Source organism: Solanum stenotomum, chromosome 2 (genome assembly GCF_019186545.1).
Source record: "Solanum stenotomum isolate F172 chromosome 2, ASM1918654v1, whole genome shotgun sequence".
NCBI classification, from domain to species: domain Eukaryota; kingdom Viridiplantae; phylum Streptophyta; class Magnoliopsida; order Solanales; family Solanaceae; genus Solanum; species Solanum stenotomum.
In genome coordinates this window covers 4,637,188-4,709,036 of record NC_064283.1, presented here as the reverse complement: position 1 = coordinate 4,709,036, position 71,849 = coordinate 4,637,188, and the positions used below count along the sequence as shown (strand labels likewise).

Below are 71,849 nucleotides of genomic sequence, written 5' to 3'. Positions count from 1 at the left end.
GAAATTATTTACAAGTGGATATCCCGTTACTTTCATACCCTTGTCTTTAACTACTAATGCGCATATATATATATATATGTGTGTGTGTGTGTGTGTGTGTAATACATACTCTGATGGTATCCAAGAGGAAGAAGCAATACTTCAATGAAAACACTACTCAGTTAATCCTTGATACCATTAGAGTATATATATACTCTGATGGCATCAAGAAGGAATATGCAGTGTTTAAGTGAAAAGACTGCTCAATTACTGCTTGGTACCATCTAGAGTGTATACAGGGGCGGCTGGTAAGGGTTAAAAAAAAAGTCATTGGCCTTAGGTCCCCAATTTTAGGAGGCCTCATTTTTTAGTTAATTAGGTAGGATTAAACTAAAAAATAATAGAACTAAGACAATAAATGCAAACGGCATTAATGAAGTGATGGTTATGACAATTACTTTTTACCCTTTGAATAAAAAGTTGTGTATTTTTTTTTAATGGACAAGTTATCTCTTTTTTTTTTTTACCTTATTCTTTTTTTAATTTTATTTTTATATGTTCTATCCTCCTATCTTCTATTTTTTCTATCTCTCTTATTCAAAGTTTAATAATTTACTTGTTCTATTGATAGTTTATATTTTAAATTTATAATTTTTTAATTTTTTTTAAGGCCTCTAATTTGATTTTAGCCTTAGGCCACCAACGGATTTGAGCCGCCCCTGAGTGTATATATACTCTGATGGTATTAAGGATGACAAAATAGTGGTTTAGTGAATAAAACAAGGGGGTAGTTGGGGGAAATAGTTTGAATCGTGAGTCCAATCAGAATAAATAGTTTGAGTTGATCCAATTTGGATAAATATTTTACATAATGAATCTAATTTGTGTAGTTTTTCCTTTAATTTTTGCTCTTTAAATGGGAGATTTCTAATTATTGTTCTATGCAATTAGAGTTAGTCATCTATCTTTTTGTTGTTGTATATTGTAGCTAACCTTCTCCTCCTCCTCCTACTACTAACATACCATTGTGGCATTAAGAGAGAGCATACCATATGTAAATCATATTCCTACCCGGTGTAATTTCACAAGTGGGATTTAGGGAGTGTATACTATATGTAAATCTTACTCCTACCTTAAAAGTTAGAAGGTAGGGAGATTGTTTTCAATAGACCATCTGTTCAAGGAAAAAAAATATCAAAGCAAATCAAAAAAGAAAGAAAGTGAAGAAATCATGGCAAAATACTATGACAAAGCAAATAGTCTGATAATCAAAGTACAAGAGTCAAGAGACATACAATAGATAGTAACAAAAATCAAAGACAAGATATTAAAAAAGATACCATGATTACTAATATGAAAGGATAAGCGAGATAAATGTGTTACTACCTAACATGCAAATAGTAACACTACTATTTGCACCATAAACTTGATCAAGAGGACCAAATATCTCTTCTCAAAAATGAAGTAAGCATTATGAGTTGTGATTGTCCTGTTCATAGTTGAAGTATGATAAAAGAGAACTATTCCAAGTCTCCTCAATTAGAAAAAAAAGGAATGGTGGAAGAAGGAAGCAGAATGAGCCTACCAACTTAGAAAACACATCCAAGTTGATGTATTGAGTGGAATAGAAAGTTGCACCAGTAGTAAAGTACAAACAAAAGGACAATAGGATGACTCAAATGTCATCTCATGATATAAAGTAAGAAATGAAATTTAAAAAAAGAAAGAATCCATTAATTTATAATCCTAATATCCAATTGTAGAGGTTGTAAATTGTGATGTTAAGTTGCGGAGACACGCAGCCGTTCGAAAACAAACTTTGGAACATGACATGCAAGAAAAATAATAATCTATGACGCTTCATATTGCTTTTCTTTTGCTTTCGAAAGTTAATTGATTTTAATTTTGAATTAATTAAATTGATTTTCAAAAAATGAAACGTAATAACTATTTTTGGGATAGAGGAAATACTAATTACTTACATTTGGTACTACCATCTTCCTTCGCTCCCTCTGCTTGAGTTGATTTTTTTTATATTTGTGATTTAAAATAAGTTATAGATATTTATATTGATATAAATTATCTTATTAAGATTTTAAAAAAATTAATGTAATATAATATTTTAAAATAAATTATAAGGAAATATGTGACGCATAAATCAAAGAATTATTAAATTTGTACTTTATTAAGAGAAACTAGTACGCAATAAATCTAGTGGTATTTTACATAACATAAAATCCTAAAACCTGCTTTTTGCTACAGCCTACAGAAAAAGGCAGGGCTTAGTAGTCTATCATTTCGGAAAAAAAAAAAATAATTTCTTCATTTTCACGTAGCATGTAGAGAATCATAAGATTAAAAACATTTTGGTGCATTTGATATAACTTTAGTTTAAGATTAATAGATTGCTTTTTATTTTTATTTTTTGTAAATTTTGTGTCAAATCAAACTAGCTCATTCTTTTTGATACGAAAGAAAGAAGCATTTGTTTACATATGATTAATTATAAGTCTATACTCCTATGTTATATATATAGTCTAATAGAAATTGAACTTTTTAAAACTTTTTTTTTTATATTTACTTCATTTTTTATTTTATAATCACCACCACCTGTATTCTACTAGGACAATAACCACACTTGCTTAACCATAGTTAGTTACTCTGTTTCTCTTTCGCTTGTCTATATTATATCGCCTTCCTCAGCAGTTTTCTCTACCCATACACCCTAAAGCAGAAAAAACGTGAACTCCAGAAGAAGAAGAAAAAATGAGCTGCAATGGCTGCAGAGTATTACGAAGAAGATGCAGTGATAATTGTACCTTAAGGTCTTGTTTGGATGGAATTGATGATCCTCAAGCACAGGGTAACGCTACTCTCTTCGTCTCCAAGTTTTTTGGCCGTAGCGATCTCATGTCCTTAATCGCTGCTGTTCCCCAAAATCGAAGACCTGGTATTGTTACCAAACACGCCTTACAACTTAATTTGAGTTCTGGTTTCTGAATAATTGAAAATTATTTCTATATACCTGGCTGATTTGATGAACTTTTCGTTACTGTAGATTTGTTTAAATCGCTGTTGTTCGAAGCGTGCGGGAGGACGGTGAGTCCGGTGACCGGTGCGGTAGGGCTTTTATCGACGGGAAATTGGCACGTGTGTCAAAAGGCGGTGCAGACGGTTCTCGCTGGTGGAAATCTACGGCCGGTTTTCGCCGGGATTTTAACTCCGCCTTGGTTCGATGATTCCTTCCGTTGCGGCGGCGCGTGGGATATGCCAAACCAGTTCTCTAACAAATCCGAATCTATGCTCATAGACGGATCGGATCAAATCGAGGGAATGGAGTGGATAAGTTCGGAGAAGAGATGGAATACATCGTCGTCTTTTGGTTCGGAGACTGAGTTATCGGATGTATCGCTGGGTTTGGATAGTGGATATGGATATGCAGAGGGTGTGAAAGGGGAAGAACCGAAACTTCTGAATCTCTTCGTTTGAATTTTGTTGTTTGCCATCGCAACTGAGTAAGAAAGTAGAAATATATACTTAATATTACTGTAGTAGTTTTCCAGTTGAGTTTGATATTTTGAGTTCGATCTTAGTTGGAAAATCAGTAACTGTAATGATCTAAACATGAGTTTTTGGAGTGTCAAACTGACCATTTTTTTTGGCTGAATAAACTATATATTATACTTATATTAATGAAATAAACATGATTTGTACTTCAATTGAGCCAATTCCACTTGCCTCAGTTAGGATTTTATATCTCTAGTTTTTAGTCCTCATATTAATTCCATTTTATACGATCAATTCCATATACAATTCCAAGTTTACATTTCTCTCTTTGTGTTTGTAACTATATTGTATAATTGGTATATTCGACCTAGTGGTCGATATAATAAAGTAGGAAGAGAACTATAAAATTAATCCAGAGATGAAAAAAGCATTGAGTGTTTTTTTTCCTGCCTAAAGGCTTCGTAGATAAAGTTGATTCGATGCCTATGTTGGTACAAAGTATGAAATAAATACTTTATGGAATAATCAATCTGTTCAAGCTGACTCGAATGCTATCGTCATTAAAACGTATGAAATAAATACTTTATGGAATAATCAATCTGTTCAAGCTGACTCGAATGCTATCGTCATTAAAACATTGTCCATATTTCAAGTAGTAACATCATCAATTTGTTACTATATCATGAAGACTTCATGTGGAAGAATAGAATTAGCTCTCGGCGCTCATGGAAGTTTGAGGACTTATTACACATTTTCTATCGAGCATAATTGACGTTGTGATTAAATTAAAATTTTCTTAATAAGTTCTTACATAGTTTTAGAACTTCAATTATGTCATTTTAATACCCTTTTAGTAATCACAATTTGAAAGAATTGAGTCAATTTATATTAGCTAGAATTATTAGGTTTATTCTCAAATTGAAGTGTATTCTTTAGATAAAAGATAAGATTTTATCGTCTCACATTTAATCTCATGTCTTCCACAGTTAAAGATGGAGGATTCAAATTTCATCACTAGTGTAGTCTTTTCCCTCCCCTCCTCCCTCCTCTCCGCTCCCCCGATGTAATAAAATAAATTATTTAAAATAATAAAAACTTAAAATCTCCCAAGTTGAACAAAGAGTGAACTACAATTGAGAATAATTAGACACATATCACAATCATGGATTTATTGAAAGATTAAGCATGAGTTGTCACAATAAAGAGGCAAACATAATATCTATGAGAACTATACAAATCTTATCACTCAAAACTCAACTTACATAAAAAAAGCTAAAGGGCTATACATTGAAGAAGGAAAGAATTCATAAGTGGAGAACATCAAATATCTATCAAATTAAAGCTCCATTAAAGGGACCAATCCTCTCATTAAAACCAATAGTTAGTAAAAATGCAAATGTATACATAAGGTTCATTTATAGAAACAATCTCATTACAACCAATAGTTAGTCAAAATGCAAATGTATACATAAGGTTCATTTATAGAAACAATCTCAAATCCAAGGAAAAAAGAAGAAGAAGAAAATATTGTATTCTAATCTACTTTTACTCATTTGTTGTTATATTCTTTTCCAAGATTTTCATCCTCACAATATTTAGGAGGCACACTCCAATGTGCAAGTCGATGCGGATTTCAAAAGTAATACCCCTTCCATTTTAGGGTATGTGAAACACTTTTGTTCGTTCGAAAAAAATGACACATTTTTAAATTTAAAAATAATTAATTTTACATTTTTCATGTCATCCTTAATAAAAATGTTATGCCGTGTTTAAGGTTATATATTTCAAAAGTTTATAGCGACATAAATGTTGTAATGTATTTAGATCACACGTTTCAGAAAGTTTTCTTTCTTTCTTAAATTTCATGTTGATTCAAATTATGTCTCATGTATTAAACAAAATGAACTTATTATTAACATGTGATCATATATCAATGCATTTACAAAATAGTTTAATTTATACTCTTTGTTCTACATTATATGACACTATTTTCTTTATCAATTCATTCCAAACTCATGTTATCTTTCTATATTTGTAACAATATAATATCAAACTTTTTATTTGACCTTTAATAATACGTTTGTATATGCACACAAAAATTGTCACATATAACATAATTATTTAATTAAGAACATAATTTTATGTTTAAAAAATCTTTCTTTCTGAATTCCCACTACCAGTCAAACTAAGCTATATAAATCAAATTAAGGGTAAAAGCAATTTTTTTTCCATCTTTCTATTGTTCATTTGGGTATGTGATAATGCAACAACCTATGTAATACTATCACCCTTCTTTGGTGCAATGAATAAGGTTGCTCCTTTTTTTAACCAGAGATCTCGAATTCGAACTCTATGTATGAAAAAAAAAAATTGAGTAAGGAACAGTTCCTCATGAATGAGCAAATCCAAAGTAGTCGAGCTTTAATACGCGTATCAGATGAAAAATAATAATAAAAACACTATGTAATACTCAAATAATCAACAAATAACAATAATATATTATGTATATTTTCATGAATTGAGTCTGAAAAGGTATAAAATATCACCAAATGACGTTAATCTTATATTTTTATATGTTAATAAGATAGAGAAACTATTTCTGATTCACCGACAAAACAAAAGATTGGAGGAGGGGTGGGGTAGAGAGGCCTATTCAAAAGAGATGGGGAACACATCATCAAGGGTCCCACATTTTAGTTTACCACCTTCATCAGTGGAAAACCACATCACTTTTTTGTATTCGAGACAAAAGCAGATTCGCTTAGCGTTTGCCTCTCGCCGCATCCCACCCAATATTTATTTCTTTTTCTATTCTCCACAAAATACTTAACCATGGTTAACATATGTGGTTAACTCTAGAATATATTTTTTCCCTCTCTTCCCAAATCATCCCATTATACTATAAAACTATATATTTAAGAGACAAAATATAACCCTCAAATTAATATCAACACAATTGGTGATCAATAGGCAGAAGGAAGATTTTTTTTTTCATTATACCAATTTTGTCGGTGCTTGAAATAATTTTATCTAGAGTCTTTTCCGAAGTTTTCGATAAACAATATTTAGTTTTAGAAATAGTGACTAATCTATTGAGATGTTTTCAGGTATAACAATTATTAGGCTCATCTAAGGTATATTTACGAAAATAGCAAAAAACTTACCCGTCAAGTTTTGAGAAAAAACAAACTAGCTAATCTTGTGTCACTTTCTTACATTAAGAAAAAAGGAGATCAAGAAGTATATATGGGGCCGACACACAATAATCAAATTAAATTATAGATCAAGATATCGGATCTTAAAAAGTGGAAGAAAATAATGACATTTTTAATCGAAAAATTAATGTTTAGACCAATTGTGGTCTAGTGACTAGTAGGCAGTGGCGTAGGCACACGTATGCCAGGGTGTTGGACGCCCTTCGTCGGAAAAAAATACCGCATAGTAAAATTATATACGAAGTTATTAAATAACATATTTTAGATACCCTTGGCATAATAGGTTGTTATAGCCTAGTGATTTAAGATGTCTTGAATGTATGTTTCGACATCTTTAATGAGTCAGTGCTCACGTGTTCAAATCTCACATGGAACAATATTTTCCCCTTTTTAAAAAGAACTTTTGTTATTTAATTTTTGGACCCTCTTCCTGAAATTCCTTGCTCCGCCACTGCTAGTAGGTAAAAAAAGGATAAATTGAAATCATTTCAAACTATCCCACCTATTAAATGATATTTAGTATTAGGTCTTGAAAAATGATATAAAAAATAGGTATCTAATGCTGGAGGTAGAACATGGAAATTTTTTTTTGTCTTTTCTTGATATGTGAAAAGTGACGAGTAAAAATAAAAATCTATTTTAGAAATAAGTGACAAGTAAAAGTGAACGGAAGGAATAGTTTAGTAAAAGTGAATAGACAAAAACAAACAAGAGTTCTAAAAAGCTATGATCCAACATCCAAAGAGAAACAACTCAGATCGTACGTTAAGATCTCTAAGCAATTCCATAAAAAGTGGATTCTACCTCTTAACTTGAATGCCTCTACTTTAATGAGATAATGCCATAACTTAAAAGTAAACCATACACATTTTAAGTGTTTACACTTGCAAAAAGATAGGTCTAATCACTTGAATATTTCTAGCAAACATCATCAATTATGTTCGCACTCAAGACCATAACATCATAGTATTTTTTTAAAATAGTCCTAAAATAATAACTTAATACTATCTTATCCCTGGCTTGGTTACTAATTTCAGAATAAATTATACTAAGATCACTAGTTAGAATCGGGGTAAGTTATCCTTGCCAAAGGGTGGAATAATAGAATCGGAATTAGTTATCCTAAGATAAAAACAATAAAAATGACAAGTTTCCCACGCGTGTGCAAAGAATTTCCATTTATTACATGGACGTATATTTATATATATATACACATGTGTAAAATGTTTCTGATGCTATAAACCAAAGATATAAGCTGGCTGCTATGAAACATTATAAAAGCAGCAATTTCCTACTTATGATGCATACAAAATGCAATTGCAGCAGCATTCAACAAGCCTGAATCAAGTAACTCTAGCTACACAAATCATATTACCGTCACTTTGTTTGGTTAAGAAGAGCTCCCTTTTGATGTTAGCATTTCCGTTAAGCAGTCAAAACAAGATCAGCTTTACACTTCTGTTGTTGAGTACAAACCGCGTCTTTTATTTGTAATAAATGTGTCTTCAGGCTACATTCCTTCACCTGTTTTACAAACTTTTGTCAGTTTACAACGATCTTTTGATATGAAGTATGATGTAGAAATGATGATTACTCGAATTGTTTTCTTCAAAAGCTTTAGGTATAGAGGGAAATCCAGGGTTACCTGTAGGGCCGTCATTGATGACAATATATCTCTACATTGATCAAGTAAAGCACGCTCGCTAGCTACTACATCTGCAAGCTCACATACCATAGAATCCACCTGCTCTACCTGTGCACGTAATAATTAACCATGTTAAAGAAATCCAAGTGGAAATGCACAGAGATACAAAAAAGAAATTTGGAATATTGTCTGAAAAGACGAGTTGAGTACTAGGCATATTTTGATCAGAATCATTGAGAAATAAACAGACAATAAGAGAAGTAGGTTCCAAGTTCAAGCACTACGCCTTTTGCTTTACTGATCCAAAGCAAGAAAATAAAAAGAAACTGCAAGCGCTAAGGATGAAAAATTAAGAATATCAGGAACTAGTTTTGATCCCAGATGTCAACAAGATGACACACATATTACAACGGATACCTCATAGGTCAAAGTTATGGGACAAGTAGTCATCCACAACCAGTTAGTAATAATATCACAGCAAAGACTTATCTGTTGAGACTGGGAGCAGCATTTTTGCAACTTGGGGAATGGATAAAAAGTTAGTTTTGGTAGTGTGAAGCCAGTTTATTTTAAAGTATCATTCTAGTTAGATTCTAGTATACCAACACTTAACTCACATAAAAAAAATCAACGAACAAAAACAACAATATATGGTTGAAAACCCATTGTGGTCACTCCTAAACTCGACGACAGAGATGTTCTATCTGAGAAAATACAGCTACAAAAATGGTGGGGAAAAGAGAGCAGATAGTTTTGAAGAAAGCTTAATGCAGGAATTAATCCCTGCTGATATCATCAAAACCATGAACAGAGAACAACGATATCATGCACCAGGGAGTCGTGCAGAAGAATTCCAGCAAAGAGAGGACAGAAGATGATGCATAATTTTTTAGCAATAGGAGAGGTGCAGTTGTGGGGAACAAACTTGAAGAAATGTATTGCAACAAATAAATCGAAGATACTCAATCAAATCCAGTTGCAGGACTAGGAAGTTACTGCAGAAGTACTTGTTACTGGACTAGGCCATACAAAACTTGGGACAAAAACGAAGACAATTAAGAGGTTGAAGTTAGCATCTACCAAGGTGAGTAGTAGCTAACCACCGCATTGATGCTAGAAAAGTACTAGGTCAGTGAGAGTAATCAACTAAAACCTAAGATAATACCATTAAAAAGAAGTAGCAAGATGGTAAATAGAAACACTAGAGGCTCAACTACTGAGAAAGCACTTTGCAAGTGCCAATGATTTAAAAGGCTGTGGTGAGAGACTAGATTTTTATCTAATATGCCCGGGACAAGGGACATAACTCCCACAAATTTTGAATTTAATATATTTTAAATTATATAAAAAGAACAACAAATTGTAGAAATTTTAAAAGGATTGCATCATCTAGTAGAATAATTGATGTACATATACAGAAAGCATACAAAAATTTGAGGGGAAATGCTAGTGTCTTTAGCAATATAGTTTCACAAACAGTTAATCTTTCTTATCAAAATACTAATTTACCCTTCGGGGTGGCCCAGTGGTTTGGGCTTGGGACTTCCATGTTAGAGGTCTCAAGTTCGAAACCCCTTGCTAGCGAAAGCAAGGGGTTTGCCTTCTGGGTCGAGCTCGTCGCACCGGGCTTGCCTAGTGCGGGTTACCTCTCCTATGTGGTTTGCGAGCTATTGCATAGGAGCGGGGGTTTTACCCTGTGCGCACCCAAAGGGTAGCGGCTGCGGGTTTCCCTTGTCATCAAAAAAAAAAAAAAAATACTAATTTTATTTCTTTGAAATTTTGTTAGATTCTTCTTTTCTCTGGAAAATATATTTATATTATTTGAGGAAAAAATAAATTATAAGAGCAATTTAGGGTGGGTCATACTAGGCAAAATAGTCCATTGTCATCCACCAAGCTAAAATTGCAAGTGGGTCTTATCAACAAAGTATTTCATTCCAAATTTAAGTCCAATTTAATCAGCTCAAAAGATAACAGTGGTATCTTCAATTTTTTATCCATGGCACTTACTGATAAAAAATTACCTTCCTAATAAAGTTACTAGCCGCTAGCTTGCACTTAAATGGCCCTTTTTATTGACATTCACTCTCAGAATGTTTAAAGAGAATAAGGTTTTCTCAAAGGCCTGAAGAAAGTCTATTGTTGCCATCTGCAATTGCTTCATACTCAGTTTTAGCTGCCTTTCTCCATAGTGAGTCAATATTTACCTTATTTTATCCATAGCACTTCCTCATAAAATTACCTTCCCAGAAAATCTACATGCCTACACTTAGACCCCATATTGACTTTCGGAATGCTAAACTAGAAAAAAGAGTCTCTCAAAGGCCAGAAGGAAAGTGTGTATTTCCATCTCCAGTCGCTTCATACTTGGTTTTAATTATCTTACTCCATAGCTAGTCAATATATACAACCAAGGTCCTCTGATGAGGACCTCTTTTCTTCAGTTTTGTTTCTATCTCTTCCTCGTCATCACTTTCCCTTCTTCCTTATTATTATCATCAACCCCTTATCTTTCACCCAGAATTCATCCCATCAGACATTATCAAGACATTAAGGGTTAAGATTTTCAGATTTTAAACTGTTGGTTCTCAGTGTTAAAACATTTTCGAGGTGCACTTGTGGCGTACACCCGAGCATTTGGGGGCATGCACCTCTCACACTGGTGTCAGAATGTTGGTTCATCTAATGCATTTTTGCAATAGATAGAATACGTGATTATCGCGTGAAACAAAACACTTTCACATGTTGAAATAGATTCTCCAAGGCTTCCCTTTGGTGAGGGAATATTTACAGGATTATTAAGAATATTCCTTTTAAAAGTGGTGGTGTTCGAGTTAGCTGGCACACACCTTGACTATTCCATTCGCTACCTGCATCCCCCCCCCCCCCCAAAAAAAAAATACAGATATGGGATAACTTTATTCACCAAGAATTTGTGCAGATGGATAATAGTCACTAGCTAACCAACTCATGCTAGGTCACACCCTTAGGTGCCAAGACTTTTAAGAACATTGCACAAACTTAGAAGTAGAGAAGGAATTAAAGGAAGCATCTTCTCTTTATGATTTTCACTCCCTGGCTTCTAAAAGTCTCCTTCAAACGAATACATATAAACTTAAAGAGATAAAAAAGGAAAAAGAAGGAAGAGAAATCCCAGATAAACCAAAACTTCAAAAGTAATTTGAAATTATTCTGGCAAGTGGGCCTATTATTACATGCACCTCAGTCCTGTCATCTTTTACTTGTTCTAAATACTTGCTAAAGAAGGTTAGAATACAAGAAATCATGTTGTTGACCAGTTTAGATATTTTTTAGGAAAAATTACCTAAATACACAACTTATTTTACCCTATTCTCTAAAATTTCCTACCATTTGAAAAAATTACAAAAATCCCTACACTCTCCTATTCTCGGATACATCACGTTACGCGATGTATCAATTGGATACATCACTTTACGCGATATATCGGTCATCACTTTACGAGATGTATTCTGACGTAATACATCACTTTACGCTATGTATCGGTCGGATACATCACTAAACGCGATGTATCGGTACATTGAGTGATGTATCCGAAACTGAGCGCGATGTATCAGGACGTTGAGCGTTGTATCCGAAACAGGGACGCGATGTATTTGGACGTTTTGGGATGTATCCGGATTCCACCAAATTTAAGAGATTTTCATAATTTGGAAAAAGTAGGAAGAGGATGTAGTTAGCTCTTAACACTATGGGATTTGTGTAAAATTCCCTATTTTTTATGCATTAGATTTACCATTTCCTCATTGCAGATAAAACACATCTTAGTCAAATTAGGTGGATATGCAAATTGAGCAAGGTCACGGCCTATTTCCTTCCCCTCTAACTACTCGAAAACAGATAGAAGTCTACTAACCATAACCAGAAAGAAAAAAATACCTTCGGGAGCAAAGAATACATTGAGGATCCCATTGCCTGCATCACGTCAACGGCTGAAGAAATAGCATCTTTAACATTTTGAACTTCTGCCTGCAGATGATAGAACCAGAAAATATTATTCCTGAAGTGTAATACCAAATCGTAAAAGAATGCAAGGGAATAAGTACCCTAGCTCCTTCCACAACAGGGAGACGAATAGTGCTGGCTTCCAGAGCGCATATGGTCCCTGACAATGAATTGCAATGGTCTCCATCAATCATACTCCAATTTTCCAAACATGGCCTCTGAAATGTCCAAAAAAGAGTAAGGGATAATAAGATAGACAAATCAAGTACACATTACAAATGTTAAAACACGAAATCAGACAATGAATATTTACTTTTCATTTCACAGCATATAAAAAGATAACAGCCATCTTAGGCAGCGCAGGCACTCCTCAGGTGCATGATGAAGGCAAATGTGAGATGTAACAGGGAACATTATAAATGTAACTAGCAAAAGTTATTTCATTCAACAATATAATGTTATCTACAGCAAAATGACCAAATAGTATGCATTTCTCATGTATTAACTGTCATAATTTCTGTGTCATAGCTCCCCCCTCAACCCTCAGGCCTTCAGTTTTCTTCCTACACATCATATAGACTTTTAACCTCGTGTACTCTTGTTTCTTGTTGTTCTTTTCAAATACATACATGATTTGTTTATCAAGTATCTGTACTCGAGAAATGGTTTATCACATTGATGCATGTGTATTTAAAAGAATATATTTTGATGTGTAAGATGTGTATATAAACATATGCAAAATAATTTGGTTTGAGGCAGAACAGCAGAAGAACTGAAAAGAGGGCTTACTTGTCCTTTGAGGATGGAATGAAGCTTCACATTTTTCCGCAGCAGCTGCAGCTGAATTCTTTTGGACTTCACAGAATGCCGCAATTTTAAAGTAGTCAACCAAGCATTGTACAAGGTCCTCTGGTAAACGGAAAATTTCAGATTAGTGGCACGAAACTTCCACAGCATTCTAGTCTATAGTGATACCACAGCTGTCAGTTTACACTATTAATTCATGGGTAGAAAAAACTTGCAGCCAGATTATGCATCAATTTTAGTGAGTATAATTGTAAGAGGAGTATTAGGAAAAACTAAGGCAGCAGGTCGGTTAATATTTTCAATTTTACTTGATGATAAATTATTGGTACACCTTTTTTACAGTTTTTATTCTGATATTTGAACTTTGGTTTTATCACCTTTTTAAGAACGATAAGTAATGTTTATTACATATTATGGTAAGGATGTTATTATTTCATTTAGACATCGAACTATGGTCTGTTCCAATTCAGTACCTGTAAATTTCATGGACAACCACTTGAGGGTGTGTTCACCAGCGCCCATTACATAGATAAGTTCATCACATTAAACATGTCTTCTCCTTTCAACTATACATATCAACATCAATTGGAACATGCATGGGGTTTTACGGCTTAGTGAAGTTAATGTGTATAAATAAAGGAGGTAACATATTTTAAGTGATTAATTTATTTTTGTAATGAGCACTTGAGAACACGTGCAAAAGCTTTTTTAAAATTTTGAGTTGAAAATATCTAATAGGAACACTTTGTTATATGTTTGGATGGTCAATCGAGATATTATATGTTTAGAGGCTCAATCGAGATATGACATAGTTCGAGTGTCTAGATGAAATTTACTGGCAAGTGAAAACTTTTATATCTTAGATTTCTATTAATATACATAAAACAGGTCTAATTAACAATAAAATCTCAAGTAAAGAAACAACACATATCATGTATTTATTCTTTGAAATGGATTGGAGTTTACACCAAGTATATAACTACCGGTGGATTATTCATCATATCATACAAAACTTGAATAGGAACTAACACTCAAGTAAGACATATTAGATTATAAAGACAGATATATCTATTATCCCATTCAAGCATGTAAATTGAACAGTATATTGAACATGTCCAATTAACCATAAAAAGTTCAAGTAAAAAAGAGCAACAAGCATCATATATTTATTATCCTGTTCAAACCGCAGGTTGAGGGATTCCTCTATCTACTTGATGAGTGAAACAGAAATGCAAACCTCCAAAAGTTTTAGTCTATTGCTATTTCTTAATGCAATTCATCTAAGCCATGAAAAAATTCCTCATACGCTCCTCACTCGTTTTGATCCCAGATGTCCATATATATATATATACATATATATATTGCATTTCTATTATGGCTACTTTTCATTTCTATATAAGGAATATATATAATGCGTTTTTATTATGGCAACTTTTCATTTCTCTAATTACACTTTACTCTTAATAAGGCGGGATGGGTGTACCATCTGACCCCAACTAATTTAGGATTGAGCCATAGTTGATTGATTTATTTCATTTCCACAAATAGCATTCACTACAAAGGTTCGCAAGGGATAGTAAAATCCGAGATGATGTTTCCTTAGCAATGTCTTTGTACTGTCGTACAAAAAAGAACTTGTCTATGAACTATGTCATCAGTAACACTTAGAGAGTTAGTAGCATTTTAAAAAGTTTTACCTCGGCTGTTGTTGTCTGTGCCCTTAGAGCAGCTTCTGCTTGTGCATTGACAAATCGCCATTGCAGGTTCCGATTATATAGAAGCCTTAACTCATGTGCATCAACTATCCGGTTTTCCCCTACCTTCCCTCTTCTTGCATCAGCAGCAAAACTCAAAATTGAGGGCATGATGCATGAATTATTAGATATTGAAACCATGGAACCATTTTTTGTTCTTGTAGGACTTGGCATCCCTCTTAAAGGAGTATTAGCAGATGGTGTCAATGCCTTACTTGGTGATGCTGGTCTTAGACCCCCTCGAAGAGGAGACACTAGACCTCTAGAAGCTGGGACAACCCGGGGTGATGTTCTAGGGCTATCAATCAGAAACTTCTTGTTTCCCATTTGCTTAGAAGAAGGCGCTGTTTTCAAATTGCCATTGTCCATAGAAGAACCAAGCTCTGGCCCTCGTCTGATTCTGTTGTTAGTCTCGTGCCAAAACCTAGCAGGCACAACTATACCACGGGGACCTCCTTTTCCATGAGTAACAGTCGGACCATCATGGACACCTGAAGTACTCCCTGAGGAGACACTTTCACTATCTGAAGCCAATGCATCAGCAGACATAGCTGATCCATAAGCTGACTTCATATCGACCTCACCATTATCACTTTGAGGTTTCAATCTAGCTTCAATTCTAGCTCTATGATATATATCAATCACCGACTTCATTGACGAACTAGTGACACTTCCGGATCCAAATTTAGGCTTGTCAATAGAACCACAATCCATGCTTTGTGTCAGAAAACTTGAATTCAGTGACTTTGACCTCCCTGGCCACCTATGCTGATCACTTGTCTTGACATTCTCAGTCCGATCTCTCGCTGGTGTGCTCAATTCCGCCGCAACTTTACTCCTCTCCGGTGTAAAAAATTCCGCCGTAGCTTTCTTCCTCTCCGGCGTGACAAATTCCGCAGTAACCTTCCTCCTCTCCGGCGTGACAAATTCCGCAGTAACTTTCCTCCTCTCCGGCGTACCCTTCCTCACACTTCCAATATTGTTCGTCGCAGGAGGGGGTTTTGCCTTACTAACAGGTATAGAGAAAGACTGACCTTGAAAGGAAACGGATAAACTCCTACTGGAATTCAACAGCTGCTTCGCCGCAGCAGACTTCTCCGTAGACGCTGGCGTCACCGGTCGTCTCCGGTCCACCGACTGGGACCGTTTAACTGAACCGGAATTCTGAACCGGCGTTGCAGCAGGTCGAACCGTCCTAGTCCCCATCGGCGATGGAGTCCTCAGTGAGGCAATCGAATTAGACGATGAAGAGTAAGTAGTCGAAGTATTCGAAGACGACGTTGTTGAGACAGAAGACGAAGAAGAAGTCGAAAGGTACCTAGAAGTAACCTCTCTAGATTTCGGTTTTCTAGAAGGTCCATTCTGAGCTTCTGAAGGCAACAATGGCGGCCTTTTCGGATTCTGATAACTCAAACCATTAGATGTGACCTTCTGATTGGGCTTTGTTGTTGATACTGCAGCCACCATTGCCACTTCTCACAATTCTTCACATCTCTCCGAAAAAGTCACTCTCTCAAAAACCCTAATTCACCAGAAATTCAGCTGAATTTATAGAGTAAAAAAGTGCAAAATACAAAGAGATTACTACTACAATCTGAAATTAATAGTATATGTATTGATAATGCCTGTATTAATGTAGAGATTTTTTACTTTGAATTTTTAGAGAGAGAAACAGACCGGAAAATATGACCGTTACGAACGCCGGCGAAAAATATACGCGGAGGAGAGAGAAAGTGGGACCTGAAGGAAATATTTGTGAGCATAACTGTCGTCCCCCACTGCGTTTTCGATGTGATTAAAAAAAAAGCAATGCATTAAGAACTTGTACTGGTACTCTTAATAGTTGTGCCCTCAACTTGAAGACAGCTAAATGCTAAAGTACACTAAACACATTGATGAGAACTTGTATTTTTGGCAAGGAAGTCTCGGAACAATGGTAAATTTATCTTGACATGAACTATAGATTATGATTCGAGCTTGTTGAAACTCGTTATTAATATTTTCATTAGAATAGATAGTTAACATAACACTTTTTGAGATGTAGTTTTTCTCGAACTCTGCTAATATAGAATGCTTGTGTAGTGAAATATTTTTATTGTACTATTTTTGTTGAATCTTCGGAGAAACGTCACATTGATGACAGTTGATTTTGATACTTTAATGACAGATTAGGTAACTTACATGATTATTTAATAACTTATCTTAATATTTTATTATTGTTTAATACTAGTATTGCATTTTGTTTGTTTATTAGTATTTCGGAGAGAATACCCAAGCATGCTCATAAAAAAAAAACAATTTAAAGTAGGTAAATGGAATTACGGGATCATTAAAAGCCAACATTTATATTGATTAATTAATTAAATCATAGTAATTATTACTCGCGGCACAGATTTTGTCTCTTCTAATGGAATTTATCTACTTAATTTAAGGTGGAATTGTTTTGGATCAATTGATGGGTTGTATACTTGTATTATTACTTGTCTTATTTACCGTACAAAATAACGCTCAAAATTAAGGCATGGAATTTGCTCAATATATATGAGTTTGGCATTTGAGCGTATCAAAAAGTGATATGTGATTGTTAAAATTTAGTCAGTTCTAGTTTAACAGTAAAAATATCGAACAACCTTGAGCCTCGTCCAAAAAGGTTTTCTTATATAATGAAGGCATTGAAATAATAATGAACGCTTCATTTAATTTCGAAGTGATGAGATCAAGAATAAAGTTTTTATAACCAATCAAGATAGCATCGAAAATATTATATTAGTTCTTGATAATTTGCGTGCCCTTGATTTTTAATATGTTTTCAATGGTTATTCTGAATCACGGATTTAGAGATCAATAAGCATGTGTTTGTTCTAGAAAAAAAAAGTTAAAAGAAGACCACTTTAATTTTTTCAAAACAAGTAGGGTAATACCAACACGTGACAATTAAAGTTATGGTAAACTTTAAAGTTACCAAATAGAAATTTTAGAACTTGTCTTAATTAATATACTTCTAATTAGGATAAGGCACAAGTATCCCGTAGAATATAACTGAAATTCCAGAGACACATCTTAATTAAACTAAGGTCTTATTAGTCCCCTGAACTTACTTTTTTTGTAATTTTGTACACTTTCTGTCTTACGTGTCACACTCTGTGACTCCACGTAATTGAGGCGCGTGGGAGATATTTGGATGTCACGTAAGCCAAAAAGGCGCACAAAATTAAAAAAAAATGGGTTTAGGAGGGTAATAGGACCTTAATTTAGTTGAAGTGTGTCTCGGGAATTTCAGTCATAGTCTAGGAGGGTACTTGTACCTTTTACCTTCTAATTATGTACGTATATAGCGGCTGTGAATAATTATTTTCTGTAACAAGTTAAACTTACTCACAGATTTTTTACCAAAAATTAATAAAGTGATATATAAATAATATAAGTACCATGCAGAAGGTACTATTTTTATTTATTTATTGCTTAAAAAAGGTACTATCATATAGGTTGTTACATGCATTAATCCATGCCTAACTAAATTAGCATAATTCATCACAAGTTGTGATTCACATTGAATTAAACATGATTCACAACTATGACCTAAATCCAATTTAAATCATATATATTGAATCACGAGGTAGTTTGATTGGTGAATAAGTTATATCACAATATAATTAAATAGCGATTGAATTGCAGTTGATATAATTTAAACGCAAATATTTGATTTATGGGACTAAAAATGTGATAAACATTGTATAATGTAAAATATATGTTTTGTTTTACACTAGATAAGCTAAAATTAAGTTTTACTTTCAATTTATTAACCTTATTTTTTTAGAAGACTTTACGTAAGAGAACAGGCCTTGAAGAGCATTTTGGTCATTTTGGTATTTTTATCTTGAGATATTAGTAATTTTAAAATTGTAGGATGAATAAAAAATAATTACATGTGATATGTGTAAATATACACAGTAATAAGTTAAACTAATAACTTGAAAAATAAGACGAAAGACCAACTATAACTTTATTAAAGTAAAACTAACAATGTAAAAATCATTGCATGTAAAGGAATATCTGATAGCTGGTTAGAGTTATGTTTGTATTAATATTATATTGATTAGTTAAAAGGAAATTTATATACGTATTATTTTATACAGAGATTAATTACGTAGGATTTTTTATATATATTTTTGTTATTCCATCTTCTATCCTAGATAATTTAGCTCCTAACTACTTACCAAATGATATGTAAATGTATAGTAGTTATATATTTTTTGTAAGGTGAGAAAAATTAATACAATTGCCTATACATGTAATTAATAGTTACCCAACACAACCAAACACACCCACCCCAATAGACTTCCATCCTACTTGGTATTTATTATGTAAGGAAAACATTAGGAAAGAACAATAATTAATTAAGGTGTTGAAAAATCAGTTCAACCAGATTCATTTTGTATTTTCCACACCATGCTTATTGGGGTCTATACATTAAAAGTGCCACAAAAAGCTACTGTCTCTATCCAACACTAGTTGTTTACTATTGACTTGGCACATCTCTTAAGAAACAATAAATTATAAGGGTAATATTACTATATTATTCTTTGACTTTATTAAATTTAATACTTTAAAAAATATGTTAGATGATAAATAATATTTAATAGCAAGGACAAAATAGACACAAAAGGTAAATTATCTCTTGATTTTCTAAATTAGACAACTATTTTTAATATAGTGGACAACTGTTGTTGGACGGAGAGAGGAAGTTACTTAAAATATGTATTTACTTATACAAATACAAAATGAATATACCACATGTTAGGGTTTCTTTTTAAAATTTATAGGTGTTGATTTTATACCTTGTGACATCGTCTTCATGAACGCAACAAATGAAGGCAAATTTGAATATTTTTTAAAAAGAAATAAATGAAGAGTATCACTAATAGTATGAATTTAATGTATGTATATATTTGGTTTTTTATTATTTATACATACATTGCTTGAGCAAAAGATTGTGGGTGGTGGATCAGCTCATCAACGTGACAACTATCATTTAAAAAATTTAATAAAATTCAAGTCACAAAATATATGTTTGAAATGTTTAATCTACTCTTTGATTTGTCAATTATTTTCTATCGAAAAAGTATATGTTGTCTATGTAAGTTACTTTTTCCTAGTCTAAGAATTTGTTATATCGATCGTATTTATAATGTCTTTTAAGGATCCAATATAACTAATTAGCTCTACCTGCCACAATATTATTCTATGAAAGTGAACGATTTAAAAGTTTATACTACAATTATTACACAACATCTTAATTAACATATAAGGAAAAAGTTGTAGAGAGAAGTGAACAAAGATGGGAACAGGAGAACAAATTGAGGGTCTTCAACAAACTTAGAAAAAGATAACTAATTGATTAAAAATTAAATTAAGCAAAGTCGTCATTAGCTTCAACAATAGCTAAAGCCAAACAAACTTTCAATCGACAAACAAACTTCCCTTCATATTGAAAAAGATGGCTTAAATTATCACAAAAAAAAAACAAAGTTTGTTTTGATGATCTTAAGCCACTTTTATTAATAATTATAAATAATTAATTGCATTTTTCTAAGTTAACTAGTTAGTTGGCTTCCCTTACACCTTACACTCTTAATTACCGGTTATTATTTATTTATATCATATAATAATCGATACAATAAATGATATATAGATCTAAAAAGATTCAATCATAGACCTGATGAAATATCGTTTGGTCACATATAACTTAAAATAAATGAAACTTTACCTATTCCTTAGGAAAAAGAAGAATCTAAAAGGAAATATTGTTTGAAAAGCATATGGTATATATAAATATTTAATACTAAATATTTTACTTCATAAGTGGTAGTAGTTAAAGAATATTAGATCGATGCATTATATTGTTTAACAATGCACGTTTCTTAATCACGAAAAAGATAATTGCGATTTGGTAGAACTTTTGTCATTTAACTATAGTCACGAGAGGCTAATTGATGATTACACTTCGCCCAACCATTCCTACTTTTTTTTTTTTGGCTCAATTGCCTAATTATGTATTATAATTAGTGATTGATCGTATACATTTAGGGGGAGCTAGTGTAGAGTTTTCGGGTTCAGCGAAACACAGTAGCTTTAATCGGAGTGAAGCAAGGGGGTTTGTTGTTGGTTCAACCAAACTAAGTTGTTTTGATTTAAATTTTATATTTATTGAATAGGTATGAATTATTAATTTAGAATCCATTAACTAAAAAATATTAGAATCCAGAACCAATAAGCTTCAAATATTGTCTCCATCTCTGATTTTAGTCCAAACCTTTTGGCTTAAGAAATCTATTAAATATGTACGGTTTATATATTTTGCTTAGAACCTGATAACGTAAAAAAAAAACAAAATTCCAAACATAATTCATAAATTTCAAATTTTAACTTATTTTTGCGGATATTACTAAACTTAGCAAAATAAATTTATGTTTGAGGTAATGAGGACCATTTGAGGTCCCCAAAATAAACAAAAAGGAGAAGGCCATCATATAGACACCGCCACATGCATTATCTATACTTTAAATTTTAATTATGCCTTAGCTAGCAAGAAACTTCTATTAGAACTTTTTTTCTTTCTTTTATGTGTTGTAGCATTATTTTTATAATATAAAGTGAAGTGGCCACTTCACTAATTATCTTTTTCCTTTTTATTTGGATCGAAAAGTCTGATTCATGAATTCATTGTTTTGCTGGGAATATATATTATGATGATAACCGATAAGTTTTTCACAAAGTAATCATCATTATGGTTAATAATCATTTTTTCTTGTGTGTTTTATTAATTTCAGCTAGCTCTGCTTGCTTTTCGAAGATATTATCACCTAACCAAATGTAATTATTTTCAAAAGAAACAACTAATTATAATAATAGCAATAAACATGGTTTGTTTCCAATGCAAGGAACCTAACTCACCCCACTTAGCTTATATGGAGTCAAATTCATAGTTATGATTTGTTATGCTATGCTATTCAAAACTGAAATATCGTCGGGTGCATGTATGATCCTTTGAAAATAATGTATTTTTAGAAAATATATCCAATATAGAGTATGATGATATCTTTAAAGAATTAGAGCAACACAAATAATTTGTGTATTATTCACCGTGTCTAATTCACATGACACATTATTTAGTCAGTTTAAAATAGAATGATATATTTTTATATTTAGTAATTTTAAAATGTCTGTTTTATTTTTAGTAGGATGATTTATCGTGACACAAAAATATTTATGACTTATTTGATTTAAGCTGTAAGTTTTAAAAGTCTTTTTTTCCTTTAATTCTGTAACAGTCAAATTAAGTCATATAAATTAAAAACGAAAGAGTACTTGTAGTGTATTGTATGTTACGCATACGTATAAAGTTCTCCTCCTTTTCTATCATTATCTTGCAATGCTTTAATTGATGTTATGTTTTGCTAGTTGTAACCCATCTCTTTTCCTTTTCTTTTGTTCTCTTTTTCTTCACAAGAACCTCACTTTTCTCCATTTCACTAAAATCAGACCCTTTTAGTCTGGAGGATATAGCTAGCATATTTTTTATATGGATGGCGAGTATCTGGTTCAGTGAATGAAGTTATTCCTTCTTTAATTAGAGGTTTCATATTTGAGCGCTTTTAGATATAGAAAAATGATTGGTAGACTCTAGAGATCGAGCATTTCCTCTGGAATGGTGCTCCAGTCCACTCAGCGTGAATCCAAATTAATCAGGCTTCAATACGAATATCGAACAATGAATAAAAAATTACCAAAAAGAAATATCTTTATTTAAATACTTTTTCTTATCAAAAATATATTTCTCTTATTTCTTTCACTGGAGAATATGAATATTGTTGGTCATTGTTTCACTTTGTGTTTGTCCCAACTTTTTTTTTCTTCTGGATTCCACTGCTATAGTTCATTATGGTTATATTGTAACGTAGGACGTCAAGTAGGACACAAGTGTCAACTTGTTCAATTCTATACAAGTTTATGTATCTACTTATGGACATCTAAAATTGAAGGACATATTAGATGAAACCAAATTAAATGACATATTTATATATTATGCTTTTAGAAAAAGTATATTTAAATTCTAAATATTTTTTGCATAAAATTTAACCAAACACGCCTTCAACTATAAATTTTTTAAATAAAATAAACAGTATTTTTTCATGATCAAACCACACTAAGAAAGGAAATGATTAAAAGCCCTCAAATTTGAATTTTTGGTATGACAAAATCTCATTAAAAATTATACATTGAAAAATAAAAAATAATTTTAAAAAAAATGTATTAGCTTGAATGTACATTGTTTTGAAGTAAATCAATAAATGGGGTCCATGTAACTTTGCAATGATTTCTTTTACTCCTCCCAATGTATTGGTACACGTGTGCCCATTAGAATCCACAACTATTGACTTAGTGATTGATACATTTAGAATTACATAAATTTTGGTTGATTTTTCTGGAAATTTTAATACTTTATGCACAATGTGCACTTAAACTAAGCTTGAAATATTTTTTATTTGACAAAACTACCCTTGGTCGTCCAGGGCTTCACATTTCTATATATATATATATACTAGATAAGGGTGCCCGTGCAAGGCACGGGCAATATTTGAGAGCAAAAAAAAGTGCTAAAAGAAAGAAATATTAATTAGCCCTACGTGGCCATTTTGGATTGGTTTGGTAGCATTTGAGAGCAAAAAAAAAGTGCTAAAAGAAAGAAATATTAATTAGCCGTACGTGGCCATTTTTGATAGGTTTGGTAGTATTGGTAGGAGCTCTTTTAAGGAAGGAAATGACGGGAATACCCTTGGTCGTCCAAGGGAACCAACACTTACATAGTATAGGAAGGAAATGACGGGAATACCGTTGGTAGTCCAAGGGAACCACCACTTATATAGTATGAATGATGATTATTATATATGATGATGAAGAAAGAAATATTAATTAGCCCTACGTGGCCATTGTTGATAGGTTTGGTAGTATTGGTAGGAGCTCTTTTAAGGAAGGAAATGACGGGAATACCCTTGGTAGTCCAAGGGAACCACCACTTATATAGTATGATGAAAATAAAAATATATAGTATGAAGTATGATGATGATATATAGTAAGTTGGTAGTCCAAGGGAACCACGACTTATATAGTATGATAGGAGCTCTTTTAAGGAAGGAAATGACGGGAATACCCTTGGTAGTCCAAGGGAACCACCACTTATATAGTATGATGAAAATAAAAATATATAGTATGAAGTATGATGATGATATATAGTAAGTTGGTAGTCCAAGGGAACCACGACTTATATAGTATGATAGGAGCTCTTTTAAGGAAGGAAATGACGGGAATACCCTTGGTAGTCCAAGGGAACCACCACTTATATAGTATGATGAAAATATATATATATATATATATATATATATATATAGTATGAAGTATGATGATGATATATAGTAAGTTGGTAGTCCAAGGGAACCACGACTTATATAGTATGATAGGAGCTCTTTTAAGGAAGGAAATGACGGGAATACCCTTGGTAGTCCAAGGGAACCACCACTTATATAGTATGATGATAAATATAGTATGAAGTATGATGATGATATATAGTAAGTTGGTAGTCCAAGGGAACCACCACTTATATAGTATGATGAAAAAAAATATATATATATATATATTATGAAGTATGATGATGATATATAGTAAGTTGGTAGTCCAAGGGAACCACCACTTATATAGTATGATGAAAAAAAATATATATATATATATATTGTATGAAGTATGATGATGATATATAGTAAGTTGGTAGTCCAAGGGAACCACGACTTATATAGTATGATAGGAGCTCTTTTAAGGAAGGAAATGACGGGAATACCCTTGGTAGTCCAAGGGAACCACCACTTATATAGTATGATGAAAATATATATATATATATATATATATATATATATATATATATAGTATGAAGTATGATGATGATATATAGTAAGTTGGTAGTCCAAGGGAACCACCACTTATATAGTATGATGATATATATAGTATGAAGTATGATGATGATATATAGTAAGTTGGTAGTCCAAGGGAACCACCACTTATATAGTATGATGAAATATATAGTATGAAGTATGATGATGATATATAGTAAGTTGGTAGTCCAAGGGAACCACCACTTATATAGTATGATGAATGATGATGGTATATAGTAAGTAAAAAAAAATAAAAAATAAAATAGATAGAAGTAGAATAGAAAATAGAATATAATAGAAAGAAATAGAAAGTAGAAATAGAAAATATTATATAAAAGAAAGAAATATTAATTAGTAAGATGGCAATATATATAGTATGAAGTAAATAGAAGGTAGAAATAGAAAATATTATATAAAAGAAAGAAATATTAATAGAAAGAAATAGAAAATATTATATAAAAGAAAGAAATATTAATTAGCAAGATGACAATTTTTGATTGGTTTGGTGGTAGTGAGGAACCACCACTTATTAAGTATGATGATATGATGATGATGATATATATATATATATAATTATACGAAAGTAGCAAATCTATCTTACTTTATCAATTTCAAAATATTGTCATAATTCACTTTTCGAGAGTTAAATTACATAAACTTTGACTAATATCTTAATATCTAGTTTTTCAGCATGTCGACATGAGAAGAATTCCTACTTATAGTATTATTCATATAGTTTTCAGATTTAAAATTTTTACTTTTAAAATATAAAGTTATATAATCCAATCTAGTTTAGCTCCGAAAATTAATAGAATAAACTCTTGAAAACCGAACGTAACAAGTATTTTGAACCAGAAGCTGATAATTTTATCGATGTCCACTTGAACTCGTGATTAATATAGAGATAACTCGTGATTAATTAATATTTTGCCCCTCTCTCCTTATCCACACTTTTTTCTTTTTATTAGAAAGATTTAAATAACATCGACGTGCATAAAGGAATAATGAATATTAATTTAGTGTATATACATTGATATATATATATAATAATAAGATATATTACGTGTCAAGTACAATATATATGACCTGATAATATAAAAATTCTTCATTGACTTGAAGGAATTGAGACAGAATTTAATAGGGGAAAGGTGCGATATTGTTCCATATAATATATGCTCCTTAAATTGAGAAGATAGCAAAGGATAAAGTATTCCTTGCGTTGCGTACGCAATTTGGGAAATTAACTTATTAGCTAGGGAAAGCAAATTGCTACTTGGAACTTGGACCAACGTTTTACTATACGGCAAAGGCAAAGCATCAAATATATGTACTACTCCTCTGTCCCTAATTATTTGTCAATTTTCTTTTTTTACTTGTCCCTAATTACTTGTCTATTTTGACAAATAAAAAAAAACAAAATTTTTTTGCTTATTATATCCTCAATTAATTACTTTTAAAAATATAAAACTTTTTGAAAAGCTTAAATTTTTAATTCACCCACTTCATAATTAATAGGGATAAAATGGTAAAGTCACTATGTCAATTATTATTTTCTTAATAGGTATATCAATTTAAAAGTGGACAAGTAATTAGGGACAGATGGAGTATTTTACACGGTGATTAAGAAATTATTAATAAATCTATCAATTTTACTATTTTATTCTTTGTTCATATTAATTAGCCTTTTCAAGAAAATAAATTTGGATCTTCAAAATTTGGTTAAACTTCCAAAGACCATATTAATTATAGGGTTAAAATAGGAAAAAATAATTAATTATATCTTGATAAGTAAGTAATCAAGTAATATGAGACAAATATTTTTAGTAAGATGTCATCTAATATGGGCTCATAAAAACAATACCCAACAAATATTATTTTTGTATTATTATTATTATTATTATTATTATTATTATTATTATTATATATTTATATATATTTGACTTGCAAATATAATTATTTTGAGAGACCGATCAAAATATGTTTTTTTGTTTCTCAATTGAAGCCTCGACTAAATTTGGATCGCGCATTGCATGATCCATTTGGGGGTGACATTCCCAACATAATTTTTCCCATCCTCCGAGCTCAAACCTGAAATCTCTAAGCTCTAGTTAAGAATGGAATAGTCACACGACTACACCACAAACCACTTTAATTACTTGTCCTATATATTCTCAATGATATCTAGCATGTGTTAGGTAGTTGAGGAAAACGATTAGACAAGTACAAGGGGGAAAATGAGCGATTGGGAATATCTCATATGGTATTTTTCATCTCTGATCATTTGAGTATTTTATTAATTAGCTAAAGAAACAAGTAAATTGGCACACAATACTTTAGGGTTTTAACTTATTTATGCTGATGACAAAGAAAAAAGGGTTTTATACTATGCACATTAATACATTGTAGTAGGTTATGTAAGTTATTCTCATATTATTAATTAATCTCATTTTCTATATGTGCTTAATTACTTATTATAATTATCCTTCAAGTGATTATATATGTAAAAAAATAAATTAGATGATCAATATATCGAATTTAAATTCAATACTTTAACATTCTATAGCTTATACACAATTGAATAATCGTAAATACTATCTCTTTTAGAGAACTTAAAGTTATGATTTGGTGTTTTCAAGTCACTCGAAAGATCAATATTTACGAATTTCTTAAAATATGAAATTTATAGTCTGAAATTTTGAATGAGTAATGTACAATGTGGGCCGTATAGGAGTAAGCTCATAATTATTATTATTTTTAAGAAGGTATATTTTGTATATATTATAGCTTAATATAGTGAACTTTTTTCCTAAAATTGGAACAACAAGAATCAACATCCTGGTCCCAGATGAATCAAGTGTTAATGATGATAATTAGGTCCACCTGTTAATACCTTGATCAGTTAAGCCATATTCATATTAGGGAATAACGGTAGTTAGAAAAAGAGTTATGACTTAACTTTCACTTCTCGAGTCTATAATTGTTGGATGATATATAATTGTTAAAATAATGAAGCTTCACTACTTAATTAATACCCAAATAATCTCAAGTACTGGTGGCCCACATAATTTTTTAAGTTACTTCATGGGGCCATTAGACTATTTAACTAATAATAACTTAAGTGGCATTTGGACTCTTTTTAAAACTTATTTTGGGCGTGTGCAAAAATGCTTCTCTAAAAGGAAAAATGTGTTGAGAAAAATTACGATTTTTGGCAAATATTTAGTTTGTATTTATGATATTTAACTATAATTTTAAAAAATTAGAAAATATAACCGGCCTTCTTGGTCATAGTGGTTGACTGGTTGAGGAGTTTTCCTACTCTTGAGTCTTGACCACTAGGTCAAAGGTTCAAGGCTGGTAAACAGATGAAACATAGTTACATTTTGGGTTTTATAACAAACACATAATACACATCAACACATGCGCACTGATATGTACAATATATGTCGATACGATTCTTTCGTACATTTTCAGCTGATATAATATGTGCTAATACATGTAATACTTGTCTAATACATGTTGATGTTCCCTAGCTGAATATAGTTCTTTTGTTAATACCTGTTTCATACAACTCTTTTGCATGATATAATAATTGTAGTTATGTTTACGCTCTAAAGTATTGTAGATATAAATTTTGTAAAAATTAGGCAAATCACATAGTATAAGAAGGAAATTACTTTTTATCCCTACTCTTTCATTAATTACCAAAAATCCCTTTTTTAGTGTCTTTCGGATACATAATATAGCAACGCGGATACTTTAATTAATAAAGGGCGGATACTTAAATTATTAAGTTGTTGGCACGGATACTTTAATTAATAACTGGCGGATACTTAAATTAATGGGCGGATGCATAATATAGCAGCGCGGATACTTTAATTAATAACGGGCGGATACTTAAACTAATAAAGTATCCGGTTAAGTTGAATTGGGGGAAAATAAGGGATTTTGTATTTTAGTAAAAGAGTAGGGAAATATTGAGAATAGGTAAAATAATGTTGTGTACTTAAGTAATTTGTCCATAAATTTTTAAGAAATGTTTTAAGACACCTTTTAACCTAGAAAAAAACTTTCCTATTATTGGTATCTAGTAACCATCTAAGGTGTATTTGAAAAAGGAAAAAATGGTGAAAATTATATATGTCATTATATATTAATTTTGGATCATTTGAGCCACCACATAACCATGATCGTACAACCATAAAAGAAAACGAAAATGAAATGATGAAAATGATGTTTTCTTCAATTTATGGGAGGCAGGAGAAATGTATATTTAAAAATGGTGATGTATAAATGACAAAGTACAATTGGAAAGGCATATATTTTTGGGGAGTGTGTTTCACATGATAGAAAATATGTTCTTTAAATGTTTTATTTGATAAATTTACTTTTTAAATATTTGGTTGCATTATATTGTAATAAACTTAAATAGTGGCTAAGTTATGCAAACTCACAAGTGGAAATAACTTGTAAGCAAGTACCGGCCAGAGTCAACATTATAATAATTGACATTATGGCTAAATTTCTATCTTTATATATTTCATTTTGAAGTTAGCCGTTGTCAAGTTTAATTTCAGATACGATATATTTAAAATTATTTTAAAGTAGATTTTAATCAAAATTTAAATATTACGTGGACTTCCCAAATTATGTAGGTGTGAACATTTTGACGAAACAAATGGAAATGGGCTCAGCCCAATTGACAAGAAACCAAATAAATTGACATTGTCACTCTTGAGTTTGTTAAATGTCGGACGGTTACAAAACAAAATTCCTTCAATAAAACAAATTAAAAATAAGTTATTATTTTTTCAACATGCCAATAATAATAATACTAGTATTAAATTTTGGAATTTGAAGAGAGTCCCATTTATTTTATTCTTAGGCTCAACGTCCAGTCAAATACCATTACAGAATCACATACATATTGGAACAGAGAGAATACTCATCGATGGAATTAACTTGTTTTTTAAGCAAATACGTTATACGTATCATCTAGATGAGGTACAAATACGAACCTCTAATACACGAAAGCTCCAATTAAATTTTACAAGAAAAGCAAATAAAACACACATTTAGAACATGAGATGCACTGACCAGACTGTGCTACACCTCGTCTCATCACCCTAGCCAATGATCCGTTCAGGCCTATGGAAAGCCAACGGGGTTGGAGCGAGTCGGAGGAGGAGGTGAAGGCTGCTTAGGAATATAAGGCATAAGAGGAGTCCCATGCTGTATAGGCCCTGGTCTTACTGAAGCTTTTGAGCTTGGAACTGGATCTATTGGACGGTAATCTTCCAGATTTATCTTCCCTGCATCATCGATCCTTCTTGCTCCATAGACATTGCCCTTTCAGAGTAATACGACTCTCGCATAGTTTAGTTGTGTAACTGACAATTTTCGTCAAAAAAGCAATGTAACAATCAAAGTGCAAGTACCTGTAGCTTTCTGCTTTGGATAGTCACTGTCAATTCATTATGCTCCATACCTGTGATTCAATTATTATATAAGAAAGCTACTTAATCAACACAATACTAAAAATACTACTATTTTCCCAGGTTCAGTAGCTATTTAAACTGATATTTTGATTGAGTCGGTGTAAAAAGAAAAAATAATAATGGTTTCATATGTAAAAAGAAAATCTGTTTTTTCATCATGCATTTTCTCAGTGGGCTGATTCGATAGAAAATAAATGGAAATTATGTTCTACAATACAAATTTGTGAAATTAGGTCTAGCCTAACTCATACTTGAAAAGCTAGCTCAAGCCTTATAAAAAGTTCACGCCCATTGCTTAACATCTAGTGCGTGGATAATTTTGATACCAAGTGAAATTAGGTCTTACGCCTAACTCATCCCGAAACCTAGCTCAAATTGCACATGTTCACCAATCTCATTAACCACCAATGTGGACTTTTGTTATAACACAAAATCATAAATAATTTCAAATATAGCAAATCATATGCTAAAATTTGATAAAAATATTTACCAGGAGTATTCGATGAGGTGCCTCCATTGTCATAAGAAACAGAGCAAACCAAAACTGCCATTGTCAACAACAAGAGCAAAACAGAGAACCAAACAAAAGTAGTCTTCATAATGTGAGAGTATTTCAAAATGCTGAGAAAATTAATTTATAGAAAAAAAAATCGACTAGTACAATATATTCAGCCCATTATTTGAAAAAAAGTTTGTTAAGAAGCCGCCTTTTTTCACCTTATTGTCGGATAATATAAAATAAATAATAAGAGACCAGAAAACCCGTCGAGATAAGAAGAAGAAATTGTTCTAGCCCATGTTGCAAGCCTATATATGTACATGTATATATAATAATTCTCCATTCCTTTTCAGTTGTCATGATTTTTTTTGAGAATGACGATAGGAAGGTTGACTAACATTTCAAGATGTGTGCTTTTTTAAAATCATTTTGATATGATAAAATTGGAATTTATAGTATCGTTTTTGAATAGCTAAATTTTTATTTTAAAACATTGGATCAAAATAATCTAATTTAGCTTTGAAATTTTCTCTAAACAACCGCAACATAAGAACTTAAAAGAACAGAAGGAGTAACTTAATTTTTTTTTTAAAAAATGAAATAATGAGAGAACGAGCTAGCTAGGTACTACTTATCCAGTTTGAAAAATAAAGAGATGATCACTTGATTCCTAACATTAGTTGTTTCTCAATACATTCTCTAAAGATGATATAGTAAAATTAACATTTTATTTATCGCTTCTTAAAAGAGTGTGTCAAATCAACTGAACAAGTAAAAATAAACAAAGGGAATTCTTTTATTTTGTGAAAAAGCGTGGTGAAGATGCAGGGAGTATTGGAGGGGGTGAGGGCAGTAAATGAGAGAGTAATTGCTACTGTATTTGCTTTTGAATTGCATGAGAAAAAACAGTGTGAAATTAAATGCTGAGAGGCTTTTGCAGTCTTACATCATCAAAATTGGTTTTCGGACACGACGCCAAAACTTTATGACTTATCGTTACATTAGTTAATATTTTTAGTTTCCTTCGATTTGATTTGATTTTTCGATTAAAACGCCTACGTCTGTCACGGGCTTGGCCTGATAGAATGTGAATTTAGATAAGAGGCCAGAATTTTGAAGTTGCAGGTAGCATGGCCAATTTGAAAAAACGAGAAATGAACAGTAGATATAACTCATCAATAGCAGTATTCTACTCCTATTATAAATTGCTTTTATTATGACTGACCAAATTACTCATTTTCGTGCTACCATATAGGCATATCAATTAATTTCTGCTCATCCTTGATAAAAATAAGTGACGGCCAGTAGGTAACTTCTTAAAACCTCCTTATGATAATGATTATTTTAGGTGTGGGCATAAGGATAATAGTTTCGAAATAAAATGTAAAATTATTATTTTCGGTTTGATTATGAAAATCAATGCATAGGATATGCCTAACTTTTCAAATTGCAAAAATCAAACAAAATAAGAAGGCCCGGCCCATTATGTTTATAAGTCCAGGCCCATACGTTATTTCTCCCTCATCGTCTGCAGAGAGAAGCTTTGCTGTGTTTATATAACTCAACAGCAACATATATGTTAATCCCTTCGGGGACATCCGATAAAATTGGAACGATATTGAGAAGATTAGCATGGCCCCTGCGCAAGGATGACACACACAAATCAAGAAATGGTCCAAATTTTCTTTTCCCGCAAAATCCATACATTTTTTTGGCTNCCTAACTTTTCAAATTGCAAAAATCAAACAAAATAAGAAGGCCCGGCCCATTATGTTTATAAGTCCAGGCCCATACGTTATTTCTCCCTCATCGTCTGCAGAGAGAAGCTTTGCTGTGTTTATATAACTCAACAGCAACACACGTGATTGTCCCTTCGGGGACATCCGATAAAATTGGAACGATACAGAGAAGATTAGCATGGCCCCTGTGCAAGGATGACACGCACAAATTGAGAAATGGTCCAAATTTTTTTTTCCCGCAAAATCCATACATTTTTCTGGCTTCTTCATGATCCTGTGTTTTGCTTCTTTTTTGTGTGTGTATGTAAAAAATCTGTTTTCTGTGTATGTTAAATTAACAAGTTTTAATGATGAATTGTAACTTCTTAAAACCTCCTTTATGTGGGGTGGTTTGGTCGCTCGGGAATAATAATTTCAGGATAAAATGTGAAATTAATTTATCTTGTTTGATTATGAATATTAATTAGTCCTGAAAACCATCTATAATCATCAAAATTTATTTTATATCACTTTAAAATTTGTTGCAAACACCATTTTTTGTATTAAAATGGTAAGATACCAAGAGATATCCTTGTCTACACCATTTCGGTTAGGATTGTTCAAAATCGAACTGAAATCAATAATCCTAATAGAAAAAAAGTTATTGGTTTATCGGTAATGCGTTATTGATTTAGGGGTTTCAATAATGATTTTATTTTTTTATTATCGAGTTATTGGTTCTTAACAGTTTGTGGTTTTTTCTTAATGGATTAACCAATAACTCGATTGTAAATTAATAAATTATATTTATACTATTCAATATATAAAGTCTTTGACTTGGGATTTTATTTCATACTTTTATTTCTAACTGTCTCAAACTCTCAGTTATTCTACAATATGCAGTGTTTGTTTTTAGCAAGATGCAATGTATCAACTCATATGCATGATCCATTTGATTTATCACCTTGTTTCTAAGTGATTTTTAATTTCTTTTGTGTAAAATTTCAACGGTTAAACCGAATGGTCGTTTTATAACAGTTTAGCATATTTACAAATTGACAACCGTTAAGTCAAATCAATAGACTTCAAAACCAAACAGACCGATACGGGCACTAATTTCAATAACCAAATGGTACAAGTTGAATATGGGGGCAAATCTGGACTCTAGGCTTAGTTGGGCTCCATGTGCATGAATGAACATAAAAGCAAGAGCAAAAACCTGTAGCTAGGTCCAGGCCCATGCCTTTGGAAAAACTCAATGTGCTAATTCTCCCTCATCGTCTGCAGAGAGAAGCTTCGCTGTGTTTATATAATTGAACAGTAACATGTATGCTTGTCCCTTCGGGGACATCTGATAAAATTGGAACGATACAGAGAAGATTAGCATGGCCCCTGCGCAAGGATGACACGCACAAATCGAGAAATGGTCCAAATTTTTTTTCTCAAAAAATCTATAATTTTTTTCTACTTTCTTCATGATCCTTTTTTGTTTGTGTGTGTGTGTTAAAAGTTATTTTGGTGTGCAAATTTATGTATTGGAAGATTTAGATCAAATGGCATTGGGCAGAACACATAGATGGAAAGAGGGGATGATACCGGGCATTGAGCAACTTATGTAAAATAGACATTATGTATATGAAAATTGAAACAAGAATTTTAAGTTTATGGCTACGGAATTGATTTTTTAAGTAACAAGATTTTAAATTTATATTTATTAAATGAATTTGGTACCTTAAAATTTGGAAAGGACATTTTTTAGAGTGATGTGAGTTTTAGGAGAAAAATGCTTCTCATACGTCACCTCGAAGATAGAATAATTCCATCTATGAATGTATTATATACAAATATACATAATTATGTATCATTACATATATATTTTTTTTTACCAAAGACAAGTTATTCATTGTCCAATAAATTCAAAAAAGAAAGATTCCGTACGTAACAATACTTCGAAGATAGAATGATACATCTATAAATGTATTACGTTACATATAAATGTACGTATCACTACATTTTTTTTACAGAAAGACAAGCCATTCACTTCCCAAAACATTTTGTATGAAACAACACCTCGAAGATAGAATAATTCATCTATGAATTTATTATATACAAATATAGGTCTCACTAACTCAAGTTCAGAAAAATATCTAAGAAAAACAGCACATCCATCTCCAAGAAATTATACGTACTCCACTAGAACCAACTCTCATAAATCTACATGATTAATAGTCTCGTTCCAAATAAGTGAAACTAAGTGTATGAAAAAGTTCACGATCATTCGTCTTGCAAAAAGCACACAGATGTTTGAGATATGCAAGCTAGAAAAATACAATAAAAATATATTGATCGATCACACACTACGACAAATGAAGGGAGCACGTTTAGCCCAATCAATAATATCCCAAAATCGAACTTTTTTGCGTCCAGAAGGAGATTTAGAAGCATTTGATCCTTTTTTGTTCTTTTTCAGCATATCCCACAAAATTTGAACATCTTCATATTCACATTTCGTCACATCACGGTGTAGCTTTACATGCCCTATAAAATAAAAGTTTCAAGAGCGATTATTCAAGACGTTTATGTCACGAGTTTAATTTCTATGTATCAACCGTACTTAAATAAATTTATATTATATTAATTAGTCAGGTAAAAGAGAACTATAAGTAATTATCTATAATAATTTTATAGTGGGGTTTAGGAATGGTAACATAACACGTATGCAAATTTTACTTCTACCTTTGAGGGGTAGAAAGTCTGTTTCGATAGACCATCGACTCAAAAAAGAAGTTATTCGAAGGGGGTTGCAAGAAAAATATGACAACAAAATATCAAGATACAAAAAAATAAAATAACATATAACCAAACACATTAAAAAAAATAAGAAACTACGCTATTACTAAATACTACTATAATAAGTCTGCGAAGAGATGAGGCTCTAGCCTAATCCCATATAAAGGGCGACAAAACCTGACTACCTATATGGAGAAAATGAAGGAGAGTCAAATCAATATAAAGGGCTCAAAAAATTGAAAAGAGAAGGTAGACAAAATAAGCACAATGACAATGATTAGTGAAGAACAATCCTCTTTATGTTTCAATTCAAGTCATCAATTTCATTGAGTTATTATTAGCTTATAAGATATGAAATGACACAACAATATTCCCAATGGAAGATGAATTGAAATTGCATAAATTAAGTAGATGGTGTTGGAGGAGAGCCTCACGTAATTAGTAAAGTCGATGTCATGTGATCAAGAGATGAAATGAATTAATGAGAACATAACTAACCAGTTTTACGAATGTGAATATGTGTAGAAACTCTACTCCAAGCTTTGCGCATAGGATCCATCATCTTCTCCCACAACTCCATCAACAATTTAACCAAAAAAAGAATTTCCTTTTCCCTAATTTGTGTATGTGCAACCTGAAAAAGAAAAAGCAAAAGAAATACTCTCTCTTCTCTCTCTATTTTATCAAGAAGAGAGATATGGAAAGGGATATTTGTTGTAGAAAATAAAAATAAAGTTTGTTGGTTATTTAAGGTTTTCTTTTGTCCTCCATTTGGTGGTTAATCATAAACGAGAATAGTTAGGGAAAAAAATGGAAGGAGATTACTCTACACTTCTACGATATTTCTAGAATCATTTTTTTCTAAAATTATTTATTTCTTAAAATTCGAACAATATCACATAAATTAAAACAAATCCAACCAATGATCGTTGTCCAGTGATTGAGACATAAGGAATGCGGCAATGTAGGCTTCTAGATACTTTATTTGCCACGTGGGACCAAACTATACTCATTGGATTGACCGGCCAACGTGTTTGTATGATTTGTTGTGGCTTGGTGAAAATCATTCTGTCACTCCAGGTGGTTTTAACGAGGTCATGGTCGCCAAGTCAGAGTTTAAAATTTATGAAAATTTTAATTTGAATTTTGATTTTTGAATTAAAGAAATTATAGTTTATATTCATTTCAATCAAAGTTCGAAGTAGATTGGAATTTTTAAATTTGATTTTTGTTTAATTAATTTAAATATTTTAATTTTTTAATTGTGAGTAAGGGTGTCAAATGGACGGGTTGGGTTGAAATTTGAGATATTAAAATGGGTTGAAATAGAAATTTGGTTGGGTCCTAACCCGCCCAAGTTTACTTGGGCTCAAATGGGCTGGGACTTGACCCGCTTAATCTCAATAATTTTAATATATTGTTATTTAAGTTTTATAACCACAATTTGAATTTCAACTCAATATTTTTATTTTAAAAAAAAAGTTACAAATGAATAGATAAATCCTAAAAGAAATAAAATAAATAGTAATTCATATATTCAATATATGAACATACATTACATAAATGCAAATAAAGAGTCTTAAAACGGGTTGATATTGAAGATTAAATTGGGCACAATTGATGATTCTCTTAAAATGGGTTAAGACTTGAATGGATCCAATTCAAATTATCTTGAGCCCAATCCTTAAAATTCTGGATGGATTAGCTATAATCGGGCTCATTTTTGACACCCCTAATTGTGAGCATGTATGTTGTGTTGCTTCTTCTTCTTGCAAAAAATGAACGTTCAAATCAAGTATTCATATTAAATTTGCTTTAATAGTTTCTCATTGGACGATCATGATACTTCGAAAAATGGAAGAAGAACATCACCATTTTTGTTCAATAAAATGAATGACAAGAACACTGCACAAGAAGGCTGAGGCTATGTATAGAACTTTCATTCACCAATACACAAAATTAATAAATAAAAATCAATGTGATTCTCAAAAACTTTTTTTTTATGTCTGTTTTTTTCACATAATCATCAAGGAGTAAGAGAAGTATAGACTAATCAACAGTAGTGACATTGTTGATCACTCAGTTGACTGATTTAACTTTCTTTTGGTTCAATCTTAGAGAGAATTTTGATGCATCCACAGCGCGGCGTGGAAATTAATTAGAAATTTTCTTCAAATTTGCAACGTACGTCAAATATATAGTCCATGCATATGAAAATGAACTATTAACCAATGGCTGCGAAAGAGACATTAACAAACTCTCAGTGATCAGAGTGATAAAAGAAATTGAACTGAGCATTTAACTCAATTTGAAATTAGTGAAACAGGGCAAAAATAAGCTTTTTCAAAAAGACATTACACATAAGCAAATACTCAAACTTGATCTCAGTTGGCAAGTAAGCACTCGAACTTTGAGAGCACATCTAGACACCTCAACTCATGTCCAGTGTGTCAGTTGAACACTTCAACTTATAATAGACACCTCCAAATTTATGTGTCATGTCAGCATTGGGTGTCCACGAGACACATCAGAGAATCTGAAGGCCCATAAGCAAAATTCCCTAACAACAATTTCTTCAAGGTAGAAACAACATCCCTCTTTGGAAATACTTTCCCCATAAAGTTAAACCACGTACCTGTTCCTAAGATGATCAATGCATACCCAGCCATTCACATAGTCCTTATTATATCTAGAGAATCTGAAGGTGTCATCGTAATCATCTGACCAATACAAACCACATCATTATACCATCAAAAAAAGATTTAAACGTTATTCAAATTTTCAAATATCTGATCAAATTAAAGCAGTAAAATCAAAAGTAACAACTACAACTATGCCACAATACCGAACTAGTTAGGGTCACGTACAGAGACGGACACATAGTAAACAATAGGTCTACTAAGTTAATGGCATGACAGGAATACATGTCAAATACTACATATTGTTGGAACTACATAAAGAGAATGTCATTTGATCAAGAAAGAGGTCTTTTTTTTTTTTACTTTATTGACTTTGAACATAATTTTTTTCACTATAACAATGAGAAATTGTTTTGAAAAATTAAAATGGAAACTAACAATTGCAATGACCGACTTGTTAACTGATTAAGTCATTCTCCTAAATTAGAAATATAGGAACTTTTGATAATCCTCAAAGCTTCTTTTTATGCTTGTAACATTCTGTCCAGAAGTTATTCAACTGCTACATGAATACATACCAATTATTAAATATAAAATTACATGGGAAAAACCTCTCAGCTAAAGAAATTTGGCAATTTTTTATTATAATACCCTCAAATTTTATCAATGTATTATATAATTAAAAGAACCCAAAAAAGGAATCTGAATAGAACCAAGTTAAGACAATAGAATTTTTTGATATGTTGAAAATTATCGTCCACTGGATCTTCCTTGCAGTCATTTTATTTATAGTTGTAATGTTCGGATCAATTTTCACGCATCTTTTACAGTTTTGCTATTTGTCTATTCGAAGAAAAAATGGAACAACAAACCAAATGCCAATACATGATAAACGAATACAGATGAATATATATAATACTCAAAATTACATAGTTGACCTAAAGAAAGCAAAAAAGGATATCCATAAGAAAATAATTAATAACCAAAACCACCAAGATATCTCCCAAATGTGCCTTCTAAAATAATCCATCCTGCTGCAGCCTAAAAATAAAAATGGCAACAGAAAACTTTAAATAAGTTATCTGAGGTATATTACCAAACAAGTTGGATGCACAATTCACTTAAAAATTTAAGGCATAGGCATTCTTGATATCTTAGATTTTTGTAAGACTGTCTGAGTTTTTGCACTAATTAATGGTTATAAAGATTATAAAAGTATTATATAAGGCAGTGTTCGTCCATGCTTATAAAAATATATATATACTGCAAGAACCGATTTCAATTTGTTCTTCGCGTCTTCATTAGAAAATTCAACAAAGTATAATTTTCCGGAGACTGGAAATTTGCTACTCTTCTTCCTTAATCTTTCGAAAAATCAACTCGCACATTCATGGAAACCTAGAATTACATCAATTAACAAATCTCCCATTTTCTCCTTTTTGAAACGAATCAATTGCTGTAATATACGGTTATATATAACCATTTCCCGAATCAATGGATCCGTCTATCATGAAGCTCCTTGAAGAAGACGAGGTTGGTACTTTTTTTTTTTTTTGCGAATTAGCCCCTTTCATGTACTGGGTCACAAATATGTATGTTTGTGGTTGCAATGGTGGATTTATGTGAATTTTGGATATAAATATAGGATGAAACAATGCATTCGGGGGCGGATGTGGAGGCATTCACTGCTGCCCTAAACAGGGATATCGGTGGAGATAATTCACAATCTCAGCCTTCGGATTCCGACAGCGGTAATATATTATCACTATTTAGTAATTAAATTTTGTCAATTTCATTATAGATTGTAATTCAACTAAGTTTATTGCCAACTGCAAAGATTAGGCTAAATTCTGGTCATTAGATGTATATTGGTTCTTGAGTGAGTAGTGTTTTTTGGTAAAGATTGTGTTATGTTGGCATTACTAACATGGGAAAATAAGTAGTAGGGAGACTGCTAGGGTGAGTAATTGCTAATGGAAGGGTAGAAGTAGGGGAAGTTGTAATTGTTGTCAAGAATTTGGAGGGGAGAAAGTGTGGGTACTTTATGGCACCTATGGAAGTTTTGTGGTGGAGAGAAGCTAAAATATTGCAAAGTTGTTGGGTGTGCACTGTGCATGGGGTGGTTTGGAACCATCAGAGATTTACAATTTGACTAAGTAACAATGAATTATAACAGTAATGCAGTTTAAAACAAGGATTTCAGCTGTTCTTATCCCTATTGCTAAGAAAGCTTTGGATGAAGGTCTAAGTATTAGATGTCAACTATTTTATTTAGGAGCTTTAGCATTTTTACGTCAAAATAAATTCTTTAAGTAGTATCGGAATTTAGTTGACACGGGGCTTATTCATCTAACTGAATTATTGTTATTTCAATTCTATTGTTCATACGATTAATGCTTTTGATTATTGTTATTTTTCTATTATTACGTGTACATCTGTTCCTATTGTGCATTTCCTAAAACACACTTTGAATTCACTTGGTGCTTGAAGCCAGCAGACCTTGGTGCCTTCTAGCTTTTCACCTTTAACACTGAATTATACTAATAGAGTTTTCCCCTACTCAAGAAAGCAGTATTTACGATGCTACTTTTTTTTTTTTTAAATAAGTATTTTTGTATTATATCACAAAACAGTAAATGGGTTGTACTGAAACCATTATATACAGATGTCTCCTTTTCCACTGGTTTCAGTCTATATTGAGTCTAAAACATTAATTACTGATACAGTGGCATTGGAGTATACTTGATTACTCCAAAAACATAACAATAAAGTGCAGTTTAACTTGACTTTCTAGACATCATTCTCTATGCTCTCAAAACACCTAGAATTCCTTTCTTTTCAAATTGTCCACCATATACTAGCAGGGATAATTCTCCATCTGTTTCTGTCCTTTGCATTCACCCCTGCTGCCTCTCAACTCTTCAAAGCCTCTGATACCTTTCTGGGCATGGTCCAGGAGATGCCTTTGAGGTTCAGAAAAATTCTCCATAGTTAGGTATACTTGCAGTGTAGGAACAAATGGTTCACTGTCTCTAATGCCTCCCCACAAAGGAAACAACTATAGCAAAGGTCAATGTTCCTTTTTATCTTCTTTTAATGTAGGTCAAACCCATTTCAGTATTAACAGTGATACTCTTTTATAATAATGTTTCCGGATCCCTCTATTACATTTTGCCTCTGTTGCTTTAGTATCACCCTCCTATTATCTCATTCTTCGATTTCTTATTAGCATATGTTATTTCTTTTGCTTTCGGCTGTTGTATTATTTGCTATTGATACTGTTTTGTTCTTCACTACGGTATTTCCTTTTCAAACTTGCTTTAAACTGCTTTATTTGAGCCGAAGATCTTTCGGAAACAACTTCTTTACCTCCACAAGTTGGGGATGTGTATCCATCACCCTCCTCAGAACTCACTTATGGACACACTAGGTATGTTGTTGTTGTAATGTATGTCAAACCTCCTCAAGCAGGAGCCAAACAATGGTTTTTCTTGCTTTGTCCTCTTGATGGCTCGAACCCTTTACCCTCATTGTTGTAGGTGAAGGGCCCTTTTGACTAAGCTATCTTCCCTTGCCTTAACAAAGAGAAGAAATGTTTTTCCAGTTTGCAAATTCATCTGTGTTTCATATATCAGCAGAGTAAACATTTCAGAGTTGCATGAGAATATCTAAGCTGAAAGAGTGTTGATGTGAAGACGATTTGTGATTGTGGTCAGAACTTTTGTCTTAGAAAGCTACTTTATATTCATCACTTGCTTACTTTGTCTTCTTTCAGTATTCTGTTTCTCCTTCCTTGGAAACAATCTTATCTTTTGCATAATTTACAAACAGTACCATTGTCTCAAGGAAGCAGTTATACCTCAAATCAGTTTGCCCCATGGCAAACTGCTAACCATGACGAAAATGCCAGTTGTTGTAGCCTTCAAGATTCAGAGACCATGCAGCCAAAGGAGGAAAATTTGTCTGATATGCAGTTGAAGAGACTTGATACAGATTCTCAGAATCAGCAGCAAAAAAATGATTCATCACAGGAGATCAATTCCCTTCCTTTGCAGCATATATCCCAGGACAGTTATCACACCACAGAGGTTGAACAGGACACACTTCATTCTTCTAGAGCAGTGAGTATGCAGAATCCTGAAAAGAATACGCAAAATCCAGAATCTCCACATCTGAATTTACAGGGGGCAAATAATCTACAATCCATGCAGTCTTTGACAACAGGAACTAGTGGTCTGCCACGTGTGGCAACAGTGGCAAGTAATCAGTCAGAATCTGCAACTGGGTCGAGCAGCCAAGCAGCAATGAATATAGCTAAACAGGGAAAACAAGTTCCTTTTGCCATGCTTTTCCCTCACATACAACCCCAACTTGATAAGGACAGGGCAGCGCAACTCCAGACACTTTACGTTAAACTCAAAGTAATGTTATAGCTGACTTTTTTGTGCTCAGTTTGCCTTTTCTGTTATGTTAGTTTTGTCATCAATTGGAATATGTACACAGAAAAATGAAATTTCCAAGGAAAGTTTTGTAAGGAACATGAGAAGTATAATTGGTGACCAGATGCTCAAAATGGCTGTATATAAATTTCAATCTCAGGTAGATGAAACAGCACTTTCAGTTGTTACATCAATAGTGAAATTCTCAATCATTGTGTATTAACTCTATATCGAAGTTTAATTCAGGCATCGAAAAACTCACAGTCTGTTCCCGGTCAATTTCCTCAGTCTCAGGCTTCGCAGCAGCAACATTCGCTCATGCCAGCTGATGGTACCTTTGTTCTCTTAATCTCTTTGGTCTGTTCTAATCAGGTTTGAGCTTATTTCTGACCTTACTTCTCTACCGTTGCTCCTATTCGAATTTGGACAGATTCTAGCAATATGGCAATTGAGAGTAAAGCTCAAAAGTTGCATGAGATGGAAAACCAAGCCGATCTGCGTGGAGCCCAAGGAAGCCAGATGCCTTCTTCTGGTTTGACTGCTGTAAAACAAGAAAGGGATCACACACCATTTCCAATTCAGGGACTTAACAGACAACAGCAACAACATTTACACTTCTCGCAGGCATCTTTTCCCACATTTGCAAATGCAGGGAACAATTACAGCGCATATTCTGCATCTAATGTCAACTCTTCAACAACACAACCTCTTAAACAGCAATCTGATGATGCACAAATGAGACAAATTTCAGTTCAACAGAACAGAAATGCAACTCAGTTTGGAGTGCCAACACAGGCCATGGGAATAATGAGTGCCCCTAAGTTTGAAAAGCAAAACACTTTTGGCGAAGCCAAAAGATTACCTGGTGGGGGTCTTAATATTTCAAGTACTTCAAGAATCCAGCAGACCTCAGTTCAGTGGCAACCCTCTGCCAATAAAGAGCAGAAAAGTATTCTTTCATCACCAATGACCAATCCAAAGCCTGAACCAATTGATCATTTCCATGACCAGCTACATAGATCCCAGTTATCGCCCTTCTCCTCTGTTCAAGTGGATCAAGGAAATTCCACTTCGGAAAGTTCAAGGGATGAATCTATTGAACAGACCTCCAGAATTGGTTTATCATCAACGACTAGCATGAAACCTTCAAATTCAGCCTCGTCTTCCATGTCATCTCATATGGACACTAGCACGTTGGTAATTTTCTTGGTTTGCAACTTTTCATCCTGACTTGATTTATTGACTTCTCAAATGAGGATATATCATAGATTGTAGAAGTATAAGAACATGTTTTTTTATACATGCATGCATGCGTACATACATATATGTATACATAGATATATTTCTAGACATGCATTTTTTTAAAAATAAATTCTGTGTCACTATTTTTTTGGCTGACTTTTCGTTCTCTGCTCTATGAATTGACTGTTTCATTATTGAACTATAACTAATGAAACTCCTCTAAAAAAGAAATTTGAAAACCTTGTCTATGGAGAACTCTCTATATTTTACAGAAGAACCGCTCATGTTACTACCCAAGATTATGAATGTACTGTCTACTTTGGCCCTACAGACCTCAGGGATTTGTCCCTTGGACTACACCTTCAGGAATAGGAGACGAGAAGAATGGAGATGGTAGAGTTCAACTTTTTGCTTTTGAATTGATTTAGGGAGTGATAGGAAGGGAGCAGGGGAGAGAGGGAGGAATAAGGTTATGAACAAGTGATAAAGTTTATATCTGTCCAAAAGTGAGCAGAAAATGAGAGAAGCTGACCTCTTTTAATGAGAATCCTATAGTGCCAAAAAAAACTACAATCTTACTAACAGTTGAAATACTTCATTAAGGGCTGGCATCAAGTAACAACAATCCATTTTTCTCCCTCATTATTTATCCAAAATCTTTTAAAATCCCCCTTTCAGCTCTCCTTCTTTCTCCCACATGGTCTTCCTTCCTTTCTTATTCTTTCTTTCAATCCAAAACATTTGTAAAAAGACAACTCTATCACTGTCAAACAATTGTCGACTTGTTTATTCTTTTGCTAAATTTGGTTTTCAATCTTGCATTCATTTTCTCTAACTTAGAGCCTATTTGGATTGGCTTATGTTAGGTGTTTTTAAGCCAAAATAACTTTTAAGCAGTTTTTGCAGTGTTTGGGTAAAACAAAAAAGTGCTTTTAAGCCAAAAACAAAAATAACCCAAAATCCATTTGTTAGAAATTCTAACTTATGACTTTTGGCTTATAAACCCATCCAAACAGGCTCCTAATCCACTTTATCCTTATTATTTTGGGTAACTTAAATAATTCTTATTTCTGTTCTTATAACTTTTTAGAGCCGTGTTACCACCGTAACGGCTTGGTCTTACATTTGTCCATCAACACGATATCATGAAACTCATTCCTACCTTCAACAATGGACAAAAACTTTCTAATCTTTTTATCCATAATGGAACTAAAAACAAAAACATTACTTTGAAAAACTGTTCAAATTTCAGCTTGTAGTAAGTATTTTATCTTTCATCTCAAAATGATGAGGAAATAACTTTGAAGTGAGCTGCAATATGGTAGTACAGGTTGATGCTATTAAATCCACTTTAACATAGTTCAGAATTTGTAATATTCTTCAAGTCAATAAGGAGGAAAGCAATCGTTTTATGCTATTACATGTAACAAAGAGAAATACATTTCATCTATTTTTATCTTTAGGATAATGGAGCATCTGGAACTCTACGGTAGAAACCCGACCTGTTAGTTGTTCTTCTATTGGAGTATTTTCTCTTTTTCTGGTTTTTGAAAGAAAACCAATGGCATTTAAACAGAAATATAGGACTGGTTAAAGTAGAAAGTACAGATTTTTTTCCCACAAAGCCCTCACTGCAGAGGGTCAAAGTGAACGTAGAAAGTTTTTGGAAACATGAGATCTTTGGTAGTCATCGTCTATCTTATTTCTCACTTACAATATTTTTTGATTGCACGTCTCTTGAGCTTGCTAAAATATTTATGTTTTGTCTTGCATTCAGTGTTTTCAAAAATGTTTTTGGGGCAAGTTTTGGGGGGGCGTACGAAAAACACTCCGGGGCGCAAATTGAAGGCGTAGCTCCATAGGGCGTAAGTCTCGAGCATAAAAACATAAATCCTAGGCGTAAACCGTACGCCCCGAGCGTTATTTTTGTTTAAAACCGTTTTGTTTTAAATCATATTTTTCATTTTTGATGTAATGATACTTATATTTTTGTGTTATCATGTTAGTGATTTTTGCTAAAATGGATAAATAAACTCTCATAGAAAATGACATTATTGTAAATAATTTTTTAGATAATTGTGTCTGAAAATAGGATAGAGCTTTCATAGCACTATGTTCCTGAGACAACTTTATTCATTTTTTGTTATTACTTTTACACTTTTTATCCGTTTCTTCTTTAAAGTATATAAACAATAATCCGTGCAAGTATTAATTGAGGGTGGAAGGACTAGTAAATGTGAAGATGGATGATAATTTCATTTTAAGGATTATTTTTGGCAATTATCATTTTTTGTGGTGTTAGTTGTTACTTTTCTCAAATGGTAACTATAATACTTTTTTCTATAGTATTGGTTATTAATACATTTCTCAACTAATAATTATTATATTTTTTCCCGATATTATTGGCTATTTATTAAAACTTATTTGTAAAATAAAATTTTACGTTTGCTTATTTTCTTAGTAATAATTATAAATTTGAATATACATGAGATGTACGCCCCGTAGATCCATGGGACTTACGCACCGTGTTTCGGGGCTTATGTCTCGCCTCGCGCTCCCGCCTTTTATAACACTGCTTGCATTATATCTTATTTGTTTGAAGTTGTGAATTAGATGCATGCTTCTCACTGTCACTTTTGTTCTTTCACTTTTTGTTACTTCAGTTAACTTCTCGGACACTTTCTGTGACATCTCCGCTTGGGCTAGGAAACAATGGAAAGACTCCTGTGAAAAAGCCTTCCATTGGACAGAAGAAGCCCCTTGATGCACTAGGTTCCTCACCTCCACCTTCGGGGTATACTATTCTGAGCACCTTTACTATGATGTTTTGCTGGTATAGTGTCTCAATATTTTGTGTGTTGTATTGATTCCACTTTGTATTGTTTTATCCCTTCACATTTCACAGAAAGAAGCAAAAGGTGTCGGGAGGTTTTCTAGATCAGAGCATTGAACAACTTAATGATGTTACTGCTGTTAGTGGAGTTAATCTAAGGGTAATACCTCCTTCGATGCCCAACAGTGGAATGTATCTTGTGCTCATCACTAGTTGTTTAAAGCATTTAATCTGAAGTATTTCCAAGTAGTTTGATAGTATTTTGTAATTCATAAAACAGGAAGAGGAAGAGCAACTATTTTCTGGGCCCAAGGAGGACAGCCGAGTTTCTGAAGCATCTCGTCGAGTTGTGCAAGAAGAAGAGGAAAGGCTGATTTTGCAGAAAATTCCACTTCAGAAGAAGTTGGCAGAAATCAGTTAAATCCCTCTTTTAGATCTTCCCTTTTTTCGATGTGTAACTTGTTATTATACGATTACATGATAGAGTAAGTCATCTTCCTAACTAAATTGCAATGTTTTCTTGCTTACCTGATTCTGTCTGACAGTGGCAAAATGTGGTTTAAAGAATATGAGCAATGATGTGGAACGATGCTTGTCGTTGGTGAGATATGATCTTTTTCTGTTTGTTTTACTTTTTTTGGGAAATTCTTGTGCCACTGAACTTTGAACTTTCAACTTCCAGTGTGTGGAGGAAAGAATGCGTGGACTCATAAGTAGTCTCATCAGACTGTCAAAACAGGTTAACATTCTGCTTGGTTAAATTCTTTCTAAAATATGCTATGTGAAAAGCTTATAGGATTCTCATATGAACCTGAGATAGAGGTCTGCTTTCTGTAGAGAGTTGACATTGAGAAGTCAAGACACAGAACAATTGTCACCTCAGATGTTCGTGAAGAAATCATGTCAATCAATCGAAAAGCCCGGGAAGAATGGGAAAAGAAACAGGCTGATGTGGAAAAACTCCAAAAGGCAAATGAAGTGAGTTATCCTTCTTTCCACTTTGAGCGGTCTTTAACTAAGTTTCTACTGGTCAATGTTAATATGGAAAATTATGTTATCTGTTCCAAAAAAATGACAATATGGAAAACGTGCAACTTAAAAGTTACCTTACTCAAAAAAAAGAAGAAAAAAGTGTAACTTAATGACTTGGATATCAGCCTGAAGGTAGTATTGGAGTTGACGGGGATAAGGAGAAGGATGAGGGTCGCGGGAAATCAATAAAGGTACATACTCTCCCTTGCTCACACTTCTGTTTTTCTGGATAGTTTTAAGATCCATAGAGAAGTGTCAAATGTAATTTCTTTCATAACTAACTTTGATCCTTCCCAACTGTTTGTATCTTTGCAGGTAAACAAGGAAGAAGATGATAAGATGCGAACTACAGCTGCTAATGTTGCTGCTCGAGCTGCTGTTGGAGGGGATGACATGTTGTCAAAGTGGCAATTAATGGCTGAGCAGGCAAGACAAAAGCGTGAAGGGGGAGGTGATGTGGCTTCTGGTTCACAGCCTGGTAAAGATGTGACTAGGAAGAATTTATCAGCTCCCACAAGGAGCTCAAAGGACCCCCAAGAAGCTGAGAAACGGATCCAGTCATCTGCAATAGCCACACCTGGTATGTATGATAATGATCCGTTATTGGACCTAGTTTCGAGATTCATATGACTAGCATTCTAAATATGAATGATGTTTCTCATATTCATGGTGTTTAGAGTAGTTATGACTTTGGTTAACATGATTGATATGATCCTGAATCACACATGGTTTGAAATCATATTTTAGCTTTTCTTTTGCATAAACTACCATATGAGGCATATTCAGAGATTTGAAAATATAGAAAAGTTATAATTTGAAATATTTTCCTTTCCAAAATGTTTAAGAAAATTCTGTTGTTAGACGGGGTATCAGTTACTTGTAGATCTCCTTCATGTGTAATAACACCAAGTATTACTAGACTTTCTAGATGATCAAAACCTTATAACCCCAACAAAGCGTTGAAGCAAATTGATAAAATAAGAAGGAACATTCTTTTGGAGGGTATGGATGTATGGTAGCACTCAACAATAATATTATCTGGTCAGTTGGACCAAAGTAATTAAGCCTAGACAGTCTGTGGGTACCTAGGACCAAGAGATCTGCCTGTCCATAATAAATCTTCGCTCATGTAACGGTCCTGGAAGTATTGCAATGAGGAAGACTCTTTCTGAAGATTTATTATTAAAATTAAACATGGGAAGCAAGACTTCTGGCACACTTTTAGTATACTCTTATTGGTGCCCCCTGAAAATACATAAGCAGACTTTGGGAAGATTTTTCCAAGTATGCCTATTTTAGAGTATGGCTGGGGAATAGTACTTTACAGGAAAAACTCCTAAGACAATACCAGTTCCCGAGCCACAGTCAGCCAATGCAGGGAAGAGAACTCTTGGAATTTGCACTGCAGAAGGAATTTTTCAAGACTTGGTGGTGGATTAGCTGGGAGTTCTTCTTGATAGATTGCAAGGGTTCTCAATTGACACTTCTAAAAAGGACAGATTAGTTTGAAGTTTCAGCCAGGTTGGTGCATATTTTCTTAAATCTTGTTAAAAGAAGATTTGCTCCAACAGCAATATTCCTGAAGTGTGACCCCAGTGACTTGTCTAGAAAGTATTCCAACAAGATAGCCTGTTTTAGTTGGTTAGCAATCCGGGATGCTTGCTTAACTCACGATAACCCTGCAAAAAGGGTAATAATTCTATGCAGCAGGTGCTACATCTGTCTACTAGAATCAGAAAACATCAACCATCTATTCCTCCATTTTCAAGCTGCCTGAGACATCGGAGTATATTTTTTAAAAACTTTTCGTGATGAGCTGGGTAATGACCTATACCATTAAAGAAACATATATCAGCTGGCAGTGGCGGCGGAGCCAGGAATTTCACGAAGGCTGTCCATCAGTTTATATGGATTGGGACAGCTGGGGTAGATGAAAAAATGGCACCATCATGCCATTTTTGGAGTTGGATAGAAAGAAGCCTTTGATATGTTTTGAGGGTGTCATTTCCCATCTATACAAAGTTAATGCTAGATGCCTAATGAGTCCTGTTTGCTGGTGTAAACTTGAAGATGTGAATAGTCTAGATAAATTTATGGATTTTGTTAGCTCCTTGAATTACTACTGGTAACCAAAGGTTAATTGTACAGGAGCTACCTTTTCTCCTCAGCTGATGTAATATTGGCATCCTTTTGATGTATTTTCAATGAAATTTTCTCATTTTACTTGATCCAAGAAAAAAAACACCACCACCAAACATCCTTACTAGAATGAATTCAGCAACTAAATGGAAGAGGGAGGGTCGATATTGGTTGAAAATACTAGAATGAGATGTATTTAGATCAGCCAAGAGTATCCTAGCATTGAACGTGATAAATTTCCTTCCAAAACAATTTTGTGGCAAGCTCTGAGTTTGGCGTCTTAGATGTTTCCAAAGTTCCCTCCCGAGCCGGCGATGTAGCCAGAAACAGATCCATGATTTGAATTTTATGGGTTTGGAATCCTAGAACACCAATCTCAAGTACTAATAACTAGGTTTGAAATTTGATACTTGTACATATTAAACGGATTTCTTAACACATATAAAGCGTCTAGGTCAAAGCTATTGGGTTCGGCTGACTTAGCACCTGGATGTAGCTTAGGTGGTAGAGTGCCCACTTAGCACCAAGAGATAAACAACACCGCGCATATCCACTTTTAACCCCTAGTTATTGGGATTGAGGCACAATATTAGTTTTTTTTTTGTAAGGATTGAAGTGTTTATGATCCAGGAATGTGTGATATTACCGTTCTTTGTTGATTTCAGGACATTTGGTTGATATTTCTTCTTGCTTATTGTGGTTACTCAGGTTTAGCCTGTGCACTAACCATTTAGCTGCTGTAACCTTTGAGCATTTCTCTTAATTTCTTTGGACTACTCTCTTTTCTGTAGGTGCTGTGAGAAGAGCCGGGAGAACTCGAGGGATAATAACACAAACTAGGATTGCTCGCAGTATTACTGTAAAAGATGTGATCGCCGTCCTAGAAAGAGAACCTCAAATGTCTAAGTCTACACTGATATACCGCTTGTATGAGAAAGCTCGGTCCAATGCTTCATCAGCTGAATCATCCTGATTTCCAGAAGCAGCATAAATCTTGAACTATAGCCCTCTTTTTTTTCCTTTTGATAAGAATTTGTAAATCTTGTTAATGATCTGAATGACATAAACTATTTACCCCAGTTTCATGTTGCTGAGATTACTAGATAACTTGTGCCCTTTTCAATCTGGATGATTGCATGTAAAAGTTAATTAGTTGGATTAGAGTAGGTGAAAACTATCAAGATGTAAGAGTATCTTTGTAGAACAATTGTATTCCCTTTTTACCCCCAAAAAAGTTCACTTCAAATACAAGTTGAATGATGTAAAGGGGGAACAACAAGAGAGACACTCATCACCAACCATTTATTTTATGGTTCTTCATGACTAAAACTACTTTATTTTAATTTTAATAAAGAAAAAGGGAACACGAAAATAATTCTTTCGTTCTTACTTTGTATTTTATATGATCTAAATAATAAAACAGTAGGCCTTTGGTCCCACTTTAATTATTAAGTCTTAATCTCAACACAAACAAAAAGTTGAATTTTTTTGTGCGATCGACTTGTTTATAGTAATGTCCTATACTTGTTAAGTTGTAATTGTCATGAGAACAAATGGACTCATACCTTACCTTTTTAGTAAATCATATATTTATATAAAAGAGAACCTTAGGCACGTTTACGTGGCGCCACTACAAGCTAGAATTTTCTTTTAAATTTATTTATTTCCAAAAATAGTTTTCCCTTTTCATGAAAAGATGTGACTTTTATGAAAAATTATGATTTTTATGAAGAGTTATCCAAAAATAGACATCCCTTTCATGAAAAGATGTGACTTTTATGCAGAGTAGCGACTTTTATGACAAGTTACGACTTTTATGACAAGTTACGACTTTTATGAAAGGTTCCGACCTTTCCGAATAGTTGTAACTTTTCAAAGAGTTGTGACATTTTCGATAAGGCACAATAAGCATTCGTTCACACTATCCTTTGTTGTCTATTTGAGGGATTTCCTCTCATTTTAAAACAACGAAAATTCTGAACTTCCTCTTCTTCTCTGCACAATTAAATATTCAAGTACTTTGCTCTCGTTGAATGGCTCACTGACACCATTGTTCTTGTATCAATATACTTGTGAATAAAATCGTTACATCCTGAGAGGATCTATTCTATCAAACCTTGGGTACTAGAGGGAATAATTTCCTTAAGGGGACACTGTGCATTCAGTGAGCTCAATTTTTTACCTTTCTAGTTCATTCTATTGTTATAGATCCTGCTATATTTTTTTTATAGTCATTAATTTATGTTTATGATATTAATTGTTGTTTTTTAGTACATGTTTTAAACTTTGTTGTTTATGTTTCTACAAAGTTATTAGTATAAGTATTTGTTAGTACATATAAATATTATTTATTAATTAGAAAATTTCATATCTCATGTTGATGTTCATCTGATTTCCCTAAAATATCAAATAGTAATACTTCGTGGAGGCAAAAGGATAAATTATAAAATCAAATTAAAGATGATTGATTGAAGGATAAATGATAAGATGTTATAATTAATAATTTCCTTTACATTATTAATGTTCGTTACTACGCAATCTTGTATGTAAGATAATATAGTGTTTTAGTTTTAATGACCGATAGATTGTAAGTATTATTTTATCAATTATGTGATATTAAATTTTCGCGCGAAGCGCGGATAATTTTACTAATTTAAAGAAAAAAACAGAATGACATGACAATAATTCTTAACACCACCACTAGAGCGGTCAAAATGGGCTTAACCCATGGAGCCGGTCCAACCTACCTGTTAATGGGGTAGGGTTGGGATATGATTTTTCAAGCTCATTTAAAAGCTTGGCCCATATAAGCCCTTGACCATTGAGACTTGATCGGGATTGGGCCGGGGTCTGCCCATGGGCCAAAACTTTTTATTCAAGAGTAATTTACAATAATCTCACTAGTATATAATCTAATAATTTGAATACACACTATGTTGTCTATTGTGAATCTTCGTATTCAGATATATGTATCTCGGAATATATGAACCCAAAATTAGGTTAATTTGTTCTAGATACACTCTTATCAAAGTAGATTCGCATGTATCTAGGATACATATACAAATCTCGCACCCTCACCTCCCTCCCATCTTGCTTGTCACTCTCTCATCTCACTCACATATCTGGTATGCGAGATCAATGCTAATTACACTAATTTTTTGCTAGTGTTATTGAAACAGCACCATTGTTNTTGTTCTTGTATCATTATACTTGTGAATAAAATCGTTCCATCCTGAGAGGATCTATTCCATTAAACCTCGGGTACTAGAGGGAATAATTTCCTTAAGGGGACACTGTGCATTCAGTGAGCTCAATTTTTTACCTTTCTAGTTCATTCTATTGTTATAGATCCTGGTATATTTTTTTTACAGTCATTAATTTATGCTTATGATATTAATTGTTGTTTTTTAGTACATGTTTTAAACTTTGTTGTTTATGTTTCTGCAAAGTTATTATTATAAGTATTTGTTAGTACATATAAATATTATTTATTTATTAGAAAATTTAATATCTCATGTTGATGTTCATCTGATTTCCCTAAAATATCAAATAGTAATATTTCGTGGAGGCAAAAGGATAAATTATAAAATCAAATTAAAGATGATTGTTTGAAGGATAAATGATAAGATGTTATAATTAATAATTTCCTTTACATTATTAATGTTTGTTACTACGTAATCTTGTATGTAAGATAATATAGTGTTTTAGTTTTAATGACTGATAGATTGTAAGTATTATTTTATAAATTATGTGATATTAAATTTTCGCGCGAAGCGCGAATAATTTTACTAATTTAAAAAAAAAAACAGAATGACATGACAATAATACACCACCACTAGAGCCGTCAAAACGGGCTTAGCCCATGGAGCCGGCCCAACCCTACCCGTTAATGGGATAGGGTTGGGATATGATTTTTCAAGCCCATTTAAAACTAGGGCTTATAAGCTCGGCCCATATAAGCCCTTGGCCCTTGAGACTTGATCGGGGTTGGGCCGGGGTCTGCCCATGGGCCAAAACTTTTTATTCAAGAGTAATTTACAATAATCTCACTAGTATATAATCTAATAATTTGAATACACGCTATGTTGTATATTATGAATCTTCGTATTCAGATACATGTATCTCAGAATATATGGACTCAAAATTAGGTTAATTTGTTCTAGATACACTCTATCAAAGTAGATTCGCATGTATCTAGGATACATATACAAATCTCGTGCCCTCACATCTTGCTTGTCCCTCTCTCATCTCACTCACATATCTGGTATGCGAGATCAATGCTAATTACACTAACTTTTTGCTAGTGTTATTGAAACAACACCATCGTTTGCCATATTTGATTTGAAAATCTTCTCATTTTCTTGATGTTATAGAATTACAAATTTAAAAAGAAAAAAAAAATAAAATAAAAAAAGGGCTAGCCCGCCCGAGCCCTTGGCCCTTCTAGGGTTGGGTTGGGTTGAGCATTTTCAAGCCCTACCAAATGAAGGGCCAGCCCACCCTAGCCCTTCAAATTCCTTTGCGCGCGAGGCTTGGACCGGCCCTTTTTGACACCTCTAACCACCACCACCAACTTAATATTAGTATTGTCCCACAAGTGAAGTCTGTAATTCTTACAGTTAATGCTAAAACTCCTTACCATATTGTTTTTCTTATTAATGAAAAAGATATTTTAAAAAAATGGGAGAGCTTCTGCCTAATAAGATGAGCTGTTTCTAGTTACTATAATTTAATTTTGATAGTGCCCCATCAGTAACAAACTTCTCTACCACTTTTGTCTTTGTATGATACACATTTCAATATAATATTAAAGTTGCATTCATATACCAAAACTTTACGGGACCGCAAGCCTCGAAAGCCAAAAAACAAAAAGGAAGTTTTGGGCAGAATTTAGGTGCATGTCTAAGAAAAACAAATGAGTATTATTCTAAGAAGAATAAATACATTCTTTAACGTAGCACAAAAGCAAAGTCCTCATTAAGACCCCCCTAAACAAAACCAAACATAAAATTACATCCATATTATCAAGAAACTTGAATAATTTCATCCATTAGAACTTAAAGAAAAAACTGTTTTCGTGAAATTGGTAGATCACGAGTTCAAATCAATGTATTTTTATATTAATATAGAAAAATTAAAGCTTGTACTGCCTTGCGAAAAAATTTACAATGGTAGAGGATCCAACCAACAATAGTTGTGTGAGACTCCATTCTTTTTTAACACTTTGATAGTGGACCCTTTTCTTACTTTTTACATGTTATCCACCACTTCTCTTCCACTCACTCCTCTCTTCTTTTATTTTCTGTTTTTTTACTCCTAATAAATATCTAAATTTTAAATGCATAATTAAATAATTATTACATCTGATAAAAAAATATAGATGAACATATTTTCTGTTAAATTATTTAAAAACTTTTAGAACTGTTAATTTTAAAAATGAACTTACTGCTCAATATTTTTTAATAAAATAAGTCAATTTCTGATCTTGTGTGTTTTTTTAATAAAATAAGCCAATTTCTGATCTTGTTTAAAAATTATAGATAGTTTTTTTTTATCTTAATTATAATTTAAAATACAAATACTAACGAGATAAACATGACAAATGGGACAAATTTATAAATAATTTAAAAAAAATATGCAGGATAAAGCAAATCACATAGTGAAATTTAAGTCTTTTGAATTAAAACTCTAAATACTTAATTTATTCTTCAAGAATCAATTGGTTTCGACAACGTTTAAATTAACTACTCATTATATATTATTATTATTATTATTATTATTATTATTATTATTATTATATATATCAAGAGGTCTTCACATTCACTTACAATTTTATTTCTTTAGCATTTTTTCATTAAGTATTTTAAAAGATTGTAACTAAAAAAACTAACTGATAATCTATGTTAAGATAATGACTGCACATATATGAACTAAAGTCTAAGACAAAACAAAAAGAGCTATCAAATAATAAATTTGAATTAATTTAATTTTTGAAAAACGCTAATAATTAAGAAATTGGATTTTTTTTAGTTAATTTTTTACTAGTAACAATATTAAATAATAAGATTATTTTTAATATTCAGTCATGAGAACGTTTTCATTTGACAAAAAATATTTATTAGTATTTTTATTAATTATATCAATTGTTTACTTATATAGTTGGGAGTTGGATATATACAGGGGCGGCTCAACGTTATCGGAGGCCTAAAGCGAAATCTTAATTAGAGGCCTANGTAACTAAAAAACTAACTGATAATCTATGTTAAGATAATGACTGCACATATATGAACTAAAGTCTAAGACAAAACAAAAAGAGCTATCAAATAATAAATTGAATTAATTTAATTTTTGAAAAACGCTAATAATTAAGAAATTAGATTTTTTTTAGTTAATTTTTTACTATTAACAATATTAAATAATAAGATTATTTTTAATATTCAGTCATGAGAACGTTTTCANAAGAAAAGAAGAGTGAGTCGAAGAAGAATAGTAAAAAATACTTATATAGTTGGGAGTTGGATATATATTAGGACTTAGGAGTAAAAAAAATGAAAGAAAAGAAGAGTGAGTCGAAGAAGAATAGTAAAAAAGTAAAAAAATGGGTGGTCCAAACATCCAAGTGTCAAAAGAAAAATCGAGCCTTACATAACTATGGTTGATTGAGCCTCTACCATTATAAATTTTTTCCTGCATTGAAATGACGACATAATTGGCTGTCTTTTAAGTGACAATAAGGAATGTTGTGCCGCCACGTTTAAATAAAGGTGATAATACCCACAGTGTCCCACATTTTAGACACACGTCATCATATTTTTGGATGGTCATAATTTTTAATCGTTCTCGTCTCAATTTATTTATCTAATTTTGATTTAAAATAAACTTTTATAAAAATAAATTAAAAAATTATTATCTTAAACTAAAGATATCTAGTACTTCCTTCATGTCTATTTACTAGTCAAATTTTAGTTTGTCACACTTGTTAAGAAAATAATGAGTAGTATAATGAATTTATCATTTTACTTTTATTAATTGATAAAGTCCCAAACATACTCACTACAATTTTTCAAAGACATTAACTCAATATAATTAAATTGAAGATATAATAGAAAAAAAGAAAATTACCCTTCTTTGATATGTCAAAAATAAAAAATTAAATTAAAAATATTTGACAAGCAAATAAAAACAAATGAAGTAATAGTAAACATATTATTTAAAAGTTAGCTAGCACTTGACTGCTACCTTAATTTTAAAAGAGTAAAAAAAAAATAACACAAACAAATTGAAACGAACAGAGTAATTATGAGCCAATGGACGAGTCTCTATAGTTGGAATACTGAATCAGATTCACTGCTACCTTTCCCTTTCCTCAAAATACTGAAAATAAAAAGAAGATAAGCTCAGAACCCATAGCATTATCTTACACCCCGTACCCCTACGCCTACCCCAACCCCAAATCGAAAATTTCGTAATTCTCACTCCATACCATAATCCCTTTTTAAAACCCTTTATTATCAGTTCACTACCTGCTGTAGACTCAAAATTTACCAAATTTCAACTTAATTTTGATCTTAGAAGATCAATAATTATGGCGATTTCGGATACTGTAGTGGGGAATTTAACGACGTTGTACCTGTTAGTGATAGCGGCAATGAAGGCGTACGGATTGATGACTGGACGGAGCTACGGCGGAGTTTTTGTGCTGATTGTATCAACAGCTGTTGTAGGAAGTGTATTGATTTTGAGTTTGACGTGGGATGTGTCACGTAAGGTTACTAGGTGTGCTTTGACACGCGATCGTCATCTTACTCAGAATCGGAATCAGCCACGTCATCATTCCGATGAGTTGTGTAGAGGTGGTATATGTTGGCACGGCGTTGCTGTTAGATCTCCGGCGTCGCAGTTTCGGTTCCGGCTTCCTCAGCACCACCCTCGCTAGCGGTTAAGAAAAGTGAAAATCGAGTGTCGATTTTAATTCACTGTAAGTATGTAAATTAGTTTTGGATCGAATTTTTCTATCTGTTTTATGGCTTTTTGACGATTGGAAAGTTGGGGAAAATCAGTGTAAAATAGTCATCGGAATTACAGTTTAGGCATGTAAATAAAAAATATATATGCAATCAGTTTTTTCTCGCGCTACGAGCTTTAACCTTTTTGTTGTTGTTCTGACTCGAATATTATCGTCTGAGTAACTTCACTTATCATGCAACAGATTTTACTTTCAAAAAATGTTTAATTTCGCCTTTCTAGCCAATGGTAAAAGCAGAATTTTCACGAAATTCAAAATATAAAAAGTAAATGTACTTTTCTGATGAACTTGTAACTCCGCCCATACTCATGCAGTTCGTGGTCACTGATTAGGCGTTACAACATGCAGTTACATATGCAAATTTTTGTGTTAATAATGATGATCCTTTATTGTCACAATTTAATTTGTAAATGTTGGGTGATGCCAACATTCTGTTTATGGTAACGCTCACGAGGGGTCTGAAGTCGGAGTCACTGATAAAACATTAGTGTTAGCTTACGGTGAACTTACTTGAAAAATAAAGTTATATTTTTACTATCGATTATAATTTTTTATAAGATGGTTAACCTTGCTTGGAGGACCTATGAAGTTTCTCTCTCTCTTTTTAATTCCTCCCTAGAAATTTCCATTTTTTTTTTTTGTTGTTTTGATGACTCGAATTCATAATGTTAAGATTGGAAGTGAAAGATACATACCATTTAAGTACTCCCCGTCAGTTTACATCAGTTTCTTATCGAACTTTTTACACCTATCTGGTTTGGGCTAAATGATCCTAATTTGTTTTTGTACATAGAAATCTCACTTTGGGTAGAATATTTTTTTTTATCAGAAGAATTTTATTTCCAAAGTCAAAACCTGGAATTTCTGGTTCAGGATTGAACTTATTGTCATTCAGTGGATTATTATCAAATGGTACTGACTCATTTTTATACATATAGTATTGTTTCTTAGAAAGATATTTACAATACATACTTTAGCAAAAGTATGCTAGCTAATTGCTAGTATTTTCATTTTTAACCTTTATTTTATGGATGAAGGAATATATTTTTACGAATAAAATAAAAATAATCTACATTTGGAAGAATGAAAGTGTGACTTACTTACTAGAGACGTGTTTAGTTTGCTGACTTGATTATAGTGTTGTTGTGATTAAATTAGTTTCATTCATCCCAATCAATATAGTATGGTACAAGAAAATCAATTTAAACGCTAGTAATGAAATTAAAAAATTACTTTCCCTTTTTCAGTAATAAGAAATTGTTACGTGAAAAAGAATATTTTCAATAAATTACTACAAGACAATCACGTATTTGTTATTATTATACAAATAAAAGCTGGTTCATTGTCCCTAATTTCGAAACGTATACGTTGTTGGTTCAGATAAGAAGTTGATATTACACAAGAGATGCTTAAGAAAATAACAATGTCTTTCAGTAGTTCTAATAGCTCTTTTTTTTTTTAAAGACTTCTATCTATCTACTCCAAATAAACTTTGACTATATTAAAATCACAATCAGAAACCTAGGACAACGCTGTCCGATTCATCTCGTGCTTATTTTGATAAATTCCACTAGATACCTGTCGTTTTCCATCACCAACAAGTACCGAGTAATTTTATCTATCAAGATTAAAAACAAATGAAAAAATATCACCTAATATTTCTTTCTACTAGAATTTGAACTTGAACCTCGCAATTTTCAACCCTGAATATATATATATAGCTGTCTTTTTATGTGTTTATAATATACAGTAATAGTTTCTAGTCATGTATTTTACTCTCGGGCAAAAATCATGTCTACCCCTAAATTTGTTTTAAAAAATGTCTTTTTCCATAATCTTCTACGTCTTTCATATTCTAGCAAGTAAGTAGTTAACAACCTGACTTCTGTGTTTTTTGTTTTTAAAAAACAATTTGGGAGTAGGAAAACAAGAAATGGGGGTTACATGGATCGAATCCTCAATAACAAGATGAAAGTTTAAATAGTCAATTGAGCTACTAAAATTTCGCACCGAACTTCTATTTCGGCTTTGAACATGGGCGGTTGAATCTCTGATTACGTGATTTCAAACAATCAGCATCCCTACTTGAATCTTTTTCCAAAACATAACAGCAGTGATTTCTTCTCTTCCTCAAGAAAAACTTAAAAAAGAAGATAAGACACAGAAGATAAGGTCAGACCACAATGATAGACTTGAATGCTATCACATCACATACTAAATGATTAGAACCCTCTTTGGGTTTCCCATCATTGTCTGGTGCCCACTTTCCGACCCCGATTAATATAGAATCGTGCCGAAAAGGTAAGCGACTCAATTCTCAAACCTCAAACCCAAAACCTCACAAAGGATCACTTCTACCCCCACCAAATATTTGGTGGTGAATGTTTAAGACTAGCAATAGTAAATAATCAATCAGAGCATGACAAGGTAAAACATTACGCTTGACAAGTCTAGCAGATATGAATCCAAGAGGAGGCAGTTATTATAGACATATATTTCACACAGAGTTCCAAACTAAGTAGCCCATCAACAGTTTGAAGCAGAACGAAGCAACAACTTTTGAACAGATTCAAACTTTATCATGGTTAACAGAATTTAGAAACATAGTTGGGAAACAACCATCAGCCCAGACTCTGATATGTGAATCATTTCTTGAGATTAGGGAAACATGCATAGACATCAGATTTGGGATGTTTCGCCTCAGCATGTTCTCTGCACTTAACTTCAGAAGTGGTGCAAATGAATGTCTGCATGCACACCTTGCACTGCATTTGACAATTAGCAAACGTTAAGACAAATGGATAACAGGTTTTCTTTCAAAATAACTAGAGAACAGTTCTACATAGCATCTTCCTTGTTGCTGTCTTATTTTTTGACAAGTAGCAAAAACTAGACAGATGAATTACATTGTTTAGAAATTGTTTTCCTTGTTTATGATCTTGTTTCTTATTCCGTAACATTTTGACAATTAGTGAATAACATTGTTTAGAAACCGTTTTCCGTGTTTACCGCCCTATTTCTTATTCCACTGCATTTTGAAAACTCGCAAGAATCGGGACAAATGGATAACAGTGCTGAGATATCATCTTTCCTTGTTTACCGTCTTGTTTTTGACCCTTAGTCCTCATGGAAAGAGAGATAGTTTCAGCAAGAATTATAGTTCTTGCATTGGGCGGGATCATTCATTTTCTGAGCAACAAACCCCAAGTTCTAGTCTCTTGAAGAAAATCTTGAAAACTAGATACCAAATGGCACAGTACTATTGGATATTGGATCTCCCATGTGGGCTGACCCAACCCAACCCGTTGAAAGAGATAAAGATTAAGTTATCTAAAACTAAACCACCACATGATCAAAACATGGTGGATGTGATCGGTTTTTCTCTAAGAGAAATATATAACTTCTCTATGGATATCAAAAGAACAATTCATTTTACTTCAACAGAGATGTTTCTTTAGTTTTCTTTTGAAAACAAGCAGCAAAGCAAAGATATTTAGTTTGTGATAAGTTCTAACTTTGTTGCCATGAGATTCAAAGTTTGACATAGAGGCAATTCTTTTGGTGGTGAGTTCAACGTATCTTCCTCTGCATTTACAGGTAAACAATTGTTGACTCGCCCCACAATTTATTCTTACATCTAAATCAAAAAACATATGTCATGCGTCTCTAATTCACTTTTCTCAATCTATCCCTCTTTAACAAGCATGACTTCAGCTTTTGTTTCTTTCAAAACTTTAACAAAACAAACTCTCTTTGCCACTAATGTGTTTGGAACGGGGGAAACTATATTCCAGATGACACCTTCCAAAAATATGTCATGGGTGATTAATTGTCACAAAATGTTGTGCAAGAATAACTTTTTCTATTGAAAGAGGGGAAATGACTTTCCCCACTTACGAACAAAAGTCATTTTCCTTTATAATAATCTTAACTTCTAACTTCACATCACTGTTTTTACAAATGACTAGACATTATTTATCAATCTCTTATACTAACTTTTGTTTTCTATAAAACATAATCTGATTTGCTAGCATTATTATCAATCTTACAGGATCAGCATGGTGCATTCTACCTCATTCGTGATACATAAAGAAGACCTTCAGATTCCCTAAATTTGCAAGAGCGCAATTTGAATAAATCAGTAACAACAACCTTGCTCAAAAGTTCGACAAGAACTAGATCAACCAAAACCTATGTATAGTGCAAACAAAAGCACCCTTTTTTCATGAAAAAAATACTAATCCTTATATAAATCATCAAGATTATTTGTGTCACTGGCAACTGTGTTCTATCTGAGCACAATTTAAGCTAATTCAGCTTCTCTTTAAAGCTGTGAGGCAGTAGCATAGCGTGTAGACATGTTAGAAAAATGATTTTGATGACTATTTAAATTCATGTTTAGGTTCATTCTTTTCATATGTTGTTAATGAGACTTAAATATGATAATTATTTTTTTACAATTCAATGTTAGCTTTGAAAAATATAACAAACCATTTGAATTCAATTTGTGCAATTGTATCAGATCCTTGAATAGCTTTTAAGTTATAATATTTGACATTACAAGCTATCAGATGTTATGCCTTTGTTCACTCTCTTGCCTGTATATACTCCTGTGTTCGTTTTGAAAGTGTGGAAAAAATAGACAAGTTCTTCTCCTTTTCTTTTGTAGTGCTAGATTCTTTTGTTTATTCTTTGTTATTTCTGTTCATAATTTATACTAGAAGAGTTTGTTAAATCATGAGGGATACACCTTTACCGATGAAATACCCTAAAGGGTGTGTCATACATATTTCAAGCTAAAACGATGTTCCTACCATTTCCGTGTTAATTCAATTCTTTTTACAATATTCTTAAGGATATTTCTTTTATTCTGTTGTCCTCGATCATGGAAACAATCAATCTACTACTGCTACTGAAATACCAGTGGTCTTCCTGTTGCTGCACAAACATCTCCTGCTACTATTTCTAATTCGCCTACGCACAACTTTGCCTAACACTTCCCTGATGTTCCAAAGGTGAAACATTATGGCAGAAACATAATTTCTCTGCTCTTAATACTAAGAGATTCAAAACCTGATGAATTTTCTCCTCTCAACTAGATCAAATAATTTATGCAAACATGGTAGTATGTAAGTATTATATATTAAGTACTCTTTATAACAAGTTGTTCAATATATATTGTTCTAATAAAGGAACAACGAAAATTTCGGACTAGCTGCTTGCTAAAATAATCACGAAAACGGTATGAAAATCTTTTTTTATTTTTTTATCTTGAGGTGTGTATGACATTATAAAGGAGAAGAGTATGTCCATTTTTTCCACACTTCCCTAGCCAATACATAGGAGCATACCTAGGCAAAGGAGTGGACAGATGCTTCACATCTAATAGCTTGTAACATCCAAATACATAACAATGTAAAAACCACTATTCAAAGCTATTAAAAAACATGTCACAATTGCACAAATTGAATTCAAAGACTACTCAAATGGTTAGTTATGTTTTTCAAAGCTAAGGCTAGAATTGTAAAAAAGAACAATTATCATATTAAAGACTCATGAAACAAGATATTAAGAGAATAAATCTATACATGAACTTGAAAACTTTCTTTCCCAAGATAGGAGTATAGCTGTGTACACACTATCCTCCCCAAACCCCACTAGTAGGATTACACTGTGAATGATGTTGTTGTTGTTGTTTGTTCTGAGATATCAAATACATTTTTCCAACAAAACATAATCCAGATTCTTCGTTATCCATTCAATTCAATTAGATTAACAAGACATTAACAAATTGCAGCACCTAAAATCATCCCCTTTAGCTCCCAGACACAGAGATCTGACTAAATGTTTGGTCTATACTACAAAAATCTTCCAGGGACTCCATATATCCAATCAAAAATTCCAAAACTTTAGCAAGTTAAAGCCAATTAAATCCTTTAGTGTATCCCCGAATAAAAATAGAAAAAAAAAACAATTGAAAACCTAAATTTCTACTTTTTCAGCTGGTTGAAATGAATTCTACAGATAAAAGAAGACAAATTTCAGTGAATTCAACAAAAACCTGGATATTCATAGCCTTCTTGTTAGCCTCAAGCTGACTTCCTGCACATACATCATAATCTTGATTTAGCTAAAAATTCAATCTTTTATCGAAAAAATTCCCAAAAAAATATACAACAAAGTTAATTTATGCATACCCTTTTGGCCTTTCATCTTTTCCATGTTCTTCTCACGAGCCATCTTTGCCTTCTGTCCATTGCCTCCACCCATGGCTTGGTTTGTTGATCTTTCCTGTACAAATTGGAGGAAGAAAAATTGGGTTTTTTTTTTAGTAGTGGCTTTAAGAGAAACCCTTTTATTGTATATATATACAGTGTAAAAGTGAGAAATTAGGGTAGTTGGGTGGTGAAATTAATGGAATTTGTGGGTTAGGAGGGGGTTGAGAGGAGAAAAAGGGAAAACGACATGTACTGGAAAGCAACACGAAACTTTCTACAATTCTCTGTTCCTACGCGTTACTTTTTATTCCGAGTTGTATTAATTTGGTGTAAATATTAGGTTTCGATAAAAATTGGGATAAAATTTTGAATTGAGCATTGCACAATCTATTTAGGGGTATCACTCCCCATATACATATTCAATAAATATTAAACTTTATATTTTCCTAATTACTTGTCCAATTTTCCTTTTTTAGTTGTTCTTAATTACTTGTTTATTTCGATAAATCAAGAAAGGACAAAATATTTTTACCTATTATACCCTCAATTAATTACTTTGAAAAAGGTAAAACTTTTTGAAAATCTTAAGTTTTTAATTCATTTACTTCATAATTAATAGTGATAAAATGATAAACTCATTATGTCAATAATTATTTTCTTAATATGTGTGTCAATTCAAAAGTACACAAGTAATTAGGGACATAGGGAGTGTTAGATATATTATTATTATTATTATTATTGTCATAATATAAAAATATTTGATTTCAATAAATCTGTGCAAATTTAAATTAATTGAATAAAAAAAAAAGTAAGAAAAGAATATTATTTTGTATGTACATGTTTTCATTTATTGTTATCATTAGAATTCAATTTATCCTCTTGTAAGAAGAATTTAGTCCTTCGATCCAAACTGCCATTGATATTTTAAACAGATTAGTTATTTATCTTTTCGGATTTATTATACTGTTGTAATTAATGAAGTATTAATTGTAATTAAGCCTTTTCGGATTTATTATACTGTTGTAATTAATGAAATATTAATTGTAATTAAGCCGTTTAGATGGAGAGAAAGGATAATGAAAATAAGTACTTTTATTATGGAAAGTGCTAATTGACCAGAGAATTTCCAGAATTTGGCTAGAAAATTAATAAAATTATAATATTTTTTTTATTTTAAAACAAACTGATCTTTTTTCTATTTTTTAGTTAGAATGTATTAAAGTTAAAGGGATAAAATATTTAAAAAGTAAAATAACATAGATAAACTATCATTATGGCCAAATTCTGACCAAATTTTCTGGCCAAAAAAATTTTTCCTTTTATTATTTATAAAGGCTAAAGTCATCTAAGACCCCTTAAAATTGTCCGCATATTTCACTTAGACACCTCAATTAAGGTTAGTATCTATTGAACATCTTACATGTTCAAAAGTGATTCCTATTGACCACAAAAGGCTGACATGGCAAAAATGGTGTATTTCACCCTATTTAAGCGCGTAAAGGAATTTGAAAATATATTTTTCCTTTTTCTTTTCAACTTATACACCTAATTAATAAATAATAACTATTATTATTAATTAATTAAAAAACGACAGGAACATTACTGTCTTCTTCCCCATCTTCCCTGCAACTATTCATTCTTTACACACACCCCACCCCCTCCACCTTTCTCTCTCACCCTCTCCAATTCTCCAATTCTCCAATTCTCCAATTCTTTTTTGATTTTTTCTTCCTTTTTTTTTTTCAAATAATCCGGTGAAGCTCCATTATTTTCGTTGAAAAAATATTCCAGCGAGGTTGATTATTTTTTTCCGATAATTTTATTTTTCTTGTAAGTGTGATAAATGATTAAGAGTGGAAAGAAGATGAAGACAATGGGTGAAAGGTTTTAATTAACGCTATTAGAATGATAGGTGAATGAGGGGTTAACTTAGATAGGAATCAATGGTATATTATCGACATTGGTGAAAGGGTTAAGATTCGAGAAAGGGGATGATTTATAGGCGGTTGAAGCGCAGCAGCCCAGTAAAAAGGAAAGCAAGATTCGACGGAGACGAATAAGGGTAGAGGCAATGTTTACTGATAGCTGAGGCGCAGTGACAAGGAAAATACGTTCGCCGGGAAAAAATAAGAAAGTAAGGGTGGAGTGGGGTTAACTTAAACATAATATTTTGTTTTCTAAAAATCCCTTTGGGATTATTTGAATAGAGTTTATAATTTTTCTTTAGAGAAAATACATAATTACCCCATCAAACTTATACCTTTTTTTGAAGCAGACACTTGAAGTTTTTGGGAGTCCTATTACCCCATAAAACCATTTACATCCATAATAAATATATCATTTTAACACCACTTGTGTTCTCAGGACATGCGTGTGTCTCCCACTCCCCAATTTAATTTTTTATTAATTAGTTTTTCAATCCCATTTACATTAAATTACTTTTTATTTTTTACTTTATTCATCTTAGTATACCTTTTTATTACCCCCATGGATTGGACCGTAAATCTGACAATTTTGACTTCGTTGCTCGGCCGGAGTTAATAGTTATTTCCATCGACGACGAATTTTTAATTAATTAAACAAAAGACCATCAAATCGGTATTTACCTATGTGTGCTTCTCACTATTTTCTCGCTATTGTTATTGCCTTTTCCTTTTCTTTTTCTTTTTTAAAGATTATGCTCTTTATTTTTTTGTTTTCTTTTCATTGTTCTGTAATCGACACACATTTCACATTGCAAATAGTCAAGCAACGCCCCTTCTTGATATGTAATATTTTTTCTTTAGAAAAAATTGAAATTATTGTCTATCTTTTTTGGTTAAGAAGAACTATAAAGCTCCATTTTAATGGAGTTTCAATCCCATCATTAGTATAGTGATTTTGAATATAATGATGATGTGATTTTAGAAATGGTGAGGGTTAGTGTTTGTTAAATGATAAAATAGTAATGACTTCATTGGAGATTGATCCGCGGCGGCAAGATGAAAGGGGTCTCCCGGGTGAGGAACAATTTAAGGGGATGAAATTGGTGAAGAAAATTTAAGGGGATGAAGTTGGGGGTGAAGAAGAATAAAAGAGGAAAGAGGAAAGAGAAAGAGAAAGTTGAAAAAAAGACAAAAAAAGTAAAAAAACATATACTGTTCAAATTTAGAGTGCCACATGACATTTTTACATTGGTTTAAAGATATATAAATACTCCTTCACGCGCCCACATTTCGTGATAACACGGATACTGTGAAAATGGACCAAAATGGTGTATTTATTATGGATTTAAATTGTTTCGTGGGGGTAATAGGACTCCCACAAACTTAAGGTGTCTACTTAAAAAAAATGTATAAGTTCAATGGGGTAATTATGTATTTTCTCTATTTTATATTATAATATAAATAAATATAAAATATGTACTAAATTGGGTGTTTTAAGAAGAAGAAAAGAGTAGAAATTTGTATTTAAAAATGTGAGGAAACTCCCCTATTTATAGTCAAGAAAGATAGTACGAGCATGTGTTTATTGTGCCTTATTAGAAAAGGCACAACTCTTCAATTGCCACATGTCAATATTGTATTGGTCTATTTTTTTTTATGTACATGTGTTTGAAATGCACGCATGTTTGTGTTTTTATTAATGACTTAAGTCATCTACAACCCCTTAAAGTTGTCCGCATAATTCATTTAGACACCTCAACTATGACATGTGCCTATTGAACACTTCTACCAACTTGAATTAGAACCATTTAAACATTTTTTTGACAATAAACAACATACATGTGACATTTTGAGTCAAAATAACAATGAAAAAATTATGACAAAAAAGGAAAACTATTTTTAGGTCAATGTCCACCCATCATCACCTCTTCAACTTTTCTTTTCCAAAATGACGCTGTACACCATTGTCGTCGCCACCATCACCTTCACAAATCGATCCTTCTTCAATTTCATCACTTATATCCTCTTTGTTTCATGTTTGGACAAAAATTGAAGAAAAGTCAATAATTAATGGTGAAATTGAGCTATTTCAATGGGAAAAATAATTCTATTTTAAAAAAGGAAAGTCAACAATTAATCATTTTTTTCTTCTTCTTTTGGTATGAATAGCAGATCATTAAATTTCAAAATAGAAAAAGATTGTCACGCCCCAAACTCATGGGGGCGCAACTGACTCCTAATGCCAAAACCCAGGCCCGAGCCGACTCTGCTGAACCATTTGCTACCAGCGCATGACAGTCACATGCAATTAAGAAAACAAACAAGTATATCTCGGCTTAAAACTAAGCCCTCGGCCGGCAAGGCCCCTGTCAACAGATCTACAAAAGAAACAGCTACTCCCAAGAATTCATATAAAGAAATTGTCAACTAGCACAGAAGTTCTGATTGGGCCGTCAAGGCCACCATGATCTCTATACGAAAACTGAAAGTATGCATATAACAAGACAACGCATCACACAACCAGCAAGCTTCAGCAAATCAACAAAACTAGGCCAGCATGGCCATAACATAGTTATAAACCCCACACACTAGTCTGCAAGCCTCTAAGAGTAGTAAAGATTGGTGGGACAGGGCCCCAGCCTACCTATGAGAATATATACAACAAAAGGTAACAAACCTCCCAACTCTGGCAGCTCCGGAGGAAAGGGGCTGACCAACCGGATAAAAGTCAATCCTGCTGATAAGAAGGTCTACTCAGTCGTCTGTCAGGACCTGCATGCATGAATGTAGCGCCCCAAGGCAATGGGGCGTCAGTACAAAATAATGTACAGAGTATGAAAGGCAATAGACTATGATGAGGTATCCTGACATACTGGAATAATCTGATAAATAAATTAAGGATAAGATAATTGTACTGACCTGCTTCTAAATCTAAATTTATCAAAAATAATAAAACAACAACCTAACCAAGCCCCCATAAGCTCGGTAGGTACAAACAGCACACAAAACCACCTACTCAGGCCCCCATAAGCCCGGAAGGTGCCAATCATCCTGTATACCCCTATCGATAGTCCCCTAGCCCCGCAGGCAGTCATATAGCCCTCTTAGGCATCAACATAGCTTATAGACAACTCATAGCCCTCTTAGGCAACAACATGGCCCTGTAGGAAGCACATAACCTTCTTAGGCGTCAATATATATCCCTGTAGGCAACTCATAGCCCTTCTAGGCATCAATATAGCCCCGTAGGCAACTCATAGCCCTTTTAGGCATCCATATAGCCCTGTAGGCAGAACATAACCCTGCTAGGCATAGATCACATTCCTGCAGCTAACCACAATAGCCCAAAGGCAACAATAACAATCCAACAGCTAAAAGTGAACAATTTAGTTATAGGCAACCTATACAAATAGCCTCTAAGTCGTGTCCAACATACGAATGTTACTACAGAATAAGAATCTCGATAAGAGAGGATTATACGCACTCGAGCAGCCAACAATCAACAATAATGGCTACAAGTATAACAACGATAACAACTCAATTACATTGCTCCTAAGCTTTAAGGAACATGCCATAGGAAGAGAATAGCCTTAACATACCTTTTTCGCTAAATTCACGTGGCCTAACGACTTTAACTCATAACTCCCTCGATACTACAACAAGGTAGGACCATAATCAACACACAAAATAAAAGATACCATGACAATACGATAAAAGAGATGTATTTCCGTCGCAAATTGCTATTTGCTGCTTATAAAAGCTAGAGTCGATGAAAGAAGGGTCTTACCTCGATCTTAGGTTCGTAATTCACATCAAAACCTTCAAATATATTCGAACCCCTGCTGTCCCAACACTAAAGTGTGAAATGCTACGCAATCGATAGAACAAATTATACCACGATGATGAGCTCAACGCGTAGAACAACTTTCGTCAAGGACTTAAGTCGAGAAAATGTATACTCCACTTGATCCTAGAAATGGGTTTCTATGTTTTCTCTGTATATTTAGCTTAAAATGAAGAAAAAACTCGAAGAAGAAGATATATACAACTTTCCACCGACCTAGGGCCCCACCTCACGTGCTTGCTTGCGCAGTCCTACGAAAACACGAATATCTCTCTATTCTGAAGTCGTATGAACAAACGGTTTAATGCGTTGGAAACTAGACTCGTAGACCTTCGATTCAATAGTTTGTGGGCCCCATAACTCTTTATAGATTGGGAGAAAACCTCCAAGACATTTGACCCAAATTTCAGAGAAATCTTTAAGAGGAACTTACGATAACTTCCGCCAACTTTTATTTTGCCACTTACCTAACTTCAAAACTTGAGATGCAACACTTGAACACTTAAAATAGGACATACCACATCATTCTTAATTTATTACCCACCCTCCTCGTCTTTCCATGGAAATACAAGTTAATTTAGACGTTTTGAAAAGTCGGGGTGTTACAAAGATGAAGACTTTAACAGTAACATTGTTACCCACTTCCCCTGCTACTCATCAACTGCCGATCACTTTTTCTTTTTTCCTTCTTTATCATATATCAACAATGGCAAATTTAGATTTAAAAATAAAAAATGAAATAAAATTTTAAGAGAAAAATAATGTTCTAAGATCTGGAGGAAAAAAACAAAGCGTAATATTAACGGTAAAGGTGATGGCATTGTTTATATTGCAAATTTGTAATTTTGCTTACTTCCATACAATCAAGCAATTCTAGATCTGACAAAAAAAAAACAATCAAGTGGAGACGTTAATGGCAGAGGTGATGGTGGTTGCTCAAAAGAGGAGGAAGAAATGAATGTGAGAGCAGCGATAATGAAAAAATTGAAAAATTAGATTATCATTAAGATAAAGAAGATGAAAGTAGCTAGAGAAAAAGATTGGAAGAAGAAGGAAAGTGTATGATAGGATCAACAATATTGGTGGCCGCTAGAGAAAGTGATGCGACAAACACAAGGAAGAAGAAAGAGTTTTTTTTCTTTTTAAAAAAGTCTAATTAAATGTTTTCACGCGCTCATCAGACTTGAATTACACTCAAAAAGCCACATAAGCAAAAAATGCTCAAATGGTATCAATTCGAACTACTATAGGTGTTCAATAGGTACAAGCCTTAATTGAGGTGTCTTAGTGAATTATGCGGACAACTTTAAAGGACGACCTGTGACTTAAGCCTTTATTAATTATCATTTTGTGTTAAATAGGTATAAATTTGTTAAGATTTAAGTGTTCAATAGATACAAGGCTAAACTGAGGTGTTTAAGTGAAATATGCGGACAACTTTAAGGGACCACGTATGACTTAAGTCATTTATAAATATAAAAACTTGATCTCTTTAATGGTTGCGTAAAACTTTAAAACATAAATAAGGAGTATTTTACGTGATAATATTTGATTTTTTATATATAAATTTTATTCATTAATTATAACATTTATTCATAGTTAATTAGACTTATCACTCATGTATAGATTTTATTCATTAATTATAACATTCGAGTATAACTGTCAAGGTGTTATATAATTTAAATCTACGATTGCATGGATAGTACCTTAGATTTTAACTCATAACACGTCATAAACGTTGATTTTGAATTGATAAGAGAGGATTGATTATTAAATAATAAGCATCCTAAGTTATTCGATGTTTGATATTTATAATGAATTTTGATTAATTCAGACTTACACTTTTAAAAGAAAACCTTTGCTAACATAAAAAAATGTATACGTGAAATTCGAACAAAAGATATCCTAAGAAAAAATAGAAAAATCACACATATTCATCATCTTACTATGACCTTTATTATATTGACTAATTTTTTTTTTATATATAACTTTACAATATAGAACTCGTCTTGAAATTATATTATATTGCATCGTAAGATTTGCATCTATAAACATCCAAAAATGACACATGGAAATGATGTGTAATCTTATCAAGTTTAATGATCAAGTTCATTAATTTATCACAAAATTTGC

The 71,849-nt window shown here is 32.7% G+C and overlaps 6 protein-coding genes and 3 non-coding genes across 11 annotated transcripts; 6 read left to right on the top strand and 3 right to left on the bottom strand.

Moving 5' to 3' along the window:
• The first annotated feature begins 2,680 nt into the window (after nt 1-2,680).
• On the top strand, nt 2,681-3,666 carry LOC125855303 (LOB domain-containing protein 38-like). Its single transcript, XM_049535014.1, has 2 exons — nt 2,681-2,929; nt 3,038-3,666. The coding sequence occupies exons 1-2, from the start codon at nt 2,746-2,748 to the stop codon at nt 3,466-3,468; spliced, it is 615 nt and encodes a 204-aa protein (XP_049390971.1). The 5' UTR covers nt 2,681-2,745; the 3' UTR covers nt 3,469-3,666.
• A 4,185-nt stretch (nt 3,667-7,851) lies between these two features.
• LOC125855309 (QWRF motif-containing protein 2-like) lies at nt 7,852-16,664 on the bottom strand. 2 transcript variants are annotated; one of them, XM_049535023.1, is made up of 7 exons: nt 16,569-16,664; nt 14,835-16,413; nt 13,120-13,239; nt 12,432-12,548; nt 12,265-12,354; nt 8,347-8,454; nt 7,852-8,225 (listed from the first exon to the last, which is right to left on the bottom strand). In XM_049535023.1, exons 2-7 carry the CDS (start codon nt 16,356-16,358, stop codon nt 8,127-8,129), a joined length of 2,058 nt encoding a protein of 685 aa, XP_049390980.1. In that variant the 5' UTR covers nt 16,359-16,413; nt 16,569-16,664; the 3' UTR covers nt 7,852-8,126. The 2 variants fall into 2 exon arrangements, with proteins under 2 accessions (XP_049390980.1, XP_049390981.1); XM_049535024.1 differs by lacking the exon at nt 16,569-16,664 and having other exon boundaries at nt 14,835-16,559.
• A 13,351-nt stretch (nt 16,665-30,015) lies between these two features.
• LOC125856321 (uncharacterized) lies at nt 30,016-31,080 on the bottom strand. The gene is made up of 3 exons (XM_049535835.1): nt 30,863-31,080; nt 30,313-30,362; nt 30,016-30,223 (listed from the first exon to the last, which is right to left on the bottom strand). The coding sequence occupies exons 1-3, from the start codon at nt 30,969-30,971 to the stop codon at nt 30,023-30,025; spliced, it is 360 nt and encodes a 119-aa protein (XP_049391792.1). The 5' UTR covers nt 30,972-31,080; the 3' UTR covers nt 30,016-30,022.
• Nucleotides 31,081-32,453: 1,373 nt separating this feature from the next.
• On the top strand, nt 32,454-32,556 carry LOC125857307 (U6 spliceosomal RNA). Its single transcript, XR_007445633.1, has one exon. It is a non-coding gene; the product is annotated as a U6 spliceosomal RNA (small nuclear RNA).
• A 182-nt stretch (nt 32,557-32,738) lies between these two features.
• LOC125857305 (U6 spliceosomal RNA) lies at nt 32,739-32,841 on the top strand. Its single transcript, XR_007445631.1, has one exon. It is a non-coding gene; the product is annotated as a U6 spliceosomal RNA (small nuclear RNA).
• Nucleotides 32,842-33,924: 1,083 nt separating this feature from the next.
• Nucleotides 33,925-34,027, top strand: LOC125857303 (U6 spliceosomal RNA). Its single transcript, XR_007445630.1, has one exon. It is a non-coding gene; the product is annotated as a U6 spliceosomal RNA (small nuclear RNA).
• Nucleotides 34,028-39,273: 5,246 nt separating this feature from the next.
• LOC125855202 (transcription initiation factor TFIID subunit 4b) lies at nt 39,274-50,884 on the top strand. 2 transcript variants are annotated; one of them, XM_049534893.1, is made up of 16 exons: nt 39,274-39,551; nt 39,664-39,769; nt 41,850-42,139; nt 42,230-42,439; nt 42,522-42,617; nt 42,704-42,788; nt 42,888-43,654; nt 46,363-46,493; nt 46,605-46,692; nt 46,813-46,948; nt 47,078-47,133; nt 47,215-47,271; nt 47,370-47,510; nt 47,690-47,755; nt 47,880-48,144; nt 50,495-50,884. In XM_049534893.1, the coding sequence occupies exons 1-16, from the start codon at nt 39,513-39,515 to the stop codon at nt 50,674-50,676; spliced, it is 2,715 nt and encodes a 904-aa protein (XP_049390850.1). In that variant the 5' UTR covers nt 39,274-39,512; the 3' UTR covers nt 50,677-50,884. The 2 variants fall into 2 exon arrangements, with proteins under 2 accessions (XP_049390850.1, XP_049390849.1); XM_049534892.1 differs by having other exon boundaries at nt 41,850-42,439.
• Nucleotides 50,885-57,082: 6,198 nt separating this feature from the next.
• Nucleotides 57,083-57,853, top strand: LOC125855203 (uncharacterized). Its single transcript, XM_049534894.1, has one exon. The coding sequence runs from the start codon at nt 57,289-57,291 to the stop codon at nt 57,637-57,639; it is 351 nt and encodes a 116-aa protein (XP_049390851.1). The 5' UTR covers nt 57,083-57,288; the 3' UTR covers nt 57,640-57,853.
• A 2,327-nt stretch (nt 57,854-60,180) lies between these two features.
• Nucleotides 60,181-64,138, bottom strand: LOC125855405 (uncharacterized protein At2g23090-like). The gene is made up of 3 exons (XM_049535129.1): nt 63,927-64,138; nt 63,791-63,831; nt 60,181-60,494 (listed from the first exon to the last, which is right to left on the bottom strand). Exons 1-3 carry the CDS (start codon nt 63,997-63,999, stop codon nt 60,375-60,377), a joined length of 234 nt encoding a protein of 77 aa, XP_049391086.1. The 5' UTR covers nt 64,000-64,138; the 3' UTR covers nt 60,181-60,374.
• Between the last annotated feature and the right edge of the window lie 7,711 nt (nt 64,139-71,849).

Excerpts from the sequence above, each read along its gene's own strand:
- LOC125855303 (XM_049535014.1), top strand. The coding sequence starts at position 2,746 with ATGAGCTGCAATGGCTGCAGAGTATTACGAAGAAGATGCAGTGATAAT. Across the intron at positions 2,930-3,037 it reads TCCCCAAAATCGAAGACCTG|ATTTGTTTAAATCGCTGTTG; the intron begins GTATTGTTACCA and ends TCGTTACTGTAG.
- LOC125855309 (XM_049535023.1), bottom strand. The coding sequence starts at position 16,358 with ATGGTGGCTGCAGTATCAACAACAAAGCCCAATCAGAAGGTCACATCT. Across the intron at positions 12,549-13,119 it reads ATTCCATCCTCAAAGGACAA|AGGCCATGTTTGGAAAATTG; the intron begins GTAAGCCCTCTT and ends TGGACATTTCAG. Across the intron at positions 8,226-8,346 it reads CATCAATGACGGCCCTACAG|GTGAAGGAATGTAGCCTGAA; the intron begins GTAACCCTGGAT and ends TTTGTAAAACAG.
- LOC125856321 (XM_049535835.1), bottom strand. The coding sequence starts at position 30,971 with ATGAAGACTACTTTTGTTTGGTTCTCTGTTTTGCTCTTGTTGTTGACA. Across the intron at positions 30,363-30,862 it reads CACCTCATCGAATACTCCTG|GTATGGAGCATAATGAATTG; the intron begins GTAAATATTTTT and ends ATTGAATCACAG. Across the intron at positions 30,224-30,312 it reads TCCAAAGCAGAAAGCTACAG|GGCAATGTCTATGGAGCAAG; the intron begins GTACTTGCACTT and ends TTACTCTGAAAG.
- LOC125855202 (XM_049534892.1), top strand. The coding sequence starts at position 39,513 with ATGGATCCGTCTATCATGAAGCTCCTTGAAGAAGACGAG. Across the intron at positions 39,770-41,849 it reads GCCTTCGGATTCCGACAGCG|TACCATTGTCTCAAGGAAGC; the intron begins GTAATATATTAT and ends ATTTACAAACAG. Across the intron at positions 47,272-47,369 it reads TCATCAGACTGTCAAAACAG|AGAGTTGACATTGAGAAGTC; the intron begins GTTAACATTCTG and ends TGCTTTCTGTAG.
- LOC125855203 (XM_049534894.1), top strand. The coding sequence starts at position 57,289 with ATGGCGATTTCGGATACTGTAGTGGGGAATTTAACGACGTTGTACCTG.
- LOC125855405 (XM_049535129.1), bottom strand. The coding sequence starts at position 63,999 with ATGGGTGGAGGCAATGGACAGAAGGCAAAGATGGCTCGTGAGAAGAAC. Across the intron at positions 63,832-63,926 it reads AAAGATGAAAGGCCAAAAGG|GAAGTCAGCTTGAGGCTAAC; the intron begins GTATGCATAAAT and ends ATGTATGTGCAG. Across the intron at positions 60,495-63,790 it reads AGAAGGCTATGAATATCCAG|TGCAAGGTGTGCATGCAGAC; the intron begins GTTTTTGTTGAA and ends TGTCAAATGCAG.